This window comes from Passer domesticus, chromosome 3 (genome assembly GCF_036417665.1).
Source record: "Passer domesticus isolate bPasDom1 chromosome 3, bPasDom1.hap1, whole genome shotgun sequence".
NCBI classification, from domain to species: Eukaryota; Metazoa; Chordata; class Aves; order Passeriformes; family Passeridae; genus Passer; species Passer domesticus.
In genome coordinates, this window is record NC_087476.1 from 50,474,204 (window position 1) to 50,546,292 (window position 72,089).

Genomic DNA, 72,089 nt, shown 5'->3' on the forward strand with positions numbered 1-72,089 from the left:
TTTTAAAGAATATTAGGAATTACTTTAATATAAACTGTAGTGGAACCATAGTCAAATGTATTTTCATATCACATTTATCTTCTCTAAGTAATTGGTGACAGACTGTGACTTTACTTCTCCTTTCAGACCATCAGCCTGTGATCTGCTCATAGATTACTTTTTCGTCTCAGATATTCAAAAGGTCTTTTGCCTGCTTTCCTTTTCTAAGGTCTTTGCCCTCTCTCTATGCAATGGCACCAATTCCTGAACTTAGAAAAGTCATATCTTGTACAGGCAGATGTCACACTTTTAACTCCATACAGAGATGTTAATTAAGCAGGTAATCTTCAAAATAAATTATTTATATGAAAGTCTTTCATTATCTCTACAAATTTATCAGCCAAGGAAGCTTTGGAAGAGTTAATGAAAAATCCACAAAAGCCAGAAAACATATGAAGAAATAGTGCTGATTAAATTTGGAAATAAAATATCCAATTTTGAAATAAAATCAGAAATTTCTCATGTGACTTTCAAGTATGTAAGTATTCAAGCATTTAAGTGCTCCTGCATGGAACACTGGAGGACAGATAGACAGATGGAATTTCTGTCACCTTTTTATAGGGAGAGACTGTTTTCTCTTTGGGAGCCCAAAGCAGGCCACTGATTGAGAAGTCAAACAGATTATCCAGGTACTTGCATCTTTCCAGAACTGAATTTTCTGGATCCAGCCCATTGCATCTACTCGAGCTGGCGTGACCCAATGCAGCTTGTGCATAGCTGGTCTCAGAACCTGGAAGACAGGAAGGGTGGGCTCCGTGCTTGGCTAAAGATCTCAATTTAAAACTAATCCTAAAGAAAATGGGAAATGCAAAGTTGGAAATGGCTGGAAGCAAGAAGAAAAGGTATTAAAATCAATGCATCTGGTTGCAGTCTGTGACTCATTAAATCCCCTAGGTCTTTGATTGCTGAAAGGCAGGAGGACACACCAAGGGGTATATCACTCTGTACCTTTCCTGCTTTTTAAATGCTTTCCCTAAACATTTTCTATTTGTCATTGCCATAGACAAGCTGGACTGGCTCAATCCAATGGTTACACTTACTAAATTTAAAAACAGCACTAAAAACTCAATTCAGGACTGTTCTTTATATTCAGCTGGCATGGTATGGCCTATGTCCATACCATTAATATTCTTCCCACATAGAGGTGATGGCCTTATTCAGACAGCCTCTTGGAAGTGCCCCATACAAACCTTTCAGGGTTTGTTTGAGAGGTTTCTAGTTGAAAAACAGCTGGAGGAAGCTCCTCTCCTTCTCTGTTGTCTTTCAAAGCTCTCCAATTGTCTGTGTATGTCTTTTGACAACCCTTGAAAATCATCCAAAGGATTCTTACCAGTGTGTTAGATGAGAAATACCCCAAGAGCCTTCCAGCATCACATCACAAAGTTTGAGATGTTTATTGCAGGATTGGTCTGTCTTTACTAGAGAATAAATCTGCTTTGAGCAGTCAGAATAGACAAACACTTGGCACAGAGCAAAGAGGGACAATCAGCCTCTTCATGCTGTGTTGGTACATTACAGTACCCTCTTGCACTGCTGTTTATATGTGGGCATATGCAGGGCAGTTCCCCTGACCTCACTGTCATTTTCATCTATCAGTGCTGTATTTTCCTTCTGGTCTTTTTCTGCTAGATGTATGGTCCTTTCCATTTCCATTTCCTTGCAGTACTTTTGAATGAAATATATGACTTCTGTTTTTGCAATAGAAGGACATTAAATCCCTAAAGACAAGGATTGTTGGCAATCCATATTTACTTAAAGTTAGTAGGAAAATATTGCCTCTGTTGCTTGGAATTAGAAAAAGAAATTATTCTACGTAAGGATTAACATGACCAGGTGTCTTGTAACCTTTACAAGAGAGATTGAAGTCTCCATATATTAGATGGATTTTCAGAGAAATGTAATTTCTGTTGCTAACTGATCTATTTCAGTAAAGATCAAGGAATGATTCAAAAGTCACTCACACCAGGTGCAGCCTTAAAAGTAATTCAGACTGGTATACAAAATCATCAGTATACTCAATCCTGTTGACCTTTAAAATGTCTATAGACATTAATTTTGGGTACCTGTAAAGGTGAAGTCTAAATAAAAATATAAATTGGTCCTACACATATTCCATCATACAGGACTTGTGACTCTTACATAAACCCTGACTCATTAGTTTTTCATGTTTTCAGATCTTTGACTGATTAATTATTTAGTTTTCAAATGCCTGATTATCTTGTGAAAAATAATGAAGGGAATCTGGACTGAATCATTCTTTAGAGGAGGGTGTCAAGTTAACCTTCCCTTGAACAGCCATGCAATCAAATGAGGCAAAGCTGAACTATAACTAAATTGTCAATCAGAAGAAATCTCTGAAGATACTTTAATAACTAGAGAAACTTTCTCTGAGAATGGATGATTCTCAGAAATGAATTCTGTTAACTACAGAATATCAAATGAGAAGTTTTACAGCTTAGACTGAAAATAATTTTTCCTTTTTTTCAGCTAATATACATAAGCCAGAAAATAACTTTTTTCTTGGTGTTTGTTGCTTTTTGCTTGAATTTTGCACATTAAAATAAAAATGTCTAACTTGCACCTTTCATTTATGTACGTTCAATAATGAATATATGACCTCCTACTTTTTACCATTTCCACATGACCTCATCTCTTGTCACATAAATTGCATTCACCACATGAGTTGTCATTGGACTGACCTCAAGTTCCATAATAGGTATGAAATTTATTTTTTAAATCCTAATATTAGATTTTCCCAATTTTCTCTGATCACTAGCTAAATTTTCTATTTTTCATTTAACTTTCATTTATGCAAATCAGAAACTACTTTCTCAAAGTAAAATAAAAACTGTTTTTCATACCACAGGAATACACACTGTTAGGAATAGCCTGTGTGGGGGCATAGGGGAAATATGTTGTATTTGGGCACAGAGGTCTCAAGTTCCAATAGTGAAAAGTACATTGAAGTTTAGCCACAGCACTGTGTAAAAACATCATGACTCCCAGAGTTTTAGAATGCTGTTCTGTGCCAGTAATTTTCCACTTTGCACTTGTATAGTGCACCTTTTCCTGTGTTAAATGGTATTAAAGGAAAATTCTGTCAAAGCTGGTATATTCATCACTAGCCTCCTGAAGTGAGTGCATGACTTAAGGGGCATGAAAACAAGCTGAAAAATCTTTAGAGAATTTATTTTAAAAATAGTTAGACTGTCTTTGATAAATACATAGTTCATGTCATCATATGATAATTTCAAATACTGCTATACTGTAATTTTTTCAGCTGAGATGAAATTATTTTTCTGTATTTTTTTTGTTCTAAATTTGCTTTGTTTTGTTTTCTCACAGCTAGTTTAATTTTAGTTTTGTTTTTCCTCACAGCCAATTGCTGTTGTGATAGTCTATATAACTGTCAATTTTTGAATGTTGAATCGGGTAGTCATTTATGTGTTTATTCTGACAGCTGAAGAGTTTAATCTCACCTCTTTGTCTGTACTGTGTAATTGATAATAATGTGTTTTCCAGAAAATTAGAGAATTTTTTAGTTCCTATGTCATAATTTCAAGATTTTTACTCCTGAGTTATCTGTAAATGTATGTCTCCATGATTGAAATACATACAGGAGAGTATTGTGGGATTTTAAAAATAAATGTATGCAGCTCCAAAGGTAGATACCAGGACTTTAGGACCTAGAAATTCTAGGTGGCAATCATCTCACCTACCATAGTTTTCTGGGATTTAGGTATTTAAACAAATAATTTTTTTTAAAAAAACAGTTCAACTAGACTATTTTTACACTTTTTACATTGGAATAAACTACTCTTTGGAAGTGTATATATTCCAATAAGTGTGGAGTTTATTTGCCAGCTTTTTGACTAACTGTTATCTTTTGTTGGTAAGTGGCACAGCCTGTATGTTACCATTACTTTTCTCCACTGCACTGTTTTGTATCACATAATGTTCTTCAGTGTATCATGCATTTCTTACAATTTTTAATTTGATAGAATACTTAGGAAAAAAAATAGTGTCTGAAAAGGTTTCATTTTGACAATAATTATACTGTTCAATCAAGCAAGATTTTTCTTATATGACTTATTAATGGAGATGTTAAATTCCAATCATTTCATCAAAATTATTTGAAGTGATCACCCTGAAAGGCTTTAACAAATGCACAGTAAATATGTAATAGCTGTACACATTTATTCTAGGCAAGTTTTTGATATCCTTAGTTATTCACTAAAATTCTCCTGAACTTTGAATATTTCACACAGTGTTGAATTTCTTTTACAATTTCAAGAAAGACTCAGACAAATTAAAAGCAAGTAAAAGTATGGCATCCATTTATATGTGCCTCCTCCCTTTCTTTATTCATAATGGTGGAAACACTTTTTATGTGTGAAATTGCCAAATAATTAAGGTGCTATACAAAACAATGCTAGAAGTGTTAAAAGAACAGCCCTCAGGATTTTAGAAGGAGAATTTATTATCCCCAGGTTGTAACTGACCTGGAGAAACTGTACACATCTGTTGCAAAAGGACTCAGTCTCTCTGCATCTCAGAAAGAAGGATTGTGTCAGGGCACTGTGCTCAGTGGAGTGTTGAATGAGGCATTGGACATAAGGAAAAGCCTTTTAGGATATTGCAATAAAAATTGAATTTAGATGGGTGGCTCTTGCCTTGGGGGTATAGAAGCCCATTGTGACCAGTAACCTACCTGTTAAAGTTTTAGTAAGACCTTTATCTTTTCCATCCTATGCTACATACATGGATATTGCTGCTGACAGTGAGCTCAACACCACAGGATATGTTGCTCCTTGGTAATAACCCTTTATGGAGATTTACTTGGCTCCTCCCAAAGCTGCCAAAGCACGGGTTAAGCATGCAAGGTGGCCCCATAAGGCAGAATGAGGGAGTCACAACTCCCTGAGTGTTCTGCAACTTCATTCACAAGGTGAACAGTAAGAATTAATTGTTTCACTGAATAATTTGTTGGAGGTTTTTTTTTTTTTTTTTCTGGAATAAAGCAGTATGAGGCACTGTTTCTCAATAGCTGAAAAGCATAAAAGCTGGCACATATGTGTGTGCATCAGCAATGACTTTCTTGGAATAAACCCAGAATTTTGTTCTTGTTCAATTTTGGTTTTGTTTTTGCTTTTGTTTTTGTTTTGCTTCTGGAAATATTTATTTGTATATCCAGGAGAGGTTACTTAACCAATATTTTGTGCTCAGATACAGCATGATTTCTATAAAAATATTATTACTATCAATATTATCTGAATCCTGTAACAGGACTGTATTCATCTTTGATATTTTCTATGGACGTTATATATTTTTTGATTCAAGTTAACGACCAAATTTCACACCTTTGTGAAACATAAAATCAGAGAGAATGTTCTCTGATAGATATTTGACATAGTCTTGGAGAATCAAGTTCAGCAAACTGAGGAACAAACAAAACAAACAAAGGAAAGCTGGCTGAGGATGCAGGCTGCTATGATGACAATGTTTTCTTTTTGAAAACAAAACCAGAATGTCAGTAAGGAAGATGTATTTTTAGTTTAGGAGAGGAAGAAGAGAAAGGATTATATCTCAAAGCATGGCCAAGGTAAACTGAAAGCAGGAAAAGTATCCTAATTAGTTGAGTATTACTGGAAAACAGAAGAGTTGGACTTTGAAACTGGAGTATAGGAACGTGGACAGTTACTTGATTGAGTTGCTCATTTAGGATCAGGAAGAGCTGCAGTCATTGCATTGCTCTGTTTTTTGTTGTGCATGATGTTGGGCTTTTGCCTATTTGTCTAAACAGAATAATAGAATTTGCTAAACCCTTCAGTGTAAAACAAGTGAGCTGTTCATCTTCCCGGATAATTAGGATTTGCTGCATGTTTCAGATAATGGTGATACCAATACATTAACTATTTTCTATCTGGAAATGTCCCAGGTAGAGGAAGATATTTCATCAGCATGGCTTGTTCTGAAAGACAACATCTGTATTTTCCTGAACCATGTTGGAATTGTGTATCGTGATAAAAAACACCATTATGCTCACTCTAACTTAATGATGATATAGATATTCCTGAAACCATAGAAAACCCCATATTTGTGTGTACTTGTGTGTGTGCGTGTGTTTGTGTGTGTGTGCATGCACTTCTGTGTTTGATGTTGTAAAAATGTTGGCTAGATTTCTTATAGATTGCTAAAGCAAGGAACTGTATTTAAAACTGGGTCAGTAAATTCTTGCAGAGGCCATATACTGATTCTGAAGAAATTATGCAAGAGGCAAAATAGACAACTACTGATTGTACAATTTCCAATGGACAGAAAGAGTACATGTGAAAAATTCTTCTGTAATATGAGTACTGTATGATGTTCACTGCTTGAAAGTGTCTGAGGATGTTGTTCAAGATTACAACCCATAATTTTTGGTCTTTAGTTTCTCAGAATAAATTCAGGATTAAAGACTCAATCTCACTCCAGTTTAAACCCAATGTGGAAATTTTAACTAGAATATAAATTGTGTAATTGTGTATATAATGGAATATACATTGTAATAATTGTGTATATTTTAGCTGGAAAAAACCCTTTGTTAATGGTTCTTAATAGGATATTGAAATTTACTTCAAAGATAAGTAAAGGCAAAAATTCCCCCAAAACTCCATACAGCATATCCTATGGTGTGCCAAAAGCTCCAGGAGCCTGGTTTCTAAAATACTTGTTACGATCTAGATTTTACTTGCTAGATCAAATTACTAGATTCAGTAAAAACATTGGATAGGTCAAAACACAGAAAAAAGAATAACAGCAATAATAATAAAGCCTCCTAGGGCTTTATGTTTAGATCAGGGGGTTTGAATATAAACTTACATATAATGCAATATTTGAAGGAGACAAGTAATAAGAATATGCTGGGAGGAAGTATTACCTGAATTAATGAAAGAACCTTTTGACTGATTAACAATTACTCAGCTAGAAGAAACAACTTTCAAATGCAAAATGAAGGTAATGTGTCTAATAACAAAAAAGAAAATTATCACAATTCTTATCAGCCTAAAGGCAATGTAAATGCAATGTAAGAGTACACTGGTTGCTGTGACAATGTTGTAAACTGTTTTCCTTGGCTTGCAGTATGAAGCCAGGGACAGAGGAATTTTATGCACAAACTCTGCAGTGAAATGGAAAAAGAAGAACATTAGCTTTGAGGTTTAGACAATGTTCCTTTTGCTAATCAAGTTCCTTATTCGGGGTTTGAAGAATAGAAATATTTCATTGACTCTCTTCCAATGCCAGGAGGCAGATGGCAAATCTAGAGGTGTAAATGAGGAAGAGCATATGACAATTGTCTCTTGTGATACACACATCTGGCCACAACATTATTGCATAGACTCTCCCATAGTCTAAAATCATCCATCATGAAATTAAAAAAAATTAGGCAAGGGAAGTGGAATATAAATGCCTGGCTGAGAATGACATTTAGTTGTGTTTGTGCAGCTCTTTCATTGAAAAAACTTTGTTTTCCTCCCTGCTTCAGGATAGACAGTGGTGACTGCCATTTTGAGATTCAGGTGCAAACTCCTACAGGTGAGTAAAATCTGTATTTTATTCTTTCACTATCTCTTTCTTGAATAAAAACCCCTCTTTGGGGCCTGGATGAGATTAGTTGTTTAGAACATGGGAACGAAATTTTACCTTATTTCAAAAGGGATTTAATTTCAGCAAAGATTTAATTTTTCAATAAAGATATGGCATAGGCAGAAGAGCATGTACCAAATATTCTATTATAATGAAAAATTAAAGGAGAACTTGAGTTCTTGCTTTAATACAGTTTGAATGTGTGGGCTGGTGGATGAAATTTAGCTTTCCTATTCTTAATTAAATTATTGCATAATTTAAGGCTGACGTAAATGCCTTTAATATATTTTTGAGCTGTTTTCTCTCTGCTGTCTTGATTATCTTGACACTTATCCAAAATTTTCATAGAGTTACAGATCTAAAATCCAAAATTTTCATAGAGTTACAGATCTATGCTTTGTTCTGAACACATAAATGATGGTATAGCCTAGAGAAAAATATCAATAAATAATATATCTCTTCACTAACATGGGTTATTTTAGCAATATCCAGATCACTGTCTCAAACCTTGCCAGTCTGATTTTTGTTCAAACAAAGCTGTCATTGCCCCAAACACTTTAAATATATAATATTAAATGACCCTTGGACTCAGGAAATCTCTGTTGGACCTATGTTTTATCCAGTTTTTTTGAAGGTGCAGAGGTTGGTAGGTAGGAGCACTACTAATTTGTTGCATTCATGATCTATAGGGATGAATGAAAATAGGTCCAATTTCCTTATTAACAGCACTTGATTCTCTCACTGCTTGTTAACCACAGAGTAACCCAACCTTTTAGAAAAGACCCTTATCACTCATCATATCTACATTACTTCTGCGTTCAGATAGCAGCCATGGAGCTCAGTTTCCTCTTCCATTTCCTCTTTGCAGCAATAAGTAGCTCAACAGAGCTGTGAAAGTGATTTGACTGTGTCAGTGCCATTTTCCAAATGGCAGCACCATTTCATTTTCACAAACATCTGCAGACTGTGCTGTATGTCACCCTAACAGGGGTAATTGCAGTTCCCAGCCTGTGTGTATGTACTAGCCAGGTGACTCACAAATGCGCACGAGTTTCCAGCTCTTCTGTACATCAAATTAACTGCAAATGCTTAGGCCATTGGCGCAGCACATCATCAGGATGTCCAACACATCCAGGAAATCTAAAATATACTTTGTCCTCCTTAATCCGTCCTACAAGTATGGCAATGAGGATATGTGTAACGCATATTGCACACTGCGTGCTTCATCCATGATCATGCCTGGGCACCACAAATTATAGTGCAGGGTTTTCAAATTCTACCAGGAAAATGTTGCTTATCAGGGAAAAATACAAGCCCAGAAAAACCAACATGCCTGGCAGCCTCAGCTATATCAGGAATTTCTATGTAGAAAATAGGGACAGAATGCACTGTGAACAGCTTCCAGTGTGGCACCGTGCTTAGCAGGCATGAATAAGCCCTACTGACATCTGTGTTTGAGTCCAAGAAAGCTTGAATTATTCAGCATGTGCCAGTGTAATTAGTGTCATACACATGAGTTAAATGTGGCACACACTGTCAGGGACAATCCCTAGCCACCAGCAGAAGCTGTTGTGAATTAGTAATGCTGACTCACGAGCTTGGTAATGGGCGTGTGGTTGGCTAGTTAGAGAAGATTCATTAATTACCCATATATGGATCCTGTAGAACTGAGTACAGCCTGGGACATAAAACTGTTCAGTGACAACTTTCTGGAAAATATTTTCATGTATCTGCTATGCAATAGGGATTAGTTTACCTAAATTAGTAACTTTATCCTGTGTTTTTTGTTATTCCTGGTACCTAACTTTATGAACACTACAAATGCTCTGAAACCAGAATTTTCATGGTTAATACCTTGATATTATGATATCTACATAACAGCCACACTTTTTATATGTAAAAACAATGCCCCTGCTGTGGTTTAGGAATGGCATTCTCCAATTTAGTGCAGCTACTTGAAAATACTTGAAACCATGTGCCACTCGTTGACTTCTCCTCTACCTCCCCTGCAGTGGGTTGGAGAGCAGAAATGGAGGCACAAAAGGTTAAGATTATGGGTTGAGAGAAGAACAATTTACTGGAAACAGCAGTGAGATAAGGAAATTAACAGTAACAGTGATACTACTAATGGCAAGGGGTACAAGAAAAGAAACATTATTGCTCACCCTGTGGAAAACCCCTGACAATACCCCACTGCTCCCTCCACCAAGCTATCCTGAGTTGGAATGGAGCCCTTCTCTCTGTCCCCAAAAAATGTGAGGCAGTATATAATTTCAATGCATGTCCTAAGCCCAAAAACTCAGCTGTGTCAGAAATAATTTTTATCTCAAATTATTGGAGATAAATTATTTTTTTACAAGCAGTTCTTGCAGCCCTGTAGTTATACAGTAGGCTGCCTGACCCTAACCCAGTGTTACTGTTTGATGTCTATACTCTCATGTTCTATTGCAACAATCAGGAAACTGACCCAAATGGTTTTCAGCAAGGCTATCTTGAAAAGTCTCTAGGAAGCTGGAACAGTCATGGAGGTTTGACTCATCCAATAATGTTCATGAGGGAAGAGAGAGAGGTGTATAAGGAAGGTCAAATATTCTCAAGTGACTGATATTTGAATTCCAGAACAGCAGCCATAGAACAGCAGAAATACAGGCTTGAGACAAGAGCAGCTCCTGGCACAAGGTGCAGAAGCTCCACACAAAGCTTTTCACATCTTTTCTACCAGTTTGGAAGTTTACACAAATCAGTGTGATGGGTGGTTGCACCACTGTTCCACATCGCAGCTGACCCTGGAAGCAGACAGTCAGTGCCCCAGGGAAGGCACTGAAGGAGAGGTTGCAGAGACCGTAGGGTTGGCCAGAGACAGCAAATTTCTCTGAGATCTCCTGCTCAGCAAACAACTTCCTGCAGTATCTTCTGGTTTCTTCTCATGGTTCACTGACCTTGGAAGCGTCTTGCCTGTAGCACAAGCCTTTCCTTTGCTCCATGGTCCAAACAGGGTACATTTTTAAACCTTGTTTATCTGAAATGGAATGTCTAATATTTTAACCCAATCCTTGTAGACAATATTTTGTCCTGGACATGCTCTAACATTGCTTGGAGACACGGGAATTTGCTGCTGTCATGGTCAGGGTTAACAGGAGAAAAAAACATTGTTGCCTGTGGTGCTTTATGAACATCCATACCTATGGGCTTATGGTTTAATGTTATTTAATACCTATGCAAATTTATATTTATAGAGTTAAAGGAATTGTGGAATGTATGTGGAGCTATCACTTTAAAAAAGATTTATGGTGATTCTGGATTTCTGTAATACAGATTTTAAGTATTTTCCTACTTTGTATTAAGAAAAACAAAGACTTTAATAGGATAAAATAAATCAATAGGAAAGCACTCAGCTAAGTATGTTTTTCAGGCTTTCATCTTATTGTTGGTGGTGAAAAAACAAATTGGAGAAAGCATCTTTAAATTATATCAGTGTGATTAATTGCCAGGAAAGGTATACACTGGCCAGGATTCTATAATTTACTGTGCAAGACAATGCATATAATTGTCTTCCATGAAAATATGTGAATTATGTAGTTATGTGGTCATTTGCAGATTAAGAATCAAGAGGAAAATGTGGCTGACAGTGCAGTTTTGTTTCAATCACTTTTACTTTCTGCCTTTTGTTGATGGCCTGTCCTGACTTTTGAAGCATAAAATCTGACTCCCAGTATTCTCAGTGTGTGAGGAAAATATGACTGTATAGTCCCTGAAAAGCTAAGGTGACACATTAATGTAGATGAGGATTCACTCTGTTAAAACAAAACCAATATGTGTATCTGATATCTGGAGAAATGTACACCCTCTCACAGAATCATAAAATGGCCTGACTTGGAAGTGACCTTAAAAATCAACCAGTTACAACCACTCTGCCAGGAACAGGGATGCCATGCACTAGACCAGTTACTCAAAGCCCCATCCAGCCTGGCCTTGAACACTGACAGGGATAGCACATCCACAACTTTTCTGAACAAACTGTTCCAGCCCCTCACTACAGGAAAGAATTTCTTCTTAACACCAAATCTAAATTTCTCTTTTAATTTGAAAGTGCTTCCCCTTGATTTATCACTATCTGCTCATGTAAAATATCTCTCTTTCTCTTTTTTATAAGACCTCTTTAGGCACTGGAAGGCTTCAATGAGGTGTCCCTGTAGCATTCTTTTCTCCAGGCTGAGCCTCTCCAGCTCTGTCATCTTGTCTTTGTAGGAGAGGTGCTGCAGCCCTCTGATTATCTTGGTGACCCTCCTCTGCTTCAACAGGTCCACATCCTTCTTGTGCTGAGGAGTCCAGAGCTGGGGGTAGTTACTCCTGCATGGTGGAGCCTCATGAAGGCAGATTGGAAGGGCAGAATCACCTCCCCTGACCTGCTGGCTACTCCTCTCTTGATGCAGCCCAGGATCCAGTTAGCTGCCTGGGCTGCAAGCACACATTGCCTGGTCATGTCCAACTTTTTATCCATGAGAACCTGTCTATCCTTCTCCTCGAGGCTGCTTGATACGTGTTCTTCTCCCAGTCACTATTTGTGTCTGGGATTGCCCTGTCCCAGGTGCAGCACCTAGGCCTTGTACTTTTTCAACTTCTTGAGGTTCTTATGGGCTTACTTTTCAAGTTTGTCCAGGTCCCCCTGGGTGGCATCCCATCCCTCAGGTGTGTCAGCTCACTGTTCAGCTCCACTGTCTTCTGCCAACTTGCTGAGTGTGCATTCAATCTCAGTGTCCAAATCAATGATGAAGACATTAAAGAGCACCAGTCCCAAAACAGAGCCTTCTTACCAGCCTACAGCTGGACACTGACCACAGCTCTCTGGCAGTGCCCATCCTGACAATTTCTTATTCACAGAATAGTCCACCCTTAAATCCATATCTCTCCAACTGGAGATAATGATGTTGTGTGGGACTGTATTTAAGCCCTTAAAAGGTATTTGCATTATTATAGGACACACCCAAAAAAAAGGGATTTGTTTTTGTTTGTTTCTTTGTAGTGAGTTTGTTTTGGTTTATTTTGTTTTGCTTTGCTTTGTTTTCTCTCCCATAACTGAATTTTCCTTGTTTGACTTTCACATAGATTGAGTTTTGCTCAGGACCAATTGAATAACAACCAGGCAGCAATCTGACATTAAATTCAAACAGAAGACATTCCGTGTCAACATTCAAGTGTTGCCTCAAACAGGAGAAAGGGCACATTAGTTTTGGAAAGAAGGGCAGAGTGATAGAGCATGATAAAGATTTTCTACTGTGCATGATTTTCCACATGGCACCTTTTAATGGAAATCTAACGATGTTAAGCTAAAAGAGAGATTAAAAAGAGTGCTTCATTCTTTCAGCAGCTGAGTATTGGGAGTGAAGATGTTGAGATTCTGGAAAAACTAGTGGTTTAAAAAGATGGAAGGACAAATTGTGGTTACTACATCTGTCCACAGCTTGATTTCACAGTTATCAATACCATAATATTACAGCTGTACTCTATTATATTGGAAAGATATGGTGCAGTTCCTTCACTTAGAAAAGCCCACTTTCTATAACAGAAAGGAAACTAAATGGCAAAGAGCAACCTGAGGTGACAGCGTAAGCAGGTGTTAATGTTGGCAAGGATGTCTCACTGCTACGCCACACACCCATGTCAAGTGTGTGTGGAGAAACCCCACTGAAGGGGCCTGTTGGGTTGTCCAGCTCTTGGCAGATTGTGCCACTGGTCACTGTCTCCTCCTGTTTCCCTGACTCAGGCAGTTTCCCTGCAGCGCCCAACAGAGCTGTATCTGAGAATCTCACAAACAGCCTTCTTCCTCTCAAGTCACACATAGCGGCAAAGGTTAGAATATAATTTAAGCATAAATCTGCCAAACTGCTTTGTATTTAGTACTTCAAAATGGCAAAACCAGAGCAAACTCTTTCAAAGAATATTTCAGTTTTGTTAAAAAAACCCAAAAAACCAAAACCAAAAGCTGAAGTCTTATTTCCTTCTGCCTCTTACAAAGAATGTGAATGTTTCAATGCTCTTGAATAAATCCTGAAATATGCTCCTTGCATATGCCACTTCATGTACTAAGCCAAGTGCAGTAAAATATTATAACTCATTCATCACCCATTATACAGTGAGTTGGTTGTTACAGCAAACCATTATAGGCTTCTCAACATATGTTCAAGAGCACAGCAAACAGGGCAGAGTGGGGATCTGAACCCTATTCATCTTGAGATCCTTCCAGTCTGCACTGCCGGTTAAAAGAAATCTTACATTAGGTGCCAATGAAAGGTGCAAGACCTTTGTAATAGTCAAGTTGTATAAAATATCTTTGTGTAAAAGAGAAGCTGGGCTGAGATCACCATCAGTGAAACTTAAAAGATCAATGCAGATAAAGCCAGACTGTGGAGATGCTACGAGAACTGCCACTGTGGCTTCAGTGATGTGATGCTGTCTTTAGACTACAAGTGCAACTCAAAACTTTATGCCTTTTTCCACAACTCCTTTCTCTTTAGGAAGGACTTGCTGCCACCTGCCACTGAATCTGATGTTATGGTTACAAATCCCCTGTTTGAGTTGTCAACCAGTTAGCCAAAACACAGTCTACTGCCCAGACTCACAGACATTAGTTGCAACCACAGTTCAAGTTATACAGCAAGTATGATCTAGTAAGACATCTCAATGAATCACCAAACCCCATAACAAGCTGCTATCCATGTAAATTGTTTATAATAATAAACAGAATTCAGTGGAGGAATCCATTTCTACTACTCATGCTGACTGTGTACTTAGTCAGCATCTATTATGAAGTCTGGCTGTGCTTTGGGGAATAGTCCTGGCGAGGTTGATTGCTGCTGTATCCCTGGATGACTTCAGATAAATCATACAGCTCCATCTGTGCCTCGGTGAAATAGCACTCTGGAAAGCTTACATTTCTTGTATGTGCCTGAATACCTGTGATCATCTGCAGCACAAGAAATGATATTTAAAGTCCCCTGAAGCAATAACTGAATGTTGCAGGAATAAACTGCTCTCAGCAGAATAGCTCTCAGCATGTCTATACCATCAGTTAAGTACATGTTCTCAAGACAGATTTCCTCACAACTGCACATTATAAATCCCCCAACTTCCACCTATTATTGCTCATCCGAGGCAAAGCTTGGCGTTTTCTGCACACGGGGCCCTAATTATAGGTGTAGGCTTCCACTGCAGTGTCCTGGATAGACTGAGGTGGTATAGGGCAATCTGTTACAGCTCAGTCAAGTTTCCCAAGTCAAGCATGGGTGTTCTGGCTCAAGGCTCCAGCCAGGAGAGAAGACTGAACACACTCCAGTGTTCTCTTCTGTCGAGTGGAGACAGAGTCCAGAGTGTCCAGCAACCTGAGCCTAGATGCTGCAAACCTGATGCTAACGAGAGGAGAATGTCAGGAAAATATTTAAGTGGGGGAGAAAAAGAAATTTCAACATTTTGAATGTTCTATAATTCAGTCTTATGCAGAACTACAGTTGTGCACAGCTTTGAGGCTTCACCACATACCTTGTCCCCAAGTTTGAGATTCTGGGACATGTTTTAAAATGCTGAGTATTTATTACTGCTTCTGTATGTATAATCTGCAACTGTTTAAAAGGAAGAACTAAGAAAATAAGTTGTTCATCTGTGAGTCAGAATTTTGAAGTAGCAGGCAGCGGATAACTGCCACCTCCCTCTGTGTTCCCACTCCTGCCAAGATCTAGACACAGAAAGTGATCTGGCTTGAAGAAAAAAAAAGTTTAAAAATCCATGGGATTATTTCCAGCTTTATCAACTCCTTGGTCTGGTTCACAGCAAAGCCTTTTAGGCAGCTGTGCCAATACTATTGAGGAGATAATGTGCTGTGACAGGAGTCACTGGTGCTGAAGGCTTTGTTTTATGAAATCGGTCTCAAGTCAGTCTACAATGTGAACAGGGATGAACTTTATAAAGTCTGGTCTCTTAAATGATCACTGAATGAAATCTCACTTCATAGGGAGCAGGGTATCAAAAGGAGGGACTGTGAGCAAAGGATTTATTTGTTTAACTTGTAACTCTTGTTTGATTAGCTGTTATTAGGTTGATTGTCTGTGAAGTTTTGGTCAGTTAGTGATCAATTTTACATTTGTAACTGATTCCTATCAACCCCAGTCCTTTTTCCAGCCTCGCTTAGCAGTAGTAAAGTGCAATTTTACCATCTATTTAGAATGTTTAGTTGCAATTGCATAAGTTGTTTTTATAATTTAATTTCATAATGATACTAAAAGTTTATAATTACATCCCATTTTGACTTGTGGTGTAGATTTTGAGTTAGAGTGGTAATTTTTAAATTGAATAATGACAACTCGTATTAAAAAGTGAAGGGAAAATAAAATAAAACAAATATAAATACAAATGAAACAGCTGGGATTTCATGCACCCTCAGCAAGTTTGCTGATGACACCAAGCTGTGTGGTGCTGTTAACACACTGGAGGGAAGGGATGTCATCCTGAGGGATCTTGACAGGCTCAGGGGGCTCCGTGTGAACCTCATAAAGTTCAACAAGGCCAAGAGGAAGGTCCTGCACCTGGGCCATGACAATCCCAAGCGTAAATACAGGCTGGATGGGCAAGGATTTAGAACAGTCCATAGGAGGAGGACTTGGGTGTATTGGTGGATGAAAAGCTCCGTGTGACTTGGTGCACTCACAGCCCAGAAAGCCAAACATGCCCTGGGTTGAATCAAAAACAGCATGGCCAGTAGGGCAAGGGAGGGGATTCTCGCTCTGAAATCCCACCAGGAGTACTGTGTCCTGCCTGGGGTTCTCTAGCACTGGAAGGGCATGGGACTGTTAGAGTCTAGAGAAGAGCCACCAATATGATGAGAGACTGGATCAACTCTCTTGTGGAGACAGGCTGAAAAAGCTGGAAATGTTCAGCCTAGAGAAAAGAAGGCTCTGGGGAGACCTTATACCAACCTTTCAGTAACTAAAGGAGGCCTGCAGGAGAGCTGGAGAGGGACATTTGAGAAGGATGTGCTGTGGTAGGGGAAGGGGGACTAGCTTTGAACTGAAGGAGAATATGTTTAGATTAGATTTAGGGGAAAGTTCCACACTGTGGGAGTGAGGAGGGATTGGAACAAGTTGCCAAGAGAATCTGTGGATACCCCATCCCTGGAAGTGTTCAAGGCCAAGTTGGGTGAGGATTTCAGCACCCAGGTTTAGTGTGTGGTATGCCTGCCAATCGCAGAAGGGTCCCTTTCAACCCAAACCATTGTATCCTTCTATGTTTCTATGAAAAGAAAAGACAGTGGATGCTGAGCTGCAGGCCAGATTACTGCTGAACAAAAGCCTTTGTGATTTTTTCCTGTCAGGTGTCATCTGATTGATACCTGAATGTAGTTCAGTTTAGCTAAGAGTAAACAGTCTAGAGAGCTCACTCTCCACCCTTTAGGGCCACAGCACAAGGAGCTTTGCTGATGAACAACAGAGAGCTTTTTGTGTGAGTAATGGACGCTGTGTTTTGTCCTCAGCCACTGGTAAGAACACCAGTGGCAAGTGGTTGCTTTTGCAGAAGGAGCTGCCAAAAATCAGCCAGCAGACACTGAAGTTCTAACCTGTGATGAACCTCTTTTTCCGGTCAGTTGTGCTTTGTGTCTGAACTGTCTCATCTGATGCTTTAATCCTACCTTGCTCCACTTTTTCAAAGACAGTAGAAGTGAGCTGTCTTTTTCATTCTCCTTTCTTCTTTCCTTGTTTCTTTCTCTTTTGTCTTTTTCCTAAATCACGGAGTTTCAGCAGAGGTTCTTCAGGCACTTCACCGTGTGAAACTTTAACAGTTGGTAGTGGAGACTTTTCTAAAAAAGAAGCAGAGCTAAAGGCTTTTATTTTCATTCAGGGCTCCACAGAGAGTGTGCAAAGGATTTAAAGGGGCCTCAGAACAGATGAATTTCTAGGTCAGACTCAGGTGCTTCGCACCATCTGTGTGCATGTACACCAGTACAAAGACCTCACAAACACTTGTATTGTAGTCTTACATTGCAAGGGCAATAGCTGATTATCTGTTGAATCAGAAAGCTGAGGGCTTTTATTAGATCTTTGATACAATACTACATACCTTTTTAATATATATAATGTAATATAATAATATAATACATATTATATAATAATTCTGATAAAATAATACAGCAACTTAGGCACTGAGGCAGTACCTCTACCTCTCTGCACTGGATGGCCTGTATGTTACTGAACATGGAAACCATTTAGGAACAGAAAAGGTAATATTTGGTCTGCTTAATACAGTTTTATTTTCCCTGCACAATTTTATTTCATTCGTTAGATATAATTTTTGCTATGAACTACATGTAGAGTGAGAACTCTCATGTATGCATTTTATCATGTTTCCTGGTTCAGACCTGTGCTACAAGTGGAGGCAACAAGGGATGTTTAATGCAGCAGTGTGACATGATGGGTTGCTAGTGTATCGTTTGGGCATACCATATGGTGAAGTTGTCCTACAGCTTCCCAATTGATCTATTTTTTTATAACTCCTGCTGTAAATGCCTACCTGGACAGGGAACTGTTTAGAGAACAGGAGGCCAATAAGAGAAAATTGGAGCAGGTTTGTGTGTGTCTGCTTCTTCATTAAGGAATATTTTTGTAGAAATGCATGTGGTTTTGGTTTATTTATTTGTAAAATTCCCAAATTAATTATTTCAAGTGAAAACATCAAGCTAAAAATTGCTGATGATATATAGCAGACAGCAGAAGGGAAGGGAAAGTAAAAAGTGCACTAAGGAGATAATAGGTATAATGAGCACTTGGCTGCACATTTTGAGCCCAAGGCCTAAACTATTTGCATTAGTGCAGATTCTTGAGTTCAGCTTAATTAAGTTTGCATAAGCAGTAAACAATTGTACAGATCTTTTTTACTTCTGTAGTGCTTTGCAGAAGATATGAAAATAATTTTTAATGTTTGATTATTCAACCAAATGATCTTGCAACCATTACCTGGTCTTATATAAAGTTCCCTTTCAGTTATGAAGTTAGAAAACTCCACAATAAAGCTTCTGTAAATTACTAAAACAAGCAAAGTGTATGCCTTGTAGTCTTTCCTTTAGCTCTTCCAATAGTTTCCTATTTTACTTTAACGATTATTTGACATATAATATTGAGACTGTGTCATAGGTTTTTTTGTTCTGGCAGGCTTCCTGATTTTTTCTTGTATCCAAATGCATCCTGATCCACTAACATCGATGCAGTTCAACCATTTTTGTAATGAATTTTGGAATTCTCATAATTTTTAAATTTACACCTGATGCTGGTTTCTGATCTTCTGGGTCACATTCCCACTATTCTTGGTAGCAGCATTCCCATCCAAGTCCATCTGTGTCCTCATTGTTTTCTTCCATGCAGTACACCTGGCTCTGAGTGGGGCTAATCAGAGCGTGTGAGCTGTATAAAAATGCTTCTAAGTTCCAACAACCTTTCAGGGCATTGGGCTAAGTAAAGGTCCCAGTGGCTCTTTCAGGCTGAAAGTTCTCTCCTCAGCAGAATCAGCTGCCTATTGCCTAAAAGCTCTTATTATTACTTGTAAAGATCCTAATTCTCACCTCATCCTACGTTATTTGCACATGAAAGGCCTTATTCTTCATTCTTGTGTAGCCCTTTTTTTTTGTCTTATAAATGTACTATTAAGTCAGCCTATTTTCCCAGCTGAAAGTGCTCATGGCATGAGGGTCTGATTTATGTCTGTGTCAGAGGGACTCTGGAAATTTTAGAATTTGGCCAGGCAGAGGGGACTTATAGACCCATCTTCCTTCTATCTTTTCCTTCCCTGTGGTGAACAGTATTCTGTGTGGACAGGGAACCAGTGTGATTCATGGTTATGGATGCTATTCAGAGGAGGAAAGACACAGTAAGTCATGGTTTTTTTACAGCTTTTATGTTTGTTTTTCTACTTCATTTAGGCTTCAGATTTACTGATACAACACCAACTCCCCTTTTCTTTATATCTCTTGCTACAGGTTTTCAACACATAATATCGTTAGGTCTTAAATTTCATGATATAGTTATTTCCATGGTAGGATAACTTGTACTGACATTATGTCACTCTGATATTGATTCACAATAACAGTGTCATTATTCTGGCATTGCAATATAATCTTTTAAACTTTCCAGCTCTTTTTAATGTTGTTTTTCATTCAAAGAAAATTAAAACTCGTAGGAATAATGCTGACCACATTTCCCTTCCCTATATGTTCCACATTAGTTGTTTTGAAGCATGAAGATTTGTAAAAAATACATGCAATCCAGAAACCCATACAAAAATATTCTGGAGGGCTCATGTCCAATGGGGTTTTCTTTGTTTCTTCTTCAATTTTATCAAAAGCCTTCTTGATTCACATTTACATAAGGAAAAATGTTCCCAATTAAATTTTTCAGGTTTATATCACCATAAAATTTAGGATGTACAGCTGAATTAAAGTACAGCTAAGATAACATAGGGAGGCAGAAGGCCCAGAGATGCCTTGCTTTATTAGCCTCTTTCATTACACTGACTTTGTCTCCTGCTACTCCCCAACGCTATTAACATGAAATTTTAACCATGAGTTACTTGCATAGAACAGAGCAATAACTTGTTGCAAATGTAAGAATGTTTTACATAATCACATCTGCTCTTCATTCCAGCAAAACCATTTTATTCCTAGGAGTCTGGAATGTGCCAAACAATGCAGAATCATAACATTTTCAACTTCTGCTATAAATGTAGGCACTAAAGTGAAGGTGGCATGGCCTCAGGAAAAAAGAAAAAGTGAGCCTCAGACTCAAATTCTTCAGCTGATGAGTCACAGCTCCTTTGAGAGGGTCTGAAGAGCTACCAGAGGCACTGTGAAGCACTGAAAGTTTTATTAGAGGTCTAAAGCAGAGAACATTTCATTCTCTGTTCCTCTGCACACTGTTAGCTTTCACAGGCAAGTATTCTTTGCCAGCTTCTTGATTTGGTGACATAAATTTTTTTAACTTTGTCTGTGATATAAGTTCACCTATATTTTTACAAAAAATATGAAGTTTTTGGCTAGAGTATGAGATAAGATTTAGTCTCCTTATACACTAAGTGGAATTTAGTTACTTTGCATGCTTTTTCCCAAAACCCTGAAATACAGATAAGGTCATGAATGCTCCCAAGTCGCTGCCTCATGAAAAACTGTACAATGCCAATATCTGCAGGATTAGCAAGTAGACTCTGTGGGTAGTGGCTCATAAAGTGTGCCAAAGCATTCTTCCTACTATCTGGAGCACTCTTTTTTTGGGAATAGGGACACATTTCTTCAAGTATCATGACTTCAACAAGGAGGAGTGAGAACGACCTCCTCCAGGTTACCCTGTAATCTGATGGAGTCAAGGAAGAGCCTGATGCTCAGAACCTCTCTGTGAGCCTATTGTTCCTTCAAAATTTTTGATGTGATATTAATTTTCAAATAATTTGAAAATATTTGAAATTTTCTTCTCAACAACTTCAATATTTATTGACAAGAATTAATGATATGCAAACCAAGGAAACTTTATTGTATTATAGCTGTTAAACATAAGATGGACAAACATTAAGCTGCTTGCTTTCCATTCTGATGAGACTCCACCTGGAATACCAGATCCATCTCTGGAGTCCTCAGCACAAGAAAAATATGGGCCTGTTGGAAGGAGTGCAGAAGAGGGTCACCAAGATGATTAGAGGGGTGGAACACTCTCATCTGAGGAAAGGCTGAGAGAAGTGCATTTGTTCAGCCTGGAAAAGAGCCGTCTTAGGGCTGACCTAACTGCAGCTTTCTGGTGCCCGAAGAGAGCCTAGAGGAAAGAAGGAGAGGGACTTGTTACAGGAGCATGTAGTGAAGGAAAAAGGGGAATGGATTCAAGCTAAAAAAAGAGTAAATTCAGATTAGATATTATGAGGAAGTTATTGGTGGTGAGGTTGGTGAGACACTGAAAAAGATTGCCCAGGGAAGTTGTGGATGCCCTGTCACTGGAAGTTTTCAGGACTAGGTTGGATGGGGCCCTGAGCAACCTGGGCCAGTAGGATGTGTCTTTGCCCATGGATGATCTTAAAGGTTGCTCCCGATACAAATCATTCTTTGATTCTGAAAGAGTTTTATAAGATGTAGCATTTTGAGTGTTAAGTCTGGGAAATTATCTGAAATGCATTCCAAACTGTTGCAATGACCTTGCAACTGATTGAAATACTTTGGCATACACAGACAACCCCATTTGCTTCAAGAAATTGAAAGTTTATCAGTGTGGCAAGAAAGAAAGACTACTTTTACTTCTTTTGAACTAGGAAGGAGGAGGCAGGACTTGTTGGTCATGAATATGCGGTTACTTTTCCCTAATACAGAAATGAAAGATGTCTATACTGCAGATGGGAAAGAATAAATCTAATCCTATTAATAAAGAGCTCATTTAAATGCAACCGATTTTTCTGAGTTTAAATAGCTCAAAACCTTCTCAGATGCCTTTAAGTTTGATAATGTCTCATTGTGCCAGACTAGAGGCTCTGGGAATTTAAGATCCTGAGTGTTGGAATTAAGTACTGTGGAAACTCATGTATGAGCTGAAGTGGGGATGAGTTAAAGCAGCCAAGAGTAATTCCTGGAAAAGGAAAAATTTGGTGCTAGTTCTTTGTAAATTTTCAGCTTTTAGGGTTGCCCCATGTCTAATAAACCCGAGCAATGCACTAGATTATCTGAGCTACTAAGGAAGGCCAGCTATAGTGGCAGTGACTCAGGCTAACTAAAATTTTCTAGATCTGTCCCACCCAAAATAAGAAGGGTGACAAAAATGCTTGAAGGAGACAGCCTACCTCCACCATAGCACTTCAAATGAATTTTTGAAGGAAATAGTATCATAGGAAGCATAAGCTTAACTACTGAAATTGTTCAGAGCAAAGGTTTCAGAGAAAATACTTTACATGAAAGATGTAAAGATTGATTGTTCCTTTCTAAGCTCTCAGGTACCTAAGATGTTGCTTAAAGAAGACTCAGAAATTACCTAGTACCACATTTTATCATTTATGCTTTATTTATTTAGACTGCTAAAATATTCACATCTCTTCTTCCATTTCAAACAATTCTTTAAAAAGTTGGGATTTTTATAAATAAAATGAGACTTATTTTTGATGCCTTAGTGTAGATGCTGAGTACTGGATAAAGAGATCAAGCTGAAACTCATCTTGTTTCAGTGTAGCCTGTTATTCTCCAGTTAGAAATAGATTCTATTTATTGTGAATATAAGTGAATTAGCATATTATAAGGATATGTTGTTATTATTATTATTGCTCTTGCAAGCTGTCGCTCAGTGAAGTGCCAGACTGAGTGTTTTAGCAACCCAAGCTGTCATCAAGCTTAGGAAAGCCAAGGACAGATATTCAGATGCACATGGCTTCTATCTTGACACATGAACATGGGGTCACTGACAGCCACATTCCTGCAAAGTGTTGGGATGTGCTAATTGATAGCAGCCAGAAGCAGCCCAATTTCTGCAAGCGAGGAAATGAGAACAAGCTGTCATTACAAGTATTGAAATGTTTACGCTGCTGGATAACTTTAATGGCTAAAGCTACTCACTTTCTCTGTGGTTTGGAGGTGCATATTTATATCTGCAGCTTGTAATTACAGCTTGTTGTTTCTGTAAACATAACACCACCCCCCTCTCTCCATAGCTGAGCTGTCACAAGAAGTTCCACAAGTGAAACAAAGATTGCAAGTAACATATTGGTAATGGAATGGGTTTATCACTTTAATATTAGAGGAGATACAGTGGTGCTCTACAGATGGAAGGTTTGTGGAAAAAAAGAGTGTTTTCAAAACTAGAGTTTGATATGTCTGCAGCAGCTTATCAAAATGAGCATTATGGTGAGAGACACTGTTTTAAAGGGATCAAAATACTAGTAGCTACTAAAGGAAAAAAGAGAAACATTAAATAAAAATTGAATTCTGCTGATTTATTGCTATCAACAGCTCAGTTTCTCCTGTGTAATGTAGTAAAAAGCAGCTGCAGCTGCTGGTTACTGTTGTATACTGGCCAGGGAATAGCTAACAACCTCTAATTGTAGCAATGGATTAGATCCCATGTGATGGCTGGAAAATGAACTAAGTTCTTCCCAATAATTACATCTGGTTCTCTCTTCCTTACCCCCTAGTAGAGGAGTTGCTAGCATCAGTCAAAGGTGGTAGCTTTTCCTCTCTTTGGAGACCAGGAGTTTTACAAAGGCAATGAAACCCAGAAAAGGTCAGGCTTGCAGGGACCTTGAGAAAATCTGACCTACAATCAAGAGGCTCCTTCTGTGGGCAGAGCACCTGTGTTTCAGAGCCTGCTCTCAAATGCACTTCTGAGAGCATGTTTTCCTTCCACAGAGACTACTCAGAATATTTGCATTCCTGGGTTAAAGAAAGTCTTTTTAAATAGCCCCATTTCACACTGGATTCACTACTGTGGCACTCTGATTGATGTTAGGGTTTACTCTTTTTGAGTCTTAATGAAAAAATACAAACAGATTTCTTCTGAGAAAGCAAATTTACCTCTTTTCCAGGCACAGAAATTGTTTGTCTTTGAAAGAACAACACTGATAACAAATGGCTCAGAAGGCTGGAAAGGAACAGGTCTCTGGGCTTCATTGCTTCAGCAAGCTGCCTTGCACTTTGGGTGATGAGCTGATGCTGAAATTATGGAACTACTCTGACACTTTTTCACCCTAATGATGGAGTAAGCAGCCTTGGCTCATGGCTCATTAATCAGAGGCTGCATGCTCTGTTACTGATCCCCCTGTGTGTTGTGTTGCATCTTACATGTGAAGGGCTGTAGCAGTATTGTGTGCTTGTTTCATAAATGAGTGGCAATTACATTGTGCTACATCTAACAGTGATACCGTACCCTGTGTTGGAAAACATGTAAGCCAACAGATTCAATGGTAGTTGGACTCCCAAATGTGCAGAGAATGGGTACTAAGATCTTCAAAATTCTCTCTGCAAGTTAAAAAAATTCCTTAAATTTAAAGAAGAAACATCAAAGTATGTTAGGTAATTAGTTTTGTTTTTTTGTGGGTTTTTTTGTGTTTTTTTTTTTTTTTTTTTTTGTTTGGTTGGTTTGCTTTTTTTTTTTTTTGTTTTGTTTTTTTTTCATTTTTTTGCATTTTTGGGCACCAGCTTTCCAGGAAATCTTTCTGTTATGCTACGAAATACTGTCCCAGTGAAAGTATAAAGTTGTCTCTTCTTTTTCTTACTCGCCATTAGTATAAGATGCCCTGATGTCGACAGAAAGGAAAACACATTTATTTAGCCACGGACTCTGAAACATAGAAAGGGAAGAACTTTTCTGCATGAGCATACAGTGCCTAAATCTGCAAAATCTTCATTGCAGATCCTACATTCTAAAAAGCTAAATATATTGTTAAAGTAGTAATGTCTCTTCTTAAACTGTTAAAACACCCCAGGTGAAAAATTCTGTCTTCCAAAAGAGAATATTCATTGACAGTAGTCAACTTTCAATACCAAACATTTGTAAATAAAAGCTGTATTTTAAAATACATCAGTTTTTCATTGTAAGAAAAATATTCTTGGTTCTATATATCTTGGAACAATTAAGCAAGCATTTGGATATTTTTTTTTTTTTTTCCCTTTCTTTAAGACATGAGTTTAGAAGGTCTTTGGAAAAAAAATAACTGGAAAACTATGAAAAGCTATGTCATCTTCAGGGTATTACAGCCTTCCTCAATATGAAGTAAATTCTTAAATAGGTTCTAAAATTGAGGGTTTGGAGCACTGGTATGTAAAAAATGAGGATGGCTGTGCCAGAGAGATTGTGGTGGTTGACAGAATTTGTGTAAAGGAGTAGCTGATGATTTGGAGTAGATGTTTTTTCACTTGCTTTAAAGATTACAGCTGCTTTCATCACTGTTCCTTGTGAAGGATTGTTAAGTGATTTACTGGTATCATATCAGAGTAGGATGAAACTCTATTATTCAATGTCTTCTTTATTCCTTTTAGGCAGATTTCAGGAGGTGAGTATGGATATTTTTTTCCCCAGAACATCATAGTGATGATTGGGCTGGTCACTGGTTAGGTTTTCACTTCTCTTCAAAGAGAAAAGGAGCCATTTGGGAGTTAGTGTGGGATCTAACTTTGGGGTCAAAAAAATCTGAGCTAGACACTTTGACTATCCCCACAATGAAGAGAAAAGCAGGCTTTGAAAGCAGGATAAGTTTAAAGTAGGTCTAATAACTTGTCTTCTGGACCTACTTATTACTTCCTTGTTTTTTGTTTTTTGTGGAAGTATGGGAGACCAGATTGAGCTTCAGGTGGCTAGAAGATAAATTAGATGAATCCCACCCTAAAAAAGTATGTGATCCTTTTATTTTTAATCTATTGATAAAGCAAATGTGTGTAAATCTCTATTTTCCATTTATAATGAATGATGCAACACAGTTCACAAAGAAGAGCAAAGCAGAGATATAAATTAGCTGTCTGAGGATCAACTCAGATTAACTGAGATTGTGATGATAGGTTGGGAAAGTAGCCAGAGGAGACAAAGTAATTTTAGCTCCTCTGTAGGAAAAATGTGTCCACCATTAATTAAGAGTACTCACAGCTAAGATGTGATTGTAAATTCCCAGGAGCTATTTGAAAACTATGTCAGAGCAGAAACCCACACAGCCTTGAGTTATTGGTGTTTGGCTAAGAAGCTGTGACCTTCCTTGTGGACACAGACCCTGGCAGTGTCATCCAAGTCCTAATCTCTTAAACATTAAATTATTGCTAAACATTTGACATTTATAGGGGAGTGCTAAAGGGGATTCTGGCAGTTTGATTATGAGGAGAGTAACTTGATGAGAGCATAGTTCTTCTGAGGTTTGTACAGGCTTCCTGCAGATCCCAGAGTGAATGGAAACAATAGCTGAGGAAATCCTAGCTCTTGTTCATTGCCATTATTGCTGTAGTTGGTATTTCTTTATGTTATTGACTGAGACAGTATCAGTACTCAGGAATTTGGTACCTCTGATCTGACATTGCCAAAATTTTGTGATGTCCTTACCTTGATGAAAAACTCTTTTCAACACTCTTGAGTATCAAAAGGTGACAAAGGAGATGGGTAATTCTTTGGAGCAAGTCAGCTTCCTGGGTAATCCATTCTGTCACTATCTGAATTTAATTATTTTAAAATTATGATTAGTTATTAAGGGTGATTTTAAGTGTGTGTTAAATTCTATAATTGAGTGTATTTGTTGTTCTAAATACATATGAGAGTTTGTTATTTTAAATAACACTTTAAATCTTAATTTAAACTTTGATAATATTTATTCTAAGTCTAAGCAGAGTGCATAAGCTGTGTTCCTCATTGTAGATAGGAACGGTTCTCAGAGGAAAAGTGAACACTTCTGTCTAGCCTCAACTGTTGCTATCAGATCCCTGGCAAAAATTCTACATCTCTGTAGAAGACACAAACTTGTGCTCCCACAGCTTCACAGATGCCATGATGACTTTTTTTATACAGACCTCACAAAAGTCAAGAAAATTTGCTTGAATGGTGATAAATGAGTACTCCCTGGCAAGCAGTAGCTGTTACACAATATAGGTAGGATGAAACTAGGATGTTTGCCATAGGAAACCTCTGTGGTGACAGGAATTTTGCCAGCAAAACACTAATGCATAATGGTAACTGTTGACATTGTGTGGTTACTTTAGAAGAAGGGTAGCAGTTTTCATGTGAATATGGTGGAAAACAGCAAAATACAGTCTTACCACTATGTCATTATCTTGTACTATCAGGAAATGAAAGCAGTTCAGATGTAGCAGGTTAGCAGTTCCCTCCTCTCCTGCTCTCCTATCCTTTTTCAGAATACCATTGAAACTAAAAAATGTTTGAAAAAATGAAAGGAAGGGTGAAGATGGAAAGAGGTGCTGCATAATGGTGTTTGGAACATTCCTCATTACAGGAAGCACAATAGAGATCAGGAACAGTATGGGGCTTCATTAGCTCTGGGAATATTGGTACTGGACAGTGGGGGGCTTTGTTAGGTTATTTTCAAAAGATCTTTCTTTAGGTCCACAGCTATTAAGCGCCCTCAAATTTAAACAGCTGGTAATGTGAAAAGTTTGGCAACATCATCTGAATTGTATATGAAGGATTGCCTCTGGTTAGCAGCAGTAAAATGTTAATTTAGTCTTTGATAGAGCATATTAGCATGATAACTCACAAAACACTTCTGGTATGCTAATCCTGAAATAAAAAATGTGTTCTGATTAATGCCCAAATCAATATAAAAACTACTGTCTGCCTGAAATGACAAAGCTGATCAAAGCTGCCAAAATTGTGTGACAAATATATTAACAACAGTAAAGGCTATTTGGTTTTTTCCTCCTGTCAGAAACAGTGTGAAATTTAATTATAAATGGAACCTATTCAAACACATAAGTCTGCAGAGTGAAACCTGTGTGTTCTGTCCTCACCTTAATCCACAAATTATCTGATTTTGCTGTCACAGACTTTAGCTGTAGCTAATATTTGTAATGAGTTGTCACAAGTGTTAAGCTCCTCTGAACTCATATTAAGGATTTTCTTAAGAATTTTGCTAATCATTAGTTCGATAAATATTGCTTTATATTGTTGTTTGAGAAATTAAATTACTACATGACAGTATGGATGGTTTGCTGGATGTGCAAGGCACTGGTGTGTGAAAAAGATCCCCACAGAGAGTGTGTTAGGCATCCCATTTTGGCATGCTCCCTGCTTTGTTTACAGCACATTTTTCTTAGTATTACTCTAGCTGAAGTAGCAGAATCATGATACTTAACCATGTTAAGTAGCATAGTTTCCATGCTATTTAATGGCTTCCAGATGCATCTGGAAAATTGATGTTTGCCTTGAAAAACTGCGTCTGACTGCAGCGTTAGAGGAAATCTGTGGTACAAATTAAAGCACTATAGGAAGATGAAGCACTTTAAATTTAATTTCTTAATATTACAGACCAATGTTAGCTTTTTTAGATGTTTCTAAGACTGTAGACTACTCAAGATTAAACCTAGGTTGTACAATATGTTATACAGGCTTGTAGGGTGATATTCACAGACATGGAGTGCTTAAGACCTGGTACAGGGAAAATACCGCTTTAAGCCGCACTTGAAAACACATTTGTTTCAGCAGTGTCTGTGGGTCCTGAATAAAGAAGTGGCAGTGCATGTGCTCTCCTCAACAGCCCCTTGGGGTATTGTATTAGGCAACATAATAATGATTGTACAAAAACCCTAACCCTCCCATTCACACTTTCCAAAAAATTATGACACCACATCATTACCATGTTAGGATCATTTTTTGTGATTTACTTGGAAGAATGCATGATAAATCTTATTAATTATGTGCTAACACATTTGCATGCAATTAATCCTGTGCTGTATAATTATGGTATGGAATATAAAAGTATAACACTATGAAGTATAGTAATATAATTACATTGCAGCTTATTCAAGCCCCAAGTCAGCAAAAATTCTGTCATTGATATCAGTGATGAAGTGGAAGGTAAATGAGAATATTTTCGTATTCTCATGGTGTGGTGCTCTCAGGAGGGAGAAGGGCTTAAATTAATCTGCAGGTCAGACCAGCAATTAAAACACCCTCCTCTGCTCTAAAGAGGGGAGGGGACTTTCTGACAGCATGGGCATTTAGGAAGTCCATAAAAATAAAGCTGATCAGTGGAAAAAATCTCAGCTTAGAAAAAATCTGTGCTCAGAGTAGACACACCTTTCACGGACAGATTTGGGTGTTGGGGCTGAGAGTACCCACATAATGGTCTTATGAGTGATTGATTACTGATATTAAGTAGTAGAATTGCTCCACCAGGAAACATTTATCTTATTTAATTTTGTAGTTATGCCAGAAACTAAAGTGTTTAAGAAAGGTGTGGTGGGTTTTTTTTGTTGTTGTTGTTGTTTTGTTTTGGTTTTTTTTGTTTTGTTTTTTGGGTTTTTTTCCCTGCAAAGGGGTTAGACAATTTTAATCAGCTGAAAAAATTTTGCATATATATAATGTAACTCACTTTTTCAGAAGTAGAAGCAAGGATTCAACAGTATATCCTTTTGAAAATGTCACACCTACTCCTGCAGGAATTTCTGGGACTATAAATGTTATTGCAAACTGGAAGAACATCAACATTTGAGATGGTTTTCAAGCATATATTCTTACTTTACTTCTTGGGGCAACAAAAGCAGATCTATCTGTCTAGTAGAAGGAAGGAGTCCTTCTCTTTGGCCCATAGGCAGGAGATGGATGAGAAAGGCTACTTTGAAAAAAACCAATCCCTTGACAACTATGGCTATCTAGGGTGAGAGAGAAGGGAGAGAGAGCCATGTCTTGTAGAGGTTATGAATCCTGTCTTTTCTATGTTTTACCCTTTTTTATCATGCTAATGATTTTACAGATGGAGAATCATAGAATGGTTTGGGTTGGAAGGGACCTGAACAACCATCTGCTTTCAACACCTCACTACACACACACACTGGCCAGGGCACCTTCTACTAGACCAGGTTGCTCAAAATTCCAGCCTTTCCCCATAGGAGAGGAGTTTTGTCCTGCTAATCATCTTCATGTCTCTCTTCTGGGTTTGCTCCAACAGGTCCATACCTCTCCTGTGCTGGGGACCCTAAAGCTGGATGCAGTCCCTCAGGTGGGAGGTTGCCCCAACTCAGGTGTAGCACCTTGCACTTGGCCTTAGTAAATCTCTTAGTAAATCTCTTAGTAAATCTCATGAGGTTTCCATAAGCCTCTTCTCGAGCTTGTCCAAAACCCTCTGGATGGTATCCTATCCTTCAGGTGTGTCAACTGCACCACTCAGTTTGGTATCATCTACAAATTTGCTAAGGATGTGCTTAATCCTTTTGTCTCTGTCACTGATGCAGACATTGAAAAGCACTAGTCCCAAAACAGACCCCTGAGGATACTGTCAGGACTCTGAGCAATTGACCACTCCCCTCTGGATGGGACCATCCAACCAATTCTAACCAATACAATCCAAACATTCTGCCCATCAAATCCTTCTCTTTCCAATTTAGAGAAAAGGATGTTCTACAGGGCTGTGTTCAAGGCCTTTCAGAAATCCAGATGTACAACTGCAGCCCTTCCCTTGGCCACTGATGCAGTCCCTCCATCATAGAAGACCACCAGGTTCATCAGACTAGGCTTATCCTTACTGAAGCCATGGCAGCTGTCCCGAATCACCTCTCTGTCCTCCATGTGCCTTAGCACAGCTTCTAGGGTAATCTATTACATGATTTTTTTGGGCATAGAAGGGAGGCTGATTGGTCTCTGGTTCACAGGATCCTTCTTTCTACCCTTTTTAAAGATGGGTATTAAGTTTGGTTGGTTTTTTTTAATATTTTTTTCTCTTTTTTTTTTTACCCCCAGTAATCTGGGACTTCTTCTGATTGCTGTGACATCAAATATGATGGAGAATAGCTTGGCAATGACATCTGCCAGTTTCCTCAGGACTCTGGCACGCATCCCACCAGGTCCCATAGATTTATGCACAATCAGATTCCTCAAATGGTCACTGTTCTTCACACACAGTGGGAAGCACTTTGCTCCCCCAATCACCTTCTTGCATTCCACTCACTTGAGAGGTGTAGAAAAAGGTGTTCCCACTGAAAACAGAGGAAAAATATTGTTGAGTACATCATCCAGTTCTCTATCCATTTTTTGCAGTTTGCCATCCTTCTTTATTGGGAGGGGACAGGGGAAAGGAGCAACAAGATGCCTTCTTTGATCTTCCTCTTCTGTCTGGCACACCTGCCCTTGTTATTTTTTTGCATCCTTTGCAAAATTCAGGGTGAGATACACCTTGGTCTTCCTCCCCCCACCCCTACACAACTGGATTGTGTCCCTATACCCTCACCAGAATACCATGCTTCCATTGCCTGTGCATTTGTTTCTTGCCCTTTAATTTGACTAGCAGGTCCATACTCTGCCATGCTGAGCTCTTACCTTCCTTGCCTGATTTCTTGTGTTGGGGAAGATGAAGGGCAGAAAAATAAGAAGTCAAGAAGCAAGTGACAAAATATGCAGAAAAGTGATCAGAACTCGGGTCCTAGGAAGACAAAAAGAAAGCATGGAGAGAAAAGGTAGAAATAAATAGAGAATCAAGGAAGGGAGCTGGGAACTGTGCACAAGTCTAGAGAGAAGGAGTTAAGAAAATCAAGGGAAAATAAGGTAACAAAGAGGAAGAAAAGTACAACACAGAATAAAAAAAATCATATCAAAATTTGTCACTTTCTTAGATCTGGAGGAGGGATAAATAGTACTGTGGAGTAATATGGGGGAGAGATGAAACAGGAAGAGAAGAACATAATAAAAGAAGTGAGAGCTTAAGTAGAAACTCTGAAACTGTTTCTTTTGTAGAACAAAATTGCCAAGGAAGGCAAATAATTATATCTTTCAGTACCTTCAGTCATAGATTAAAAACACTTCACTTTTCTTTTAAAGATATGACACTTTTTTCTTTTTACATTCAAAAGTATCCCAAAGTGATAAACTAATATTGTAATTCTTCCTGACGTGATTTTAATGCTTAAAGCTCCCCAACCAAACAGTTACTAGCACTCCTAATTTTTTTTCTTTTCTTCTTCCTTTCTTATTTTCTTTAGCTTGCAGTAATAGCATGAACAATTGGTGTCCAAAAAAAGCCTCCTGGCCAATGTGTCTCAGCCTTGACAATGGAAATCTTTTGGGTGTGGGATGTAGAATGTAGAATCTATTTCTTTATTTAGCTTCTCTCTTGGATTGTCAGTGTGAATTCCAATAGCAAAAGCTGTAGCAGCATCAAAGCTCTCTTTCCTCTTCATCCCAGCTTCAAATTAATTTTATATGTCATTTCTTGCAGTGTATGAAATTGAGCTATTAATGATTCTGTGTCAATTAGGGTTTCGCTTACCCTACTCACAGAGAAGTACTTCATTCAGGAGATAGAGGGGACAGTCAGTGCTGTGGCGTTGCTGGGACAGGAACCCATGGCCCCAGGAATCCAAAATGGCATCCTGGCCCAGGGACAGGGGGGATGAATGTGCAAGGGGGCTGGGAAGGGACAGCCAAGCCTGGTGAACTAGGCTGATGATTTGCTTGACTTCTACTAATATTAAGACAGATTTGCATAATCCAAATTAAGACAAGTGATAATATGCCCTTATTTAAATTTCTCTGGCACCAAATTTAATTTCCTTTTTGTGTCATGTGGTTTCTAGAAATCCATCTACATTCTCAGGTACAGAATAGGCTACATAACAACCAGAAACGCATATCTGACTTTTCTTCTCCTCACATTGTTTATCAGGATGCAAATAATATTTTTATTCATTAGAAGGCTTTATTTACTTTTTTCTTTTAAATTGATGCATTGATTTGGGTTTTTATTAATGACTATGCTCAGAAAAGTATTCATTAATAGTAAAATGGATGGATATAAAGTGAATTAGTATGATTTAAGTAACTTATGTTAAACGGCTCCAGTAAAATTGAAGAAAATCCATAGTTTTACTTGAACACTTTTTAGAAGCTTTTCATTACTGCTGCTATTGTTGTTAGAGATGACCCTTGAAGCTGTAGCTTACTCTAAATTGTAATGCCAGAGGCACCTGCTTCAGCTGATACATGCCTGCCTCCTTCATTAAATTGTTTGCACACTTTGTTACTGATCTAAGATATAAATGGTCCCACCAAAAAAAAAAAAATCCATATAAAATAAATAATTAATATTTTTAAAATAAATACATATCCATGTAAAATATAATAAATTAGAGCATTCTTGTCCATAATATTCAAATCTGCCAGTGTGGTTGGGTTATCCTCTGCATTTGTGGTTTTCTTAAAACATAAATTCAGTGGCCAGTCTCAAATATTCTCTTAATGTAGGCACATCTAAGAAATTTAAGCCTAGTTTTAAAGATTGATTCCTTCATTCATCCGTCAAAAAATCTCAGTTTATTAATTGATCTAAGAGAAACTTATTATAAATATACTGGAATATTTAACTATCCCTATAATCTTGAATTTATTTCTCTTACCAGCAGAACTCATTACTTTTTCTAGAATTAGTTGTATGTGGACAGTAACTAATCTCCATAATCCTAATTTTCAAACTTCTGTCAATCTTTGAGATTCATAATCTCAATGTTCTAACTTTAAAAATGTTCTAACTTTACATATCACTGTTTAGTTTCAGGTATCTCATCAAGTATCTTTCAATTAAGATTGAAGGAAAAAGGATCACCTTCCAATCAGCTGGTCTTTAAATAACTGGTGGAACAATTTAGGCTGTGAGAATTCTGCTTCCCTGCACAAGTATTCAGCCTCTCTGGTCCTATGTCTCCACCAAATAAGGGGGAAACTGCCTGTGCAGGCCCAGCTATGGTACTCAGAACCTGAATTCTGATTCTGGAGACAGCAGTTTTATCAGTCAATTTGAAGAATGCCACATCTTTGTGTTCACGTAAACACTGATGAAAATTTATTAATTATTATTATTATTATTATGGTTGTTGTTGTTGTTTTGTTGTTGTTTTGTTGTTGTTGTTGTTGTTGCTGCTGTCATTTCTGTTGTTATTATTATTAGAATTTTTTCCTCTGGTCCTTTCTTGCAGGATGATGCCTTTCATCATTCTGCTAAGACATTTATGGACTTGAGTTCCTCTTCTAGTCCTCTTCTAGTGACTTTTGTCCTCTTCTGGACAAAATGGGGATGACAACAAGTCTTTGGAGGACATATTTTGCCAGACACTTTTTTTTTCTGAAGTCTTTAAATAGGTACAAAGTTTGCACCTGTCTTTTAACTGGAAAAGAGTAATAAGGTGCCTCACGTTGTAATGCATGGTCTCTATTCATAGAGCATGGACTCCTCTTCAGCTGCGGATTTCACCTCCCCTGCATTCTTCACATGGCAGAGTCTATTGTGAATTGTTGGCCTGAAAATAAGGGAATAGGAAGGCAAAGCCTTTTTAAACAGTTAACTTTCTAGAGAGGTAAATTGATAGAAAAAAGCCCTAGAAAGTTATGATGCAGAGTATGTATAATACTTCTGTCTAGTTCTCTGGATACTCATCCTAGACTTGCTTCTGTCCTGGGCAAGACAAGCAGGAGGCTGCTGTGTGCCTTGTCCTGTGGGAATGGGAATCTAGGAATGGTTAATGGTGATATATTGAGATGTATGAAAAATTTATTACAAACTAATGAGCACCCTGAGACCAGCTTGGTTGGTCAGAGCACAATGCTAATAATGCCAAGGTTGTGGTTTTGATTCTTGTATGGGCCTTTCACTTAAGGGTTGGACTTGATGATCCTTGTGAGTCCCTTCCAAATCAGGATATCTGTGATCTGTGGTGTCTATTTGTCAAAAGGACAAATGGTTTATTTGAGAGAGGAGAATTCCATAGGTGAACCAATAGATCCACTTAGCAGAAAGATAGGGGGTCATAGACTCATGTGCAAAAAACTAAACCCATAAAAACAAACCAGCACTGTTCTGAAAAATTTTGTGGAAATGGTCTGTCTGCCTTTTTCCACCTGATAGTCATGAAACTCTATTTCTCTTTTCAAATCCTCAAGAAGGATGAACTGAAGAAGTCTTCATTTTTCAAAGTTGTTTTGTCAACATCTCATAAAAGAAAAAAAATCAGTGTTTCACCTGCAAAGTTGCCTTCTGTCATTATTTATCTGCTTTCTTTTCAGCTGTTCTTTCTCCCTAAGACTGCAAAAATGGTGTTAGAAAAATGGATTAACTGGGCTTCTAATGAGTTGCATCAAGGTGAGATGGAAGAAAGCAATGACACAAGCCTAGCCCCAGACTAGGAATAGTTGTATATCAGCTCTTCAGCATCTGACAAGGCATGAATGCTGAAGTAAACTTAGTTGATATTCTTAGTTGAAGTATTCTTAGTTGATATTTTTAAATAATTGTTTGTGTAGAAGTGCAAAACGAGTCTTTTTCCCTGTGTCCTATCCACAAAAACTCACACGAAAGAGGAACTATTTAACAAGATCTCTAGTTGGAAAAGTTGCCTTTCCTGTGTGGAAAAAGTTATTCAATACACATTACAAAATCTCTCTCCTCTGCCTAAAAGTTGCTGACAGATTAAAGCAGGAATGTTTCTAGCTGGAGATGTATTTTATAGTAAGCAGGCACTTTTATTCTTTAATCTGTTTTCTTAAGAACTCAAACGGAACGAAGACAATGGAAAGAGTACTTGATTGTAGCAGATGTGAAACTAAATAAGAGACAGTGGCAGACTAAGGAAAAATATAATGGTTGTGAATTAATTCTAGTGGAATGTCCTGCGAAAAACTTTGATAGAGTACCCCTGGGTCATAGGCATTCAGCACAGGAATCAAAATCAAGTAAACTGAGCAAGTAACAAAGCTCTGTTGCAGCACTTAACTTAGATTGATGTGCTTCAGTCCACTGGCATACACCTTGAGCTACATCCTGGTCTCCCAGTATTAGGGTCACATCATTTCACCTCATAGTACCAGTCCCTATAACCTATAACCTTTTAAGAAAATTAAATCCTGGCTCTGATGGCAAGAAAGAGTTAAATGGCTAATACTATAGATAACATACTGTTCTGTGTTTTTAGTTGCCTAAACTTCATTTCAAGCATCTGCTCCCTGGCATTCATTCACTTCCAAAAACTATTATGCTGATAGCTGTTTGTCAAAGCACAAAGAGAGGAAGTATAAAACACAGTTAAAAATATAACATAAGAAAAATTATGAATAAGTGGATCATGCATAAAACCGGAACATCAAGATATTCCCCATCAGTGAGCAGGGGGGAGGTTAGGGAAATAGAAGAAATTCTAATTTTCTCTAGAGATGTAAATTAATTGTGCATATATATATATATATATATATTTATTTATTTATTTATTAAGCAAGATCTTTTTTCCACTTTATTTTTGACACTTTAGTCCTATTCTCTCATCAGTTAGTATTTTAAAGATAAATATTCATAAATGAATTGTAATGACACCATAAAAATATGTGTTCTTCTTTACAAAATGGATACTTTTGGGCCAGTTACTCTCATACATATAAAATAACTGTCCAATTGTCAATTTGGATCCTCTTTCTCTGAAACAGTGGCATATTTGAGATTAATTATAGATTAAAAACAATATTACCCCACAGTTATTTCTTGTGACAAGGGACTTTTCTGAAGTGACTATGTGAAGCACACGGATGAATTAATGAAATGATTTTATCTGTCTTCCCAATACAATCTTTCAATTCAGTGTCACCCTTTCTTTTCTTCTTTTTCTTTTTTCCCAGTAAATGGAGGCCTCATTGAACAGACAAGTACTGTACTGCCTGTGGGATCACTAAGGGATGGGACAAAGGAAACGTCTTTTGCTGAACCAGTGCAGAAATGTTCTTAATATTTTTCCATCAGAAAATGGAGGAATAATGCAGTGGCAAATTTTTAGGGGATCCAAATGCACTGTTCTGATTCTTAAACCCTGAGGATGATCTTTAATACAGGCCATGAAGAAACAGATCATGCACGTGTTTGAGCATCCCAACTGGTGCTTACTATTGGGTAACAGATTTTGGCAGATGTTGATGAAACTGTTTGTGAATTGCTGATATGAAGCTTTTCTGAAAACAAATATTCCATTATTATTCTGTTGTTTAAACACGAATTTTATTTGGACAGCCTCTCTTTTTGTCTATTCTAAGTTCTAGATTAGACCCTTAACTTGTTTTCTAACCCTGTAGCTTTAGAAAATGGCATATTTCTCCCTTATTTGGAATAACCCTTTGTATATCATCCCTTTCCTAGCCTTATCTCCCTTTTTTTTTCTTTTAACTTTCCCACACAGATCTTGCCAATTATTCTAGATATGACCTTTCATTAGAAGCTTTAGCAGTGCTGAATGAAAAGGTATAATTCCTTGCCTTTTGTGGTTTACACAAAACTTATTCTAAAGATTGCCTCTTAAAATGTCATTTGCCTTATTTTCAGTAACACATATTTTTGTGATGTGTAAATTCCACCGTGTCAGGATTTTTTCTGCACTGCAGTTTTCGAGATAGCTGTTGCACAACATACATTTTTACATAAGACTTTTCCTACCTAGATTGATTCTTTACTCTTGTAGTTATGTAACATTGTATTTAAATTTCTTCAATTTATAAGCATAATTTGAATTCCTATCCCACTTCCAAAGTCTTTGTTTTCTGATTTGGTGTCATGCCCAGTTATAACATACGGATTTTCCTATTCCATTGTTTATAGTATTGTCATAAATAGTAATTGGATAATAAATATCAAATAGGTGAGACCAATGTGTGAGCTAAAATGCTTTCTTTACTTTAAGACTAAACTCAATAACTAAACTCATTTTTTCAAGGTTTTTTTGTTTTTGATATTTCTCTTATTCTATGCTTACAAGACTACTTGAATTACTATCAAACTAGCATTAGTTTGATAACAAACATAAGCATTACTAAAGTTAAAAGAGATTGCATCTACTTTTTCCTATATCTTCTAGGAAATTTGTCCTATTATAAGGTAACAAGACCATTTTGAATAAAACCTGGCAATGACTAGTAAATGTTGACAGTTCATTATTACTTGATTATTCTTGGGGTTCTTGCAAATTGATTAATAACATGGTTCCTATTATTTTTGCAGTCATCAATATTATATATTATGTTGGGCTTATACCTCCTTTAAGCTTTCTTCTCCCTACTCCCTCCCTTTTTCTGTAAAGGGTACTTACTGTTTGCCTTTTTTCAGTTCACTGAGTCTTTACAAGTCATCCAGGAAAACTGCCTAAACCAGTTGTCTTAAGTGATTCTCATCAGGAATAACTTGAAAAATGAGTTATCTTCATATAATTGGTCTGGGTTTTTTTTTTTTTTTTCTGTAATATTGCCTCTTTTCTTAATCCTTGCTATCAATATTAACCATGCTAAGTGAATTAAATGTGAACTTAACATTCTATATAGAATAAACCAACCAAACTGAAGCAAGAACACTCTGTCCCCTGTAGTAGCTTGCCTTCTCCCTTTAACTAAGAAGCCCTTCTTTCTCTCATCCCATTATTACATCCAATGCATTTCAGAGCATTTCCTGATTGCCTTTTATGTTTTCTTCCAGCTGTATTTCATTTTGTGCTGTAGGCGTTTGTGCCTATCCCTCCATCATATGCTATTTTTCTACATTGTGTTTTTTTGGCAATGAGTCCTTGTTTCAATTGTGCACAACTTCTTCCCTTCTTCCTCCTTCCACTTCAACCACTGAAGAGCTTCCGCTGGAATTGGTGTCTTACCATATCCATCATCCATTTTCTGTAATAGCATAGGTTATCTTCAGACTTTGCAGTCTTGTTATAATCAACTACTTTATTGCACTAAAGAAAATCTACCAAATCTATTATTAAAACAAATGATTACATGAATGAAAGTCAATAATTCCCAAGGCTGTATCAGAAAATTATTTTAAATGATTATTCATAGTTGTATATAAAAATATTTATGAAAACAGTATGATAGACACATCAGCATAGATTCCATAAATTAAAGTAGTGCCTCTACCAACCCTAAAGTGGTCGATATGAATTCTCATGAATGAAAGTAGCCTTGCTCATGGCTCAAGCCCTGCAATGTATATACCATACCCTGAGTATGAAATGAAAAGGGTGAAAAAATAGTTAAAAGGATAAAGAGATGGACATTACAACCAGTCTCTGGGATAAAGAGATGGACATTACAATCAGTCTCTGAACATCATATTTGACTAAGATTGTGAGACAGGGCACTAACTCAGTCAGGTGGTGCTGGGGTGAATTTGTGTTTTCCCACGAGAACCTTTGAAATCTGAAAGGGTTGTACATGACTAAGCAGATCCTTCACTTTTCACTGGTGAGAAAATCCTTTTTTTTCAGTTTCATAGGGAAGCATTGCAACCCAAGAGCAAATAGGTGTTACACAAAGAAGCAACTGAGATTTTTCAACACAAATCCAATGCTGAAATAATGTGGAAAGGTTTGCATTTGTGTGCAAAATTAGAAATTATTTGGGTCTTGATGGAAAGAAACACTTATTATAAGTGAACAAAACCCAAGCCTTTTCCACCATTTAAAGGAAGATAAAGCAGATTCTAGTTCTAGATTCTACTTCCAGTTCTTCAATCTTACGTTTCTTAATTTATAGGTGTAATGATGTCATACTTGATGAGAAAAATTTGTATTTTCATTACCTGATACTTTAGGGTGTAGAGGGAAAGTGTATGGAAAGCTTAGTTGGCTGATATTTGTTGAGTGTAGGATAAAAAAATTATACAAAATTTTGAATATTTAACTCTCTTTATACACGCACTGTGTGCATCAATTCTCAATTTTGAGTTCAGTAAGTTCTAGCTCCTGTCATTCAAATACAAATAACCTCCCTTAATGCCATAAGTCCCTTATAGCACAGCACAATGTCTTGTGTGGGAGCAGCATTGCTGCTACTAGCAGCTGTGCAGGAAAAATCCTGAAATATGGCTATAGGTATAAGATGGATCATTTCCTTCCAAAGGAGGCTGCAGTCATTGAAGTGCCTTGTGGACTCTAGACATAAGCAGATATTAGTGGGTTTTGATGAATTTTTTCTGTTTCTTGGCTTATCAATTGCCAAGCAAGATGCAGATGAGAGCAATGAACTACAGAAAATTCACCCTTATTTTTTCAATGCCTTTAAAAAAAGTTGCAGGCTGCATGTTGGTCTAGAAATGTGTTAGCTTACCTCAGTCCACAGGGCAACCATAGCTCCTGAATAAGTACAGCAGTTAATGACACTTATTCAAGTGCTGAACGAACCAAGAAAAAGATGAATGAACAAGACTGTCAGATAAGAGGAAGGAGTTGCCGTCTGACTGTAGTGCAAAGGGCTCGTGAAAAATTTGGGGTTGTCTTCTGGTGCTGCTTCTCCTGATCAGAACTGGATGCCCTATCACATAAGGCCACCAGAGGTTTCATTTTCTGTACTGAAAAATTGTCATGGTTTTGCTGATAACTCGGTTTGAATGTCTATAAACTCGCAGCTGTTTCAAAAGCCCAGGGGCACCACTCCACTCTCTGTAGCTGGTCAATGATTGCCTTCATCACCTGGCAATTCTCATTTCATATTGCAGCAGACTGCTTCTCATTTTCCTGGCTCAGTGGTCAGCCACTGCAATATTTGCTGTAGCTCTGCCAACGCCGAAGAAACAAGACTTCTTTTTAGATTTAAGAGAAGAATTACACCAATACTGCAGCTTTTGTTCTGGTAGCCATTTCCAGCAGAGAGACTGGTAAACATGGAGGATCAGAGCATGGACATTACAAGAGAGATTACAGGAAATTAAAAGATGAAAAAATGGAAATTTTCAGTAAAATAATCTTCTGTATTATAACTGGCAACTGTCACCCCACAGCGCACTGTAGCTACATTTTACAAAGAATCAGCTGTTCAACGCTGGTGTGGAACAGTCTGGTACGTATAATGTATCTTTTGTGGCAGAAGATGATATGCCCGTAGCACAGCAACCAAAGGTGTGCATAACTTTGTCATGTCCGATGACATCTGTTTCGATACTTCAGCTACTGAAAAAATCTCTGACAATAGACATGACTTTTTCACCTACTCCTTCTTTTCTGAACTGACTGATGAACATTTTCAATTAGGAAGAAAAAGACAAACAAAATACTTTTTAAAAAAATATTTTGTTTTGTTTTGCTTTTAATGATAAGTCAGTTTTAGCAGCAGTCATTCTCCAAGCAACAATACAAAATAAAGTCTTGCTCAAATGCTTACAGATGTAACCAGAAGAGGGCCTGAACATGGCTGAAGAGTAACTCGACCCAGAGTAGAAGTTCTTGGACCCTTACCCTACCCAACCATGCATTTATAGTAAATATTAGGATGCACGACAAGAATCTTGTTCCCACACACAGAACGAAGCATGGAGGGACAGTGACAGGTAGGGGAATCCCAATAACACAGGCAGAGCCCGGAGTCCCTGACTCCAGCCCCCAGGGCATTCCAGGAGGACATCAATACATCTCTTTATTCTTTTACAGTCACTTCCACATGGGTGGAAGTGACTCCAGCCACCGTAGATCTCTTGGATATCTACTGGGTAGACAGTCTAAGCCAACTATCCACATTGTGTATGTTTTTAATGGGAAAGGTAATAGAAAGCATAGTAAAAGTGTGAGATATTTGCTAAATACTGTAGCTTATAGGCAAGTAGATAAAAAAGAAAATGTAAGAAAGAAAAATTTATTTGCACTACTAGAAAAAAAAGGTGTCTAAACACACCCATAAAATACAAAATAACCCTTGAAATTTACAATTTTGGTCAACCTGAGGCAAAAATGTGTGATTAATATCATAGATTTTAAACTCCTGTTTTATTAGTGTTGAGATGAAATTACTACATTTAAAAGGAAATTTTAAAAAATTGTTTATTTTCTTAGAAAAAAAAAATTAAATGAAAATATTTGGATGTATGTTATTTTGATTTGGAAATAATAAAATAATGTATCATTTTTTGTTTTCAGGCAACCAAAATGCTTAAAGTTCTTATTTTTAGACTCGTTGTTGTTCACATTGAATTTTTTTTTTTGGTTGGTTTGTTTGGCTTCATTTTGGGTTTGGATTTTTCTACTAAGTTTCAGCCATCTAAAAATTTACTTGTGCTTGTGGATGCATTCAAAACTGACAAGTCCCAAAGATAGTATTTTAAATCACAGAGGTCAACTTTTCATACAGAAGAAAACAGGACTAACTGGGCTTCCCATTCCCCAAAACATTTTTTATTGTGCAAGGGAAAAGGCCAGAAGGTGGCAAAGAGAGAAGTAGGAAGAAGTTGTGCTCGACTGCCCTGGTACAACAAGTCAAAGAAAGGATTAAATTTTTGTTTTTATTTCATATAACTTCATAATGTTTTGCCAGCCTTTAGCAGCTAAAAGCACTAGAGACTAATGTCTTGGTTGAATCCACAATCAAAGACATCCAGCCTAACATTTTCTGAGCTGTAGGAATAGTTACTATTACAGTCAATTTTATTGTCCTGTGGTAAATTTATCATTCTTCTCATTGCTCGCACAGGGATTTGCTGATCCCCGTTTGAAGCAAAGGCTCATGCTTGATGATGTGGGCAGAGTGCTATGCTCTTATGTTTCTCTCTGTTTTTTCCTCTTTTCATGAATTCTGTCCTCTCGAGAAACAAATGTGCACCATGCCCCGAGGCCTCACTTATGCTGGCATAAGTGTGTGTCTAAGAAAATATCTTGAGCAGAAGTATTTTTTGTTCCAAGGAAATGTTCAGCTTTGCTGTGAAGTGATACAAAAGACAGCTCATCTTTGCAGAGGAAGGCAATCTCTGGTTGGGCCCCTAGAATTCTGGTAAAGGGATCTCCACTCCTGTTTCCTGGAGCTGCTGCACCCGTTAGTGACACTGAAAAGAGCTGAAAGAAAAGTCATGATCCTCTTATAACTCAATGATAAGACATTTGTCATAACAAAGATGTTATTCTATATAAGCAAATTGTGCCCTTTTAATTAAGATTTCATGAAATGACAGAATGTAAACCCATGAAATCTGCTGGGGTGTACTCTTATTTCAGATTGATAGAAGCTGCATGGTTTACTTGGAGATGGCTTGGTTTAAAAGTACAGCTTTTGAATCATGCCTGATTTATGTAGACCTTAGGAAGCTAGAATATTTCCATTTCCCAAGCAGCTGGATATATGGTAGGAAGGAACCTGTCTTTAAGCTGTTTTTTTTTTTTTTAAGTGGTAGCCAGTTGTGTTTAGACTTGTTGTTTCAAGAACTTTTAAGTACTGCACAGAGTATAAGTTTGGTGTTTTTTGGTGCCAAATGCCCTTGGGGAAAATGCTACTGGTATCCTTTTCTTATGAGTCTGATAAATACCAACATTTTTCACTATTTTCTTACTTGGAACAAGTTGTGGAACTGCTGTTGAACATCAGACAATTAGAACAAGACAGCAGAAGGCTAAGCTTTCAATAAGAGTTGGTTCAGAGGCAAGAGGCAGAGACCACACTTCACATACATAAGCAGAACTCCAGTGGCAGCACAATTGCCAGTGTTCCATCATAACAGAGATGAGGGTACCCCATGGAGTCAGGTGTTAAGAGGTGGAAAGAACTGGTTGTAATTTCAAGAATTACATTGACGTGACTGGACCAAGATTTGCCAGCAATTCCCTGAGTCTGCAAAGAAGTCTTCCTCAGTCCTAATGTTATTTACTATGGTGAATACTATAAAATCCTTACATTCAATTATTCAGATTAAAAATTCAGATCTTCTGCCTAATGTTTCTGATGACATGATGATATATAGGTACTTTTGTTAACAGCTCTCGTCAAAAATCTGTTGTTTTGGGGTTTGGAGGGTTCTGCACAGCTTTCTTAGCAAAGCAGTGGGCCCTCACATGACAAAAAGAGAAGCAGTGGATGTAATGATGCTTGCCTGTTCTTCCCAATCACTGAGTGAAGAAAACTAAACTTTTGAAATAACTAAATGAATACCACAAGTCAAACAAAAACCTAGAAAACTTCTGTGGTTACATTTACATTCAGTTAATCTAAAAACTGTGTTAGAGGAAGGAAGTACTTTCAGAGGAGTTTTTTTCCCTTAAGGTCAGGGACAGAAGTTTTCAACTGCCCATCAATTCCCAACTCACACCAGGCACTCTGTGGCTCTGTCTATTATCTTGAAAAATGAATAAAAACTGAGACTCAAGGTATTTTTGAACTATGCAATTCCCACTAAGGTGAGTGTTAGCTGAAGTAATGTTTACAAAGTAAAAGGTAGCTTTGTCCTAGATCAGAGAAAAGCCTAGACAAAAAGTGACTTCTGAAGGTCTCATATAAAAGGATTGTAAACCAGCTTAGATAGCTGGTTTAATTTATTCACAGGACAAAACTTTTTCTGTTTTTGGATAGGACTGCACTAGCCACTCATGTTGGCAAGCTCCAAGGCAAAAAAAGTAGAAAAAATAAAATAATTTCAGAGCTCATATTTTATAGATGTTGTTATGGAGTTAGATTACAGAATTAAGATATTGGACGCTTCTCCCTGGCTCACTCTCTCATCAACTGTTTAGTAAGGTGGGTGCCTACACATCACAAAATACTCTAGGACCTGTAGCAAGCAGTTAAACATATTTACTGTGGGTTTCTTAATAAAATAATCTGTCCTAAACTCAAGTCTGTTTACAAATAAATATTGGCAGGATATCCGTTGCACCTGAAATTTCTGTTTTCATCCAGTACCTGGTACCACTGCATCTATTTCAGCTAGCTTAGAGAAACTTGAACCAGTCTCAGGACGCAGATGAAACCTGAAAAAATACCCCACTCATACTATTAGGAGCTGAGGCTTCCCTGGATTCACAGCTCTTTTCATACTGAACCATAGCAAAAGTCACAGTTTAAAGCTATTTATGGAATTGGCTTATTGGGATTTCTCTCCCAACTTTCCTTGGTGTGTAATGTGAGCTCTATATAAGAGAAGTAATGCAGATTCTGCTGTGGCTCAGGATAGGACTACTGGTGTAATATCCACTACAAGAACACAAGGTAGCTACAATCTCAGCTCTGGCAGGAAATTCAAAGAAAATTTTGTTCCACAACAGCAGGTAGTGACAGACTGTCCCTTCCTCTTTCTACCTATTGGGAACAAACGGTTCAGAAATTACGAAAAATATTATAAGAGTACGTGTCGTAATTTCAACAGTGATCTACTGCATCAGTATTTATTGTTTTGATTTAGTGAAAAACAAGCCTGTCCAAAAGTTAAAGAATGTACATGAAGTAAAATGCAGTCAAAATCAGTGGAAAAATATAAAAACCTTATTAAAGTACTGAAAATAAGGTTTTTCTCACCACCCAACACAACCTACTCATGCTGGTTTTGCAGAAGAACCTTGTAAAAAAAGACATCCTTTTAGAATAACCTAGAGGTCAAGTAATTCTAGCTCTGTGGAAGGATGGGAAAAGCAAGTTCTGGAGTTCAGAACCTTTTGGCAGAACACTCTGTCTCAGCCCCTCACAATTATATCAGGGCTCTGTTAATACCTCAGGCAATTTCCACTGCAGTGCTATTCACCTGAAAAAAAATATCTGTGATAAAGGGAGACTTCCAGGAAGCATGAAATAAGTGTTCATGGGTACAAGCAAAATACATTCTTTTTTTCTAAGGCTAATATTGGTTTAGCACCCTGACATTGCTTGTTATGAAAAATGATGGTTATTAATTAAATATTGCTAACACAAAATCTTTGTGCTTGGAAAATGTATGGTTATCCTTAAACAGAGATTTTGTTTATTCTTTATATTATGGTAACACCTAGAGGCAGGGCTCCACTGTGCAAGGCACTGCACAAACATGCACAAGGGGCTGGTTCTTGCTTTGAGGAATATATTGCAATTGTAAGGAGCAAGTGAGTAATGCAGTGAAATGTGGCAGAAGAACCAGCAATTTGTGGTCAATATGAAAAAAGTGATGGCAGTGACTCATCTGTTGAACTGTAGTTAGGTTTTTAAAGCTCTACATTGGAGAAGATTTCCCAGGATTTATTTGCAAGAAGCCTTTGGACCCTGGACAGGTTTTGTGAAAAATTACATTGAGCATGTGGTAAGTTGGATGCATACACTAGAATCCCCCACTAGCTTCAATTTTTAAATATTTTGATAGGATTTTCATTGTCTTTTCATCAGTGACTAATAGTCTATGAGTTAAAAATGGGTCTGAAGATGGTGATCCCTTATAAAAACAGTCAGCGTTGGATTTAAGTATGTCCTGAAGAATGAGAACTTTGGGTTTTTAAGTTTTCTTTGCTGTGTTATGTAATATGTATGAAGAAAAGTTATTGACAGTGTTGAATAGCCTTAGAACTACATTGTCCCTGTCCTCTGCTTTTGTGTACTGAGTTGGAGACAGAAGAAGTCAAGAACTATTACAGTTTCAAGCGATGCCATGAATTCATGGAGAAGATTACCACTGGTATCTGTTTAAACTTCACAGCAAATGCTCTCCCATTCATAGATGGAGAATGTTATCAAACCCGACAGTGACTTAAGACATGGAGTCAGGTTTGGGGGCTGAGTGTTAGTATTGGATTTGGTTCAAGTACTGAGCCAATTGTAGAGGGAGTTTATTAGTGTCAGTGCCTATCTTTTTCTATTTTTATAAAACAGCTGTGAGAGTTAGCTCAGCCTAAGAAATTCAAAAAGTTGCAAGTTTTGTTATATTTATCGCACGCCAACATTTTGCTCTGGCAGCAAGTCTTCCATGGAGCATTATTCTTTCCATTATCAATGGCACTGGACAGCTTTCTAATGTCTTCCCTGAGCAATTTCCAAAACTATCTGGCTGGCTGGGAAATACTCAGTGATACACAAAGCTCACATATGCCAGCTGTTGACCCATCTGCGAAGCTTGGCACAGGTTCTCCCACATGGACTGGTGTGAGATGGAAACTGCAGCCCACAGTTTGGGAGGAGAGTCAGACCAATGTCCAACAGCACTGAAATAGGACTGGCTTGTCATATATCACCTGCAAGTCCCACTTCACTTTGCCTGTTGCAATGAAATGGTTAAAGAGCAGAAGGGTTAAAAATCTTGACCAGATCCTGGTAGCCATTGGCAAAGGTATCTTTCACTCACTACTTCAGACTTAGCCTTACTTCATTAGCATGTTTTTCTGATTATTAAATTTTTTTTTCTATGTGTAAAACCAGAAAAAACTGTCACATGATGAGATGTGACAATACAATTACATTATTTTGATGAGAGTATGAATAACACAAGCCATATTTTTATCACAGATAATTGAGTGGTATTAACCGTACAAGTGTTTCTAGTATCAAGCCTGATGAGGTCTGGAGAAGACCAATACAACAGTGCATACTGCATTTCAGGCAGCAAAAGAGTGGTGCACCATGAAGACAGCTGGAGATATAATTTTCTTCAATGGCATATTATTGCTAGTGGAAAGTTAAAGTTTTCTTCTCCCATCAGCTTTCCTCTGAATACAAAAACAATGTCAGCAGACATTTAACAGCAAAGGCTCTGTACCAGGGTGCTGTTTTTTCCACTTCCCTGATATTTCAAAGCCTTCATATTCCCTCCAGCATTACCAGGCAGAAACAGTGAGGAGGGAAGCAAGACTATCCTGTTGACCCTTGTTGAAAGCAGAAGTCTCCTTCACCCTCATGCTTTTCTGTACTCACTCCAGATGTGAGCTCAATGCTTGCAGATTAACACCCACACTAGGTCAAAGACTGAATGCTGTTCTTCAGGTAGATTTATGGATGCAAGTGGATGTCTTTTCATATCGTATTGCATGGTGCAAAGCCTTTATGTTTAGCCTGGCAAATTTACATCACAGATATTGCAGACATAAGAGTGCAGCTTTTTGATTTCTTGTTCTGGGCCCCCTTCAATCTCCTGCATTGTCAAACAGATTTCACTGTCTGAATCTTGTTTTCAAGCATTAGTTTATGTGTCATGTTGTGAGTTCATTTAGGGCAAAGAGGCACCTCCTTCAAAAGCTGAAAAATGGCTTTTACTATTGGGGACAGAGAATAAAATCTCAGCTTTGAAGACAATAGCTCTGATTTCTTTTTCCTGTTACGGCACTGGGGAAGCAGTGGGGAATCAGTCTCAGGAAATGTCATTTCATGGTGCTTTTTGTTCTCCAAGGCTTGAGACTCAAAGGACCAGGGAGAGAATAGAGTGACCTGACTCTTTTGTGAATGGAGCAGCACAGTGTACCACCAAGCTATTACTGAAGAGACTAAGAGAGGCAATTTAACAGAATATGATTTGTTCAGAAGCTTACCTGCCTAGTGATGTCATCTTTCTAATATTCCTGTGAGTACAATTCAAATCCTGACTGCAAGTAGAACAACGTTTTATTTATACTGGATGATAACTTATGTATCAAAATATACTTTTATCATCCAAGTGAACCCGTTTCCAGTTACTACATAAACCAAAGAGTTAAACTTTCCAAAATGGATATAACCATTTTTTAAATTAAGTATCTATGTCATAGTTCTCATTCTTTATTATCACTCTTATAACCTACAAGCATTGTCAGTAAAAGATAATGTCCGCAGTCACCAGTGTTTAACCATTTAATTAAGTAATACTTTGCATAGTTCTCTCAATAATCTCTAAAATTTTGTTTTGTTTTCTGTTTAGCAAATGCCTGACAGAAGCCATTTCCTGGTACACAAAGATCCAATCCAATCATCCTCCCAAACACAGCCATTCAATATTTAAAGCATGTTTTACTGTTGTTAAATCAAAACTGCTTTGTTTTGGACTTGTTCATAAACGTGGGGCATTGTGCAAATTTGACAGTCCTGGGAAAAACTTTTGAATTATTCATTGTCAAAAGTGCAATAGTTTTCATCTTTATGGTGAATAAGCCCAGGTGCTGATGAAACACATGGACTTCTCATTCCCCATGGAGAGGGGACACAGAGACAGAGCAAGCTCCTCTGTGCCAGGCCCTCTGAGGTTTTGCTGCTCAGTGAGACTTCAGATAGTAGCTTAATATTTGTCATGACACCAGAAGTAAATAAATACATTGGCACAAAGCCTGGAGCCTGTCAGGACTGCCCCTGCTACAACCTCCTGTTCAAAATACAGAACTCTATCATCTTTCACATAAAGCCTGTTCAGAGGAAATTACCTAGGATATGTTAAATTTCCTTCTTTGACTTCTCAGTAGTGTCACTTAGATAAACCCCAAATCCAGAGACCTTCACTGAGAGCATTAGGACAAAGTAGCTGTGAGGGCTGTTACTTGTCAAAGTCATTTAATTTATAATGAAGTGCTTCATAGCTGGTCTGTGCCAAATCAGCTTAACCGAATGTCTTCTATCTGTGTTATTTCCCCTAAATGCTAAAGTATGGAATTGTTACAGCAGCTGTTTAATGGAACATTTCAAAACCATGAGGACTTTCACTTTAGATAGGAGCCCCAGTGCTGAGTCTTTTTATCCCTTCTGTGCTGTACTTTTTCCTAAGCATTCTTGCTGAAAAGTAAAACACTACCAAAAATGTACTGGGAATAGGATAGTAGTTTTTTTCATTCGTTTTTCTCCAGCAATAATTATTGTGTTCAAGTATTACAGTGGTGGAATTGGGTATGTTTCTGATGAGGAGGGGTACATAGGAAAGAAGGACGGTGGTAAAACTAAAAATATTGTGTACTATATAATGAAATCAGAGAGCAGAAAGAGAAGAGTGGTATCCAAGGAAAGATACTGATGAGAGTTACCAAATTAAGTGTGACCTATTGGTGCAGAAAAACAAAAAAAACAACCAAACAATTGAATTTAGATAATTACCTGTAGTTGTGTCGTGGAAAATTAATAGTTACTGTTGGAAATCTATGCTTCTGGAAGTCCTTCCCCTCGACACCTTGGATTTATCTACTTTGAGAGGAGTCTTGCAGGATGCAGAAATTTTTCACAGCCTCAGCTGTAGATGATGAGGTCCCCAGGGCGCATACCAGTGACCATCTGCCTCTCAGTCTATACAGTGAATCTCTTTGGGATGTGAAACATGTATTAAGGAATCTGACAAGGAGGACAAAAAGCAATAGTACATTAATAGAAAGGTGTCCTTGGACTATCCTTCTGGCCCTAAATCTCTGAATCTGTGAATAACTCTCTTGGGAGAGAAAAAAGGGTTCTCTGGTACCCTGTTTTTGGAAAGTATTTAATTTTTTTTTTGCAAGACAAAATAGAGGGTTTACTTCTTTTATTCAGAATGTTAACCTTTCAAAACCAACAGGAAACACAACATAATCCAGTATGTCAATTCTATTTCTCTGATGGCTATTTATAATTGCTATTCAAATACGAAATCTGCTTCTGACCTTTGGTACTGGAATATACTTGGAATTCACGCCTCACTGTGCTGTCAGCTCCTTTTCATGTATGCATTTATATGTGGGATAATAAATATGAGTTTGGGAGCAAAAGCTCTAGCAGTGAAATCCAGCTTGTGACTTTGCTGTGAGGCGTGCTAGAAAAAAGCTTGTATAGAAACTGAAGGAGAATGTTTTATTACTTTGAGCAGCTTTGAATATGACATCACTGTTTATAAATGACATTAGCAAAAAATTTTAATGTCAGAGTCATGCATATGAGAGTATCACTAAATTTGAAGTAATGCAGAGATGCATATTTTAATTAGTGCTCTTTACTGAAAATTATTTTGCCTGAATCTGTGATATAACAGTTTTAAAAAATATTTTCCAGGCTACACTTTTGTTATTACAATACATTTGATTTCAGTCTGTGTGCATCAAAACAAACCAGTGGCCTGTATATTCCAAACAGTACAATACTACGAAATTAACTCAGCTATCTCAGGCTATATGTTTTTGCTCTACATCTCTAAAATAATATACAAATCAAAGATAAATTATTTATACAGGTGATGCTTGGCAGACACTGTGAGATAATGGGATACATTAAATCCTTTTGTCCTCACAGCTAAGGCTAGGACTCTTCTTTAGAGTCTTGGGCAGTAGATATCTAAGGATTCTAAGGTGGATAGGAACAGTAATTTCTGCTGAGGCACACCCTAAGCAGTAGTTGCTAACAGTATATCTTAAACTTATACCTCTGGCATACCATAGATAAAAATCTGTATATCAATCACACTGTAATATGATAACTGAATTTTAAGGCTAAAATAAATTCACAAAAGAGTGCCAATTAAAATAAGGCAATAAAGTAACCATTGGTTTGTAACACAGTGTTATGCTCCTAGATAGAGAAACACAGGAGAAGGTCATTTAATGGTGAAAGTTGTGTGTGAATAGGCAAGTGTTTGAGGAGAGACTCTTTGTGTTACCTGGAAGTTGCCAGTGAAATTGCTGCAGGAATCTAACCATTATGACAGAACAATATTTGGGCATTGACAACACCTCTAGAGCTTTAGGCACATAAGGACAAAATTGTCCACGGTTCGGGTATGAATGTAAAACTGCAGGAGTAGGGATGTTTTTATTTCCAGTTTTCTGTGTCTTCTTCATGCCAGATTCAAATGAAAGCCAGTATTGTCTTTCAGGGCCAAATCTTGTTTTAAAAACTAGGCAGACTGTCTGTCCCCTTTATAAACTCACATGACTTGTGTAAAAATGTTTCAGTAGAACATAACACCAATTACACTTAAAATTACCGTTGTGATAAAGAATTAATTTTTAAACACTTTTTCGTGCAACAACTTGGTTATTACTTCCTGCAACAACTTTCAGCAACAGTTGAAATAGCTATAATGAAAATAAAAAAATCACTGCCTTTTAGAGAAGTATCTAAGAGTCCTCATATGGTTTGATGTAAGGATGATGGTGGCTGAATTGTTCCTGCAACTTTAACAGGCAAAGAACACTGAGCATTTGATTTAAGAGAAAAACTTGTCATTTGGAATTGATTTCTTCTTGATTTGGTTCAGTATAACATCAGAATAATTATTTTTCACTCTGAAGTATTTGTATTTTACGTATTTGGCTTTGGAAAAAGAAACCTCAAAATCAAATATTTTCTTTCCCCTAAACATTTTTGTATTTGGATCCAAATGTCAGCTGTCTTCTCATTGAATTCAGTAGGCTTTTGATCAAATTCTGATTTCTCTTGGGCTATAGCAGCTGGCTGGGGCTGGTTGTGGCTTGTACTAAGTGATGCCTGGTTCTCAGTTCAGCTGCAACCAGACAGGGGTGCAGACACACGAGCCGACACAGGTGGCAGGGCAGGCACCTGGGGAATAGCGGCATTGCCAAGAACTGAAAGCCTGAACTCTTACCTCTAGGGAAGGGTGTACAGGACAGAGATAAGGCAAAAATTATATGGTAGTTTGAGAAATACAAGATCTTTTATTTTGACAGCAGACCCAGAGTGTTTCTGCTTGTGTCAGCCCAGACTCTTCTATATGCCATGTATTTTACTTTCAGTTCCTCAGGGAGGTAATGGTCTAATTGAAGTGCCCTCACTCTCCCATTGATCTTATTCCACTGTGCATAAAGCACTGACATTCTTATGCAAAATTGGCTGAAATTAATATCAATGACTCCACAAACTGGTAGCTAGGACACCTGTGAAAGAGACACTGTCTCAGATTTGCTCATGGCTGATTGTGAGCAGGTAATGTAAAAAGATCCCAAGCCCCTAGGAAAGGTCCACAGTTATGTATTCCTAGGGTCATTTGAGCAGGTCTTCCTTGATCTCACTTACTGGAGCTATTTGATTTTGAATACAATATTTTAAATATTCATCAGCTCAGAGAGTCCCTGGGAATGGTGCTTCATCCTGGAAGGTACAGTATTTGCTTGAGAGGTGGAATATCTGTGTGCAATGAATTTTTAATAATTTTATGTGTGGTTGAAGAGACACAATAAGAGAGTTTGAGAAGCTATGATCATTTTGCCCTGGAATGCCAGCAGTCAGGTCATTGTGATAGTTTTTCCCAGGCAGGTGGCAGCTACACTGACCCTTGTTCTGGCTGCTGTGCATGATCTGCCAGCTAATTAGATAAAACAGGCTGACAAATTTCTTCCCTTGTTATCCTGAGAGAATCAGCAGAAAGCATTGTGCATATGGTGAATTAGAATCATCCATTTTAGATATTTTTCCTAGTTTTTATTTAAATATTTTGTTTACAAAAGAAAAAAAACAAACTGGAGCAGGGAGAAAGATCAACAGGTGAGCCGAAGCCCCTCTTGTGGATTAATAAAACTGCATTCAGAACATTTTTCACTTGACCCATTAGCTTTTTACCTAAAGAGTTAAACATACAACCATTAGGAGAGGGACAAAGCCATATGTTTTATATTTCAGTGCTTGCTTTGAGATCTTGACAGAAAATACTTGATCTTGAAGGTCAAGGATGTGTGGCTAAAAGTGAAAAAAAAAAGATATTAATTATAAATTGGAATGTATTTTAGAGCATTGTAGGACTATTTTGATTTTTTTTTTTAATGATCTCTTATCCTTCATATCCTCTGGCTAAAAACAATTATACCTGACAGAATTTTTCATTCCTTTCTTCTGGCTTGTTTTATCAATTTTCTTGCAAGTTTAGCTATCCTATTTTTATTTGCCTTTTCCCAGTCTTTTATTATCTGGAGCACATAATTTCTCCTCTTTCCTTAATTCTTCAGCTGCCTTCATCCAGATCCTGTGACCTGGATGCTGTTTTCAAAATAAGGAGACACAACTGGTTTTGAACAGCATCCTGTAATTTTATCATGGGTTTTTGACATTTCTGTGTACATTCTACTACTATAGTTTTGTGACAAGTGTATATTGAGCCAAAACTTTTACTGAGAAGCCTGTAAGGGTGTTTCTTGATTGATTCAAGCAGGAAATTTAGGTTCCTCTGTCGTTTCCATTTAATATTGTTTGACATATCTGAATATGTTTGTGTAGTTCTGTATAATAAAAATATTTACAAAATCCAGCATCTGGGGCTGTAGAAATGCCATTGTGTAAGGCCCTACTCATGCTTGAAAACTTTTTTTGACTAATTTACAACCAACAAGCCTGTGATGACTGACCAGAAAATAGCATAAATAAGGAGGAAGGCTAAATGTCAGTGCACTTGTCTGTTTATAAGTACCAAGACATTTGTATAAGATTGTTTTTATATTATGTCTGTCCCTCTGTCTACTTAGCACTTGTATTTGCCAAGTTACTTGTCTGAGGAGACTGCAAACTGGCAGAAACAGTAGAAACAGATAGAAACAATAGTTTATAAAGCATTTGTACTAAAAGCATGGTTCAAGGAGAATTCAGTCCTGATGTGAGTATCAAGAGACTATAATAATGCAACTTAGAGTAATGTGGCGGCCAAGGAGGAGCAGGATTTCTGTAATGTAGTAATATTGAGATGAAACTGGACAAAAGCTATTTAAGCCTGACTGCTGATGTACTTTCTGATGGTGACATCTGTCAGAGTGATACAATCTCTAGAGGGATGCAGTAGAAACTCCAGCAGTGAATTGTTTAAAAATTAGTCTGCTAAACCACTTGAAAATGTAGTAAATTGAAGAGGTCTGTGTTGGTAGAGGACAGCTAAAAAAACCAAACCATGTTCTTCCCAGTTTTCAGTACTGTGAGCCTGGGCCAGCTACAGCACTCTTGCCTTTCACTTATCCGATATATCTAAGCAAACTTATTTTGTAACACTTGGGAGAGGGAGCAATGTACTGTATTAAATACTTCCACTTATGAGCTGCATATATGTCATGAAATCTATTGCACTTCCTTCCTTCACAGCAGAGGAATTTTTTCTTACAGTATTTTCCATCAAAACAAATAATTCATTCGGATACAGGAGCCAAAATAAAACGTGAAAAGGTACAGTTCCTCAAAATGGTCAAAGCCAATGGTATAATTTGATATACTTCAATGGCGGTAAACTGCATTTTTTCCAAAATTGGGTTTGGAATACCCTGTATAGTGGAAACTAATCTCAACTTCATTTTCTAGCAACATATAAACTACAACAAGACAAAAAAAATATTATCAAATTAATTTTTACACTGTGTTAAATTTTCTATTCCTTTGTACTGGAGAAGTATTTTTATTTCATTCAAAATGGATTCTTCTCCAAATAAAATGGAAATTTAAATTATAGGCAATGGTTTATGGATTTTGCAAATAGTTAATCACCTTTAATTACTGTAGAAAGAAGTAGAACTAAGAGTCAGATGGATATAGTATGGTTACCAATGAAGCATTATCAAAACACTCAACCATAAGTATGATCCATTCTGACACCAATTTAAGCATAAGCTCTTGTCATCTGTACCATGAAGAGGTGGTGGTAGGTTTTTAACTATGGGTTTACCTGTAACACAAAACATGAAACACAAATTACAACAATCCTTGGCTTTCCTTAAAGACAAAACCATTGCAAACATTGATTATGTTATTTCTTTTCTTTTTTCCTACTGCAGATATATACAGCTGAAGAAGGTGTAACTACTGTAGAGGATTAACCCTAAGAATCTACAACCCTGCATACAGGTTGAAGGAATTTCTGTTCATGGAATTCAGCTAGGACCTTTTTTCCAAGGTCCACAGAGAGAGATGCCCTCCTGCCTCTGCAATGAGTATTCATTATCCAGGATACCAGCTCCCAATGATCTCATTGGTGTTGGACAAACTACAGACACAGACTTTGCTCTAATCTCTTCTTTAAGAGCTTTTGCAGCTTACTTAAAAGTTATGTGCAGGTATAATGAAAAAGTGGACATGATCAAAAAGAAATGATGGGGAAACTACAACAGTGCTATGGCTTATCTTGCCTGTGCAGAACTTGGTAGGTCTGATGTACTTTAACTTGTTAAATAGGTTTAAAGAAAGACTCCAGACTTGCTGCCTCTGTGCTTTAGCTCTTCACATCTTTACATGCTGCCCTTAAGCTTCCCTTTACCTCTATCATTCCCTTTGCCTTAAATAGCTTATTTTGACATTTTTTCCCATGAGACAAATCTTTTGGCCTCTCTCCAGGGCACAGGATGCTGCAGAGAAGGCAAATGTCTAATGGCAGAGCTGCAGAGAGGGTAGTCATCTTTTTATGGGGATGATGAGGGTCAACTATTCCCCCAGAGAGGCTGAAAAAATGATGTCTGAAGCCTGACCATTGCCTGGGCTATACACTAGTTCACAAAATCTGAGGTCTCAACTCAGCTCAAAGCCAGCAGTGAGTGCTCCAGTGTCAAAGCAGAGGGAAGAGGCAAAAAGATTTTTTGTTCTTGAGGTTCATTGGTGAGATCTGAACCAAATATTGATGTTGGTGCTGTGCTGTAAAGCTGGACTTAGAGTAGTATGTCTTGCTCAGAAAAGAGCCCAGTGGCTGCATGTCACAAAAGAGCATTTTAAGGTAGCTTAAGGAATCACTGGCAAAGGCAAACAGATTTAACACAAAAGCAACAGTGTCACAGAGTTCATTGGTGAGGTTCACTCCACTACTCATTAGATGGTTAAAGCACACAGAGGAAAAGAAACCAAAAAGTTGGAGTCAATCAATCAAAATCAAAATAAGCTAAAAAATATCTGTGTGGATGTGAGTGGCCAGGGGGAGAGTGTGGGGGTGAAGGGGGGCATAGTGGTGGTGGTGGATGAGTGGTTGGATGTGTGTGCAACACAAAGGGATAGAAAGGATGAGAGTAAGAAGGAATATAGCCTGAAGGCCCAACAGCTCTTAATTTGACATAATTTAAACTTAACAGTACTTAAACATAACAGTACCTTAAACATAACAGCCTTTAATTTAACAGCTTACAATTTTTGTTAAACAATTTAGCAAAGAATTCATATAGGATTACTATACCATCTTACTTACAGGCCCAAATTACAGATCTCAAGTATAGCATTTCTCTCACACTTGCTCTATCATATGAATCCTCCTGGACATAAAGAGTCTGTACAAGATACCTTGTGAAAAATTACCCTTGAAGATAGTGAAATATTCAATTTGGAAGGCTTTTGGCTTGGAAACATCTTCTTAGTGGGTTAAGAGTTGAGCGTTGAGGAATGGGGGTACCAGCCCCGGATCCAATATTGTTCGGCCATCCTCTGAGCACAGCAAACCTAAGAATTCTCTGGCTCTGAGAGGCCTCACTCAGAGGCTGCTCATAGCCCACTGTGGTCCAGGAGAGCTCAGAGGGTCTCATTTTGGACCACTGCTTATAGGGCAAATGAGTAAGCTTTAGTCATAACAATGTCTCCTCCTGGACACACTTTGTGTTAAAAACTTTCTTTGAAAGTGTGAGAACAAAAATGTTATGTCATTTGGACAAAAAAACCCAAAAACCAAAAAACAAACAAACAAAAAACCAAACAAACAAAAAAACCCAAAAAACAAAACCAAAACAAAACAACAACAACAACAACAACAAAAAGCATAAGCTCATTAGACAGCATGAGTTCCTAGGACCTGACAGTGTTTTTAAAAAGGTCAAGAGCCCAGGTGTTGTTGCCTAACTCTGAGGCCTCACAAGCAATTCTTAGATCATGGTGCAGTCTGGAGGTGGGGGAGGATGCACCACCACACTGGACTGCATGAAGGGACCTTACTCTGCTTTTAGTTCCATTTTCTGGTTATACTCTTCATGGGTTATACCCATGTCCTGCAAAAGTCTTACAGTTTGCTGGGCTGAAATCATTGCAATGTGGCATCTTTTTGTGCAACCAACATGCAAATGTAGTTTATGTTTTCTTGTTTCCTAGAGCATGTATTCCCCAAAACAAGGGGAAGACTGGTGTGCCACATTGCTTAACTACAAAAGAGATATGATGATCAAGACTTAGTGGGCATTTTGGTATAATTTTAAAGGTCTCTCCACTTAAAACAGCTCCTGGGGAATCAGCAATACTAAAGGACTACATGTAGTGAGGTCTCTGGTATTATTTGTTCTTTGAAGGAAGAAATAGGGAAGAAAAACATGCGGACAGAAAAAGAAAAATACTTGAAGCAAAACATGTTTTAGAAAACATAGTGGGTTTGTTGGTAAGGCAGTTTTGCAGAAACTGGAAACTGAGTATTTTAGGCAGTTGTGAGTACATACTTCTTCATTCAGGGAGAAACAAGACTCCTGTAGCAAATCTTCCCTTTGCCACAATAGAAAAGGGAACCCTGGATCATTTTGAAATATTTCTGCAGAAAAGCACATTAGACCTAATGACTGCATGCTGGGTGATGGAAGACACTTCACCTATCTGGGAAAAAATGCTTTTTAATGACTTCCTTTTTTTTATTTCTAAAACCCAGTAAAGGTGTCATGTTATAATCTCCCAGAGATGCTCCCAGGTGAGCTGTTGAATGGTAATATCAGCACACCTAGGGCTTCACACTCTAATATAACCCACTGTGCCTCACAGTTTAATCACACTGTGGCATTTAGAAATCATTCATTGTGGCTGGCAAAAATGTCTTGCAATAACACCATTACTGCAACTTACATTTTTATAGCAATTTTTACTTCTTAGGCAAACATACTGAAGTAGTCTACAAAACATTTTAAGTACATAACAGGCATTGAATCACTGAGCATTATGAATCCCTTATGACCTAGAAACATCCCTTATACAATGAAAGCATATCACTTTTTCATAAGAAGTTATCATAGTTATAAAACATGCATATATATTTAATTTAGATAAAACTTCCTTTTCCAAGAGATCACACTGAGTCATGGATTCTGATATCAAAGTTTAAAATACAAGGGAATTCCTTATATCCACTTGGAGACTGGAAGTCTGACAGCAATCAAAGGTTTTAAATAAATCTATAACACAAGCTGTGGTAAAAAGGGCTTCTAGCAGACTGCTAAGCTTAACTGGGGCTTACTAAGCTCAAGAGTGTACAACACACACAATTCAGCATTTAATATTCTTGTTGCTCAACGTACAGGCTGTCAGCCACATTTTGGAAGAATTCAGCTATTGATATATCACAATGGAATGTGAAAATGTCCCTTCACCAGCATGAAATATTCAATTTGCTATGATTTTTTGTCATTTATAAAGCTTTACATGTTCTGGGTACGGCAACCAGAGTTTACTATTGTTCACGTTCCTCTGCGACAACTGCATTAGATTTATTCACTGTCACATGGCCCCTTCTAAACTGGCTGCCTTCTCCATGGATTCTTGGATTTCATGTCCCCACATGGCTGAGAGAGCACCCAGGGTATGGTGACAGACAACAGGCTGTTCCAGGGCTTTGAGGTGCTGCAAACTCTCCTCAATTAAACATAAAAAAACCCCAAAAAAACCCACAGAATCAGTGACTGCAAACCACAGAGAACACCCAATACAAAACATGACTTGAAGTTGCCACCTTTATCACTGCAATATTGCCTTGACAGGCTCTGAATCAAGTCAGTCCTTAGATAAATTTTGCTCAGGGAATGTTTTAAACTTATAGGAGAAAACCAAAGTAACCTTCAAAATCCAAGCTTTCCATGTGTGCTCTGAGCATGAGAGAGAAAACCAGTGAGCTGACAACAAAATGGAATTATATTATGGTAAATATGAGGAGGCCACAGCAAGGACAGTGAGGCAGATAAATATTGCTGATCAGCTCACCCCAGGCAGAGGTGTATGCATTGCATTTTTATACGTAACAAGACATACCTGGAGTGGTCTGAAGTCAAACTGATTTTAAAATAAACACTGCTGGTATTCGCCTACAGCAAAATAAATCTGTCCCAGACCCTAGGCTGATGTCATCCCTGCAGTCCTCAGCTAGTTTTTCCATTCTTGTGCCATTGCTTCCCTTTTAAGCATTTTTCTGTTTTGGAAGAAAACAAGGAGAGATTTGTAAACAGCAGAGGAAAGAAGGCAAGAATGTTTGCTCTAATGTTGATCAGGCAGAAGTCATGGGCTTTTTAGCAGTAATGAGTGATTTCACTTTGGGGTTGTTTTGTATCTTGAATGCTCAGATGGAGCCTCTGTACTTTACAGAGGAGGCTGGAGGCAGGCCAGGAAGGGACTGTTAGTTTAATACTGATTTTAATTTCATATGTCACTAAATTGCAATTAAAATTGAATACTTATTGCACATTACTCTGTGTATGAAAACCAACATCCTTCATTATTATGGCTATTAACCACAGATTTTTTAGATATTTGGTATTTAAATATTTATCAACAGCTATAGTGTATTTGGTGTATAATTTCTTCTTTTAGGCCTGAAAGTGTGTCTAGAAGCTTCTGCTCTGAGCACAAGATCTCTGCAAACAGCAATAAAGTCTACATGACTCCTCAAAAGTAATTTGGTATAAATGCTGCCATTGTCTCATTGTACCTGTAAGCAGAAAGCTCAGTTACAGAGGGATTATTACCAAGTTGTGCCCAAAACACAGATGTAGGTCAGGGATTTGGGATGAACATGGGTACCTAAAAGTCATGTCACTGGACACTAATTTTTCAGGCTCTTAGAAGTTTTGAAATAACAGGTTAATTAATTAGGCGCTGAGTATTTTGATGATTTTTAAATGTTTAACAATCACCAAGAGCAAGTTCAATGCAAGAATGAGAAAGAAAGAGTGGATTAACTCTTTAATCATAATTTCAATAGTGCTGTACTTTTAAGGAATAAAAGGGAAAACTTAGAAAACAAGAAGTTAGACTTTCATGTAAATTAAGATATAGAAGCATGTTATATTTCACAATATAGTAACTTTGTCTAATTCCTGCAAAGCTGTTTTGGCCAAAGGTTTTGTAATACTTTTGCTGCTAGTGAAACCAGATGACTTTTCAAAGGAGAAAAGCTCTAGGTAAGAGCCTAAAGTTGCAGCACTGCTGCAATACATTTTCTTAAAGCCTTCTGTGCATTGTCCAGAAGACTTAGAAGAACAAGGCTGGATCCAAAGCTGTGCAGTTACCTTAAGGACCATTTAGGCACCTGTGAGTCAGAAAGTCAGAAACTCCTTGCATGCCCAATAGATATTTAAATAGTGAAGTTGTTGCAGTTTTGGGTAGATGGTTGGTTTACTGGAAGGCTGCCACTGTGTATATAAACATACATTAGAAAAGTTTCAGCCCTTTCTGTTCCTGTACATATTTTTATCTTTCCCTCCAAAGTGTCCAAACTGAAATTAATAACCAAGAGTGAGTACTGCACCAGGATCTGTACCAAATATAACAGTACCAGCTATTTTGCTACAGGCTGGGTAAAAATGGAGAGAGACAGACCACTTATATGATGTTTCTCTCCACAACTCTTGCCTTTCAGAAGAAAGCAGTGAGAAAGAAGGTTACAGGTATTTTTCAGGCGGATAATACCTGCAAAAGCTGTTTTACTTTCCATCAGCTGTCTGGGACTCATTGCATCAAAAAGAGGAACTGTGACCTCCTGCTCTGTACAAGACCGTGATCATTTGCTCAAACATGAAACATATAACACATGGGGCCTGAGCCATTCTGGGGAGTAATCATAGTCACAGTGGAAATTCACATACTATCAGTGAAACCTAAATGGAGCTCTGCACAACAAACATTTACTCATGTAAGCCCATGGGATTACTCATGCGATTAAGCATCTGTCAGAACTGAGCCTTAAATATGTCACACATCCAATCTGAATGTGGGTGTGAATATATAATGATGCAAAAATATAAACACACAAATATGCCATCTTCTGTGTAGCTGTCAGTGACTGATAGAATCACCTGCTTATCCAAAATTAATTCTTAATTAAAATAAGAGAGTCTTCTTCATGCTTAATTTTTTTTTTCTGGATGGCTGGAAAATAATTAGAACTCTAATTAAGCAATTTCACCTGATGTAGTTATCTGAACATTAACTCATCAGCAGCGCAGTGAGGGATTTTGCGTACTCAGGGAAACCTGCTCATACTCCTTTGAATCCCTTGAGTTTTGTGCCTATCAATTTTATGTGGCCTCCACAGGCTTTTGACCAAGGCTTGCACAGACTTTTTCCTGCTGCATTTTTCTGGTTTTCATTAGTATAAGACCTCAATGGATTTCATTTTCTTATGGATGTTTAGAATTCTGGTATTTTTTTTTTTTTGGTTGTCATTTCATATGTTAAGAAGGCACAAAGTATCTGTGATAGCAAGGGACAGGATCTAATGGGTCAGATGAGCTCTGCCCAGGTCTTCACTCCAGTTTACACATTTCTTGGTACTGCCACTGCACATGAGCTTCTATGAACCCAGCCTTTTCACTGTATTGCATAATTGTGTGTATTGTCTACATTAGCTGCACAAAAAAGGCCTCACACAAATCTGCCTTCTAGCCATATTAGTTTCTTAGGATGCTGCTCAGGACAAACATTCAGCATTACTCCGGCAGGTGAAGTTATACCCAGCTGGCTGTGCACTAGTGAGATAATCCACAGGCCTGCACCACAGTGTCCTTTTAACTTTAAACTGTACACATGAAAAATGCTCTGCCTCCTGCTATAAAAAGAAAAATGAATACCTGGGCACTTGGGATTTTTTTCTATTTAAATGCAGATTACAGCTTTCCCCACAATCATTTGGAACCATTAATCCTTTTAGGAGATTTCCTAGGGCAGAGGGAGATGGACAAGGTTGCTGTTTCAACATGTTTTTTTGTTCTGCGAAAACCTTTTAAGTTTTAGAAATTGGTGAATCTGGCACAGTTTTATCAAAAGAAAAAGAATAAAAGGAGCTTAATAGTATTACTTCTAGTACTGGAAAAGATTAATTATTTCCAGGGTGTGCCTCCACACTGGATAAGATTTGGAATATATACAAACTTAGTCTGGGAAACACTCAAGCTTCTCTAGTAACTCATAGTTGCCATAAGATCAGTAATTACTGAGTAGACGACAGGTAAAGAGAGATTTAAGCAAATTCTCCATTTACTGTTCACAGGCTTAAGGCTACCTGCAGGCTGCTGTAAGCCAGCCATCCTAACAGATTAATTTGGGTTAAGTGGAGTTGTGCCTGTTTCCAGTTATGCTCAAAGGAATAATGAAATCAACATTTAAGTCTCCTGCCTGTTGATATCTATTTGGAGGCAGTTTAAACAGAAGCAGGTCTTTCTGATAGTCCTCAATGAGTCTTGAACTCAAGCAGTGGGATATGAAGCAAAACGCTTTTTTGCTGCCATGCCCTTGTGTTAATTAACTAAGTTATGATGCATCTGACAGTCAATTTAGTTTAGGGTTTTCTTTAATCCAAAAGATTCATTTGCAGTCTAGTAATTTAATACCAAAATAAATGCTGCTGAACTTTTATCTTTCTTTTTTCAATGATCCAGTTCATAAAAATTTATGATGTAGCTTCAGGATAGCAAGTTTCTGACAGAATCCTTCTATTTCTGGATAGAAATGTTGCTTCTCAGGAATTTTTTTTAGAGGGGTGGGGGCTCTGCACTTTTTGCATTAAACCAAATATACAAATATACAGAGCATCCAAGACAGGCTGAAAGTCAGGCCATCCCAGCAGCTGAGGAAGCTCACCAAAATCCATATGATCTTACTCTTTTCCAAAGGATCTTCTGAAGAAAAAGCTGCTGATTTTTATGTTCCATACAGAGGAAGCAGTTTGACTTGAGTTATTCTGAGGCAAGTGAAGCAATGGGATAGCTCAACAGAGGTACTAAACACTACCTTGAAGGCATTTTAAACTCAAGTGTTTTTTCTTTCCTTCAGGTTTGCGTGCTGCACTATTGAGCATAACAGTTATAAGAATTCTATTCTGCAATTTAACCAGTAGTAAATGCAACTGGGAAACTATGTAGTGTGAGGAAGAATATAAAATACCGATTGCTCTTAACGATTCTTTTGCCCTTTTTTCCCACCATATAAAATTAAACTAATATATTTAGTTGAGTCAGGAGACTGAAATACTGGAATTGAAAAGTGATGCTTCACTGTGAGGAGATTAGATAGTAGGGACATCTTTTGAAAGATTTTATTTTAAAAGACCAGAAAATTATATAGTGCTGTGGACCTTTTACCTCAGTTTACATAGGAGAGACAATTACCGCTGAAGGGGTTCCTGCTCTTGTGACACCATGAGGGCTGGCACATGACCTTAGCTGTGGCCAGCTTGGACCACAGTAATTATCTAATCTGACCTTTTGCATAAAGTTGGAATGTACTTTCACTTCTGAGATTTCTTGGACAAGTTCTCCCTTTCCAAATAGAAATGTTATCTGGCTTTGAACGGCATTTCTGACCATCTGGTTTTCGTAGCAGATCAGAAACATTAGATGTATCTGCTGCACACCTGCAGCTCTGGGGCCTGAACCCAAAGTGCCCATGAGGGTGAACAGAAGCTTGCTGAGAAACCAAAAAAATGTGCACAATCTTTTAGAGGATAAGCAGTTGTGACTTACAGTGAACGTTCTACTGAAGAGACCTTCTGATGTATGATATTTATTATCTACCCAGAAGATCTTTAATGTGCCTTCCAACACAAAGCATTCTGTGATTATAATATTAGGCCTTTGGGTGGTTACATAAATGGTGGGGTAATGATAACCAAGACATGTTGTTAATGAACCTTTTTGCCTATCTTTTCCTCCACATTAGAGAAGCAAAAGGTGCAGCTGAGTACCAGTAATATTATGATATTCTTCCCAGCTGCCTAATGATATGGAAAACTGTTGACACTAGTTCTAGTTAACAGCTGTTGAAATGAAACCCTTAGCAACATAACGGAGAACATGAAACGGTCTTCCTAAATGAAAGACCTGACAAGTGGGTGGAACGCTTAATAAATAACAAGCACCAAACTCTTTTTTTTTATGAAATAGAGGTTTCTCATTTCCTGCTTCTTGTGATTTCTTACAATAGTACTTGGTGCTTATCCTATGCTTTTGCTCTCTAAAGCACTGTATAAACATTAACTAATTAATCCTCCAAACACCCCATGAATTAGGTGAGAAAGCAATATTTCCATACGCATTCTGCACTGTAGGGAAAATATTAGAACAGACTTTAAAAGGAGCCCTTTGCTCATTTGCATGTGTTAACCTCTGTGTTACACATGTCCAAACAACAGGGTTTCTTCTAAGGGCACACAATAGAGAAGTAACATTTATCAGCATTTATTTATTTTTTTTTTCATTAAGTGACTGAAAATTAAGCACATATTTCCCTACTGTAACTTGAATTGGTCTCTCAGTGTTTTGTGCCTCACTTATCTCTGAGGTAAAACTTAGCAGATGAAGGCAATATGTTTAATATATTGGTTAGTGCCTTGTATCTCCTTGTAAGATTTAATCCCTGCTTTCCCATCCTCAGCTTTCCTGTGATATTTGTGTTTGTGCTGTCCTTGCTCATTTTTCTTCTCTTTCAAAACACAGGTTGTGTTATAAAATTAGAGCCTAAGCACTGTGATGCTTGGAATTGCATTGAGACTGGTACTAAGTTCATTTGTTCTGACATTATAATGTCTGCATCTTCTATCTGTGTGCAACCTTAGTAGATAAATTTGAGCCCACTTTTCTTTCATATTCCACTTGCTGGTTAAAGTGCAGCTGTCCCTTTCTGCTCAGAATATGTCCAGGGGGGACAACAACCTTACAAGACTGCGAGCAAGCTGTTGGGTAGCTATTACTGCCTGCAGCCACACTGCCTGACAGAAATTCATATTTCATCATTTACTTGAAGCCATCACTGCTTCCAGTACCCCATATTATGACAACTCTTTGTTTCCCTGTTTGAATTTTCCTTTTATTTTTTTCACACACTTCTCCCCTGAATGCCTGATGTCAAAGATCTCCTTGCTCCCTGTGATATGTTAGATGAGTGTCAGAAGATGGCAATGAGAATTTCACTGCAGGTGCAGTGCAACCTATCCCCGAAAAATTATATATAATTAGGATCTTACTCTATAACCTTTTTTTTACTCCTCAATTTGCCCACCCATCACATCAGGGTTTCTGAGATAAATGAAAATTAGGAAAGTTTATTTTCAATGAAATAACTAAATGCTAATTAAGTCTATTTAAATTAATAGTCACAAAAATTTAATATTCACTGGTAACATTACTGTTACATCAGGTACTGCACCTAAGATTAAATCATCTTTGACATGCACAGTTACTCTGTCTTCTCAATAAACTATTAGGAAGAAAACTGATATGATATATCAGAAATAGTAATGATGCAAGAAAATGGTTGCATACTTGCCATGTATGGGCTTATTTTGGGTATTTTTTTTCCCTTCATTACCAATACACACTCTCCTATTGTCCTGGGCCCCTATTCCAGCATATATAATGTGTCTTGATAGCCTCCAGGCTATTCAGTAGGGCCCAGACTAAAATATTATTTTGTTGTTGTTTGATTATTGATTTTTTTTCTTAATTTTGCATTCTTAAGCCACCATTGTATACTCTGTTGAACATATTGCTCTCTGCTGTCTTTAATCAGAATGCCTTTTAGATCTGAAAGATTCTCTTTAGCTTGATAGTAGTGTCTTTGAGTTTGAGCTTCCAACCTTCCTGTGTTAACAGATTGTTTCCTCTCTTCTAAAATATGGCTCCATCTACAGTTTATCCAAAACCTTCTCTTTTTATCAGATTTAATTGCATTTTTATCATGGAGAATGTGCTTGCAGCTATTAATGTTCTCCTGAGCTTGTTTTTGACTTGTAAGCTGTAACTGTTTAACTAAAAGCATAAGATTGTGTTCTTAGGACATTTTGCCACTGTTCTGTGTTAGTACTGGCAATTATTTTTTGTTGTGTTTCGGACAGCTACATCCACTCAGAGGAACAGACAGGGCAGTTTTTATACCAGTCTGCTTAGTTTTATTTGTTTCCTTCTGCTGCACATCAGCAGGTTTACTTTTTTAATAATTATTATCATAATTTTAATTTTAATGCTAAAAGAAGAATGTACCACACACTCCTTGGACGATCCTGTTGTCCACAAGATTTTCATTTTTCTGTTTCAGTTTTCTGTTTCTCAGGACCTGGGACAGTTTAAAGTCACCCTATCTAGTTTTCCAAACTTTTGCCTTCTCCATAGGTGCCTTAAATTATCATGTGTACTACCCAGCATTATCAAGGTACTGGCATAATTTAAACACAGAAAAAATACCATTTAGGAAGATACATCTATAAATTTTATCAAATGTAGGTTAAATTATTAGATATTATGTTTTGCTGTCTAGAACACAAATTTCAGAATAGTTAAAAATCTTGTGGCAACACAGTGATTTATTATGCCAACATCCAGGCTGGGAGAAGTGCTGCTTCACTTGCATCCACATAGGCTGTCAACTCAGCTCTTGTGGAAGCACTGTCCACAACTCAGTGGGCAGATCCTATATGCCATAATTCTTGCCTGTGTACTAGCAGCACTCAGAAACTAAGAAATAATGTTGTTCCTTTTGTTTTACTCCGTGTTCCTTATTTTCTAGGATTACCTAAGCCAATGATCTGTCAGAGAAATACCACATTGCAACACTGTTTTGTTCATCTTGAACAGTCCAGTTTTGTGATCCTTCTGCCACAGGTTCTTGGGTTGTTCATGTACTTTTAGAGATTCACTTGTGGTTGGAAGGTCAAAGTCGGCCCAGAAACTTTTAACTTGCATTATGCAGCAAAAGGCAGATATGAAATCTTGTTCTTCATATAGCTTTATTCTTAGCTATTTTATTCTAAAGTCAATTAGCAATTGGGTTTTTAGAAGGTGTAAGATGGACTTTTCAGCTTCAGATCCTCTGAAGCTCCTCTGCTTTTTCACTCTGCCCTATCTTCATCTGAAAAAAGTCAAGTGCATGTGAAATATATTTATAGAATGGGGAGAGTAATACTACTGAAATTTCTTTCAAGCCATTAGGTAAATCAGAATCTGTGGAACTGGGCAACCATGAAAAATATCTAATGTATTACATTCACCACTCCTTATTACATGCAGAGGAAAATGTCCTTTGAGTTTTCTTCCTTTTTTTTTTTTTTTTTTTTTACATTTCTAAAGGGATTCAACTACTCTGATAGACCTTTCAGCACCTCCATCCTTTTATTTAGAGTATTTTAGTACATTTTCTTTTACTCTTTTTCCATATGGGTAATCTCTCTGATCTATTGTTTGTCTCAGAGCTTTTTAATTTATTGTTTCAGTTTCTACTGCCTTTGAATCATGAAACAAAAGCTGCTTAAAAGTACAATTTCCTTTCAGCATCAACAGCAGTCAAGAGACCAAATAGACTCAACAGACTCCCAAAGTACAGTAGCTTAAAACTACCTTAGTTTCTTGGCAAGGGATTGCTAAATTTTCAGAGAAGTGGAAGGTTTGAAGGCTGTAAGCTTTGGTTGAAATAGGGGAGAAAAGGGAACAAGACCAGAGGCAGAGGGAAATAAGGTCTGTTTTGTCTCTTCTGTCATCCACAAATTCAAACCTTCACTTCTGCTCCTTTTCACTCAGTCCTTTCACAAATAAAAGCCTTTTATGCAAACTCATTAACTACCCCCCTGAAACCCATCTATATGTTATATATAATTCATGAAAGAAAGCATAGGGATTTCTGAGAAACATATTGTGCCAGAGAATTAACCACTCCAAAGTAAAACAGATAAAAATGGATATAATATACATATGTCAAGAGCCTCAAAAATATGTGATTTGTCATTAATGTAATGGAATTTTGCAAATAAAAACAAGAAAGCTATTAAACTTCAGATAAAACTCCAAAACATCCAGAGGAGTATTATTCACATCTGAAGAACAAGTTTTATTCTTTAAGACAGAAATAACTGGGCTGCAGTAAAAGATTTCTGTGAAAACTATCCACTTGGAAATGTGTGCCTTTCCCTGCTGTTAGTGGAAGTGCTGTGACGGGTTTGTCAGTCACTCAAGCTGTGGTGCTGCAAAAGCAGCACAGCATTTCTATTTCAAGTGAGTCTGTCGAAGTACTTCTATAACAAACCAGCCTCCACTTCTCCTCCAGTACAAACAGCAATCTTAAGCATTTCAATCACATCAGACTCTTCGGTGGAGGGAGAAAATTTCAGCACTATTGTATGCAAAACATACAAGAACTTTCCAGTTTCTTTTCTTTTACCATCCAACAAACATACCAAAAGCTGTGACAAGAAGAAAAGCCTTCTTTAAAAAAGTAATATTTTCTAAGAATTGAAGAAATCATAGCAACAAGGCAAAAGCATCAGTTCTAATGGATGATTGGAAGGTTTTCAAAGGCAATTAAAGAAATTATGGGCTGCAGAACTCAGGTGTAGGAGTAGCTGATCTGAAGGGTTGTATTTTTAATGGACTCTTCTGGTAAGCTGTCAAGACACTTTTCCCCCATGAATTTTCAATCATTTCGCTAACTCTCTCCATTTTACTTGCTGTTTATTCAATTATGGTGGTTAACAGAAGCTGTTCCTATTTCACTGAGATCAGTAGTTCCCAAACTGCTCACCAAACACTGACAGCTACAAGGCTGTAATAAGCAAGATTCATCCTCAATAAAACAGTGTGGGTTTTCTAGGCCTTTTCACATGTGATATTTTGACCACAATTGGAAATGTTTGTTTTTTAAATAGAGGAAACATGTAAGAAACATTTTCTATTTTATCAAGAGATGGAAGGAGTTGTTAGTGTTAGACAGTAACAGCAATGTCAACATCAAGAAGGGAGACAGATAATTCACTACTATATTAACTATTAACAGATGTGAAACTGGTAAAATAGATTCTAACAGACTGCACCTGGACTGAGCTAGTGCATTCTGCAATGCATCCAGGCTCCTGGTCACCTGAGCCTCACGCTGGGGCCAGACCACATCAGGCTCCTGCAGGCATGAAGGGCTGGTGAAAAAGAGTGATTCTGCCAGCTGGGCCATGGGGGAAGACTCAGATCCATAATCTATGTGCTCAGCTTCTGAAGAGAGATTGTGCTTTAGGGACAAGTCATGAATTTCAGAATCAACTGAGAACTCCCTTGGTACTGTGATTTAGAGGGGGATTTTAATGGGGATTGCCTCTAGTGGCGGGAGCAATTTTAGGTGATGGAAGAGCTGAGTCAAAAACAAGAAGCTGAGCAATAAAACAATTAATGTCCTACTTTTGCCTTTTTCAGCTGCATCTCTTCTGAATATTGTTAGCAGAATTTAGCCAGCTGTGTTATACAATTTCTTTACAAAAATAGAATTCCCTTTCTTATCTAGCATATTGTTTTGCTGTAACATATGGGTTTAGGCTGTGGCAAATTTCAGGTTGATTACAATGAAACAATAACCAGCCTCAGTGAAAGCAGAAAGAAAGAAATACTTCTGTAACTTTCCTGTCCTCAGAAGCACATTTGAAGTGACCAGATTACATAATTCTCCATTTTGGTTAAGGAGCTAAACTTTCTGGGTGCTAGAGGTATATACAGCTACTGTTTTGGGGGATGGGGGAAATGCTAGGGAGAATTTATTTGTCAGTTTTTACTGTGCTACTGGACAGAATGGGGTTCATAAACACTGGCAGATGATGGAGCAGGGATCTGTGGCTTGACCCTGGAGCTCTGTAGTGGTTTCTTCAGCCCACTGCCTATTTTCCCAGCCAGTCGTCTGGCCCTGTTCACTCATGCTGTTTTCTCTCCTTTAGGTTCCTCTTCCTACTCTAATTTTCTTTGCCTGCAGTGTCTCAACCTGCACTCTTCATGTATGTCATCCCAATCCCACTTGCCCATCCATGTCTAATGATCATTTTTCAACTCTTTTGATGTCCACTTTCCTTGCTCTTGGATCCCAGTCCTAGTCTACCTCCAACCTTTTCCTCAGTCTCAGATCAGCTCCATGCTCCCTCCTGGAATTTCAGCAGTCTCACTTCCTCTGTGGTCCCATCCTTTTGCATCCCAGCATGTCTCACCCTGTTGTTTCTCCAGTTCCTATTCATCTGTCCCAATTTGCTTAAGCTCTAGGTACAAACTTCTCCAAGTTTTTAAACCATTTGTCTAAGCCAGCCAAAGTAGTCTCTGTGTTTTTTTACAGCTCCTAGTCCCCGTCTCTATTAGCTTTTCTGCTTGCTCAGTAAAGTCCTGTTTGTCTTGATCCATCTCAGGGCTGGGTCACCATTCTCTCACAATATTTCAGCCTAAATAATTTGTAGAAATAGCAAAGGACTTAAGAATATGAAGCACTGGGAAATTTGAACAGGGGGTGGTGTTAGCCTACATACAACAGATTGCATTCTCACTAGAGTAACACCCTTGTCTGTTTTGCTGCATATCCATAAAGTGTGGTGGAAGTCATTAGAAGCACTTATTTTTATTTTACTGTCTACCAATAGTGCAAGTAACTGTCCATTAGAACTTAGATCTCTCATACTTTGGAGAAAATTGAAAGCATATCACGTAATAGAAGATGGTAGTTGAAACAATGAGCCAGATGCTAAGATGGTGTAAATCAGTGTGAGTGTAAGGAAGCAATTCCAGTTCGTGCTCACTGCAGATCTCCTCTTTTGAATATATATTCTCTAGTAAAAGAAATGCTAATAGAAAAATTGTTAAACTGAGACTAAAAATCTGCCTTGTAATAACAGCAACTTGATCAATCTTGTTTCTCTCTTGAGCTTAATTTGAATGCAAAAACAGTGGGTTTTTTATTATCTAAGTAAACTTTCTAATTAAAAAAACAATCAAAGTTTTATAACACAAGCATAAAATGTAAAGAGCTCAGTTCAACTATGCTGATTAAAACTGAAGTTTTGTGTCCTAATAAAAATTATAGATTTACTTTCTTTTTCTTTTGATAAAAATTACATTAATTTTTAGGGGTTTTGTCCTTTTTATTTCGATTTTAATTTTGTGGTTGTTGTTGTTATTTTTGTTGGGATTTTTTTCACTATAGTCTGTAATTATGTAGTACTAAGCC

General features: G+C 37.6%; 1 long non-coding RNA gene across 1 annotated transcript; it reads left to right on the top strand.

Moving 5' to 3' along the window:
- The first annotated feature begins 33,928 nt into the window (after positions 1-33,928).
- Positions 33,929-38,331, top strand: LOC135298083 (uncharacterized). Its single transcript, XR_010360054.1, has 3 exons — positions 33,929-34,088; positions 35,403-35,478; positions 37,002-38,331. It is a non-coding gene; the product is annotated as an uncharacterized LOC135298083 (long non-coding RNA).
- The last annotated feature ends 33,758 nt before the right edge of the window (positions 38,332-72,089 follow it).